A 51738-nucleotide genomic window follows, 5' to 3' on the forward strand; every position below is an offset into this window, starting at 1 on the left:
ACACTCATTTTTAGGTTCTTAAATGGGTCTCACGTGGACACATCACTCATTTATAATTTTTTAATAGTAGTACCTAATAAACACTAAATCACTCCAACCCATATCTCACACAAAGTTCTTAAATGGAATCCACTAATCAACTATCAATAACTTTATATCAGTATATTTTAATTTTTTAATATTAAAAGAGTGTGGGTCCCGCTTAAAAGTGGAGTCTGAAGTAAGACCCCAAGTCTTTTAAGATACTGTAAAAGATTCTCCCCATTGGGGTCTTAAATAGTTAAGACTCTCCCAATAGAGATGGTATAAAGTGTATGGGACAAAGCCATCAAAATATAAATGATCAATTTATATTTACTTTAGAAAGGTTAATCTCCAAATCCAAGTTCATTTTAATTCATCATATAACAATTTAAGAAAGTTTAATTCTTCTATTAGACTCTCAATCTAGTGATTTATGAAGTATATAAATTTCGGTTGAGACTTCACATTATATAGCTTAAATGAATTTAAAATGGAAATTGATATGTCCAAATATAGTTTATTTTACTATAAATTACATTCAAATTTAAAGTATCAAAATAAATCATGTTATACAAGTACTACCACCATTGTCGTGTATGTGTCACTTTAGTGGCAATGGCCTTTAGTATTTAGTGGCAATGGTCTAATCTTCTTGTAACTATATGAAACTGCGTTCGTATCCTCGACTACTACTACTAACTACTTTCCACTTTTCAAAATTAATAAAGTTTGCTATATCACATGGATTGAAAACCAAATTTACAAAGTCTAATTCAATTGTTAATTAACTATAGTATAGTAGCATTTATGACCCAAACAGATCAAGTGTAACTACTAAAATTCAATAAATTAAGATGGAGATTAGATTAAATTAAATTTTAATTTTAAGTATATCAAATAAAAATCAAAGTTTTTTTGACTTTACAAACTTATCTAATGGTAAAAAGATAGGTCAACTTTACGAAGCCTGAGTCACATGTCGCTACTATACATCTTTGAAAGATTAAGCAGCAAATTGCTTGTAATTTAGAAACCGTAAGTTTTTATCGGTTTTGTCAGTTTTTGATCAATCTCACTCATACTCGATTGATTTTGTAGAACTTCGATAATTTGATAATATTGAATCAAATGACAAATCAGTTCTCAGTTAAAATCGCAGATTCAAATTTCATTACATTGATAAAAATAAGAGTCATACTAAGAAGTAATAAGTGCTAAATTATAGACACTAAAGGTTAATTTCTAAGATTTTAAGATTTTTTTAAGTAAATTTCAAGATGTTGAATACAACATTTCAAAGACATTTTTTTTTAATTTCTTAAAAATGTCATAATTAACTTAAACTTTTTTTTTGACAGAATAATTAACTTAAACTCTTATAACACTTGTTAGTATTTTTTTTAAAAATAACATCTTTCTATGTGTCAATCATTCAATTATCGAAGAAAAACGTACGGTAATTCATAATTACTATATGAAGTAAGTAAAATTTAATCAATAATTATTTTATCTATAAATTGAATTTAAATTTTTTTAAATAATTTGTCTTGATGAAGCTCAATTGTATGTTAAAATAATTTTTTTTAACAATTTCTATGACAAAAACAAATTATTTAAAACAAAATTTTCCATTACTTGAGTGGGGTCCACACTCTCATCATGAGGACGTGAATCTAATTAACACCTCTCCAAAAGCCTTTTCAACCTGGACAATACACCTAACGTCATCACCAACTAGGCTACTATGTATGACCATATGAGTGTTTTCACGCGCCTGAAAACAAATTGATCCCAAATATTCAAATTCTCAAATTGTGTTAACGTCCAAAAAATAACAAAGCCGGAGAATATTGGTTTACTTCCCTTTTTTGAAAATTAATGAAAAAAGTCACCAACAAATATATATAAAAAAAATCATCATTTTGGATTTTGAAATCATATGCATCTAATAATTTGAGATGAATTTCTATTAAGTAGTTATTGAAGACAATAATGTGTCATCTTAAATGACAAAGTGACTTGTTCATATTTATACAACTTCACGTGGAATCCCTAAATCAATTAGCACTTGTTAGAATTTCGAAGCCTAAATTAAGTACATGAGAACAATTTACTACTAATACTTTTCAAATTTGAAACGCTAAACTGTCCATACATTTATAATTTCAGATACTTATTCAATTTTTTTAATCATAAATGTTAGTATCTTAATTGTTAGTATGTTGGTATTTCTTTTCTTTTCTTGAGATTACATAAATCTTGGATCTTTAACTCTTCAACTATTTTAAACCATTAGCTTAAATTATTTAAGCTACTAAACCTCATATGCTTATTTGAAAATTAATTGATCCCAACCTCGCTTAACAAAATTAATTTTTATTTTTTAATTGAAGAACAATTAAATATTTCCTAAAGTGTGAGACACTTATAATTTAGATGAATGTTAAGAATATTAGTTTTTTAACGTAAAAAAATAAATATTTTTTTCAAAAATCTTTTAACTCTCAATCATTTATTGAATGAAATATATTTAAACTTCATCATTTTATATGTGAGTTCAATTTCTAAAGCAAAGTGTAAGATACTATGACCTATAATCATTTCATTTAATAAGTAAATAAACATTTTTCAAAAGAAAAATGAATATTAGAAAGTGTGCTAAAAAAATCGTGATGTTAGCACTATACTCCAATCCGATCATCTTTTATAAACAAAAAATTACTATTTTTTAGATTAATTGATTAACTCATGTATTTGATATATAATATAGAGCAAATATATTAATTACCCGATGAGGTATTTTTTAGACTCAAAATTGGCATTAGTTTATCCGAAAATTAACCCATCCCCACACGCGCTTCTTCTCTGCTTAATCATTTCATGTCAACACGAGCTTCCGCTCTTCTTCACTTTTCACATACACTTTAACTTTTCCTTTTAAAATTTCAAACTCAAATTTTCTCTCATTTTCCACTAATTTTTTCCCGAGAAAATTTCTTCAACAAAAAGAAGCAAAAAGCATCAGAATCATTGCTGAAACAAGAAATTCATTCAGAATTTCGTTATCCATGCCGCGATCAAGTTCAGGAATTCATCACCAGCGTCAAAACTCTGATAATTTCATCCTTGACGCAAATTATCATGGAAGATGGTTTCATCCTTCATCTTTTGCGCAGGTAAATTTTTCTTCTTCGTCTTCTTCATCGTTTTAGTTTTAGTTTTTTGTTTTCAATGAAAATTCATAAGGTGAATTGAATTTTCAGTGTGTTGAATTGTAAGGATTGAATTGATTTTTATTTTTTTATTGTAGGAATATGGAACTCGATCTTCGAGTTTGAGGAAGAATGACGATGATCGTTTGTTTACTAGTGGATTGCTTGACTTGCATTCGTTTGATACTGAGCTTTTACCAGAGGTTGGTTAAATAATAGCTGATAAATTACCTTATAGCGGATAAACTTGTCCGGATAGTTGAGAAACTACCCGGATAGTTGAGAAACTACCTCGTAACGGATAAGTTAGCTGATCGAATTTCTTTTATGTTCGGTAAAATTGAGCTGTTGAAATAGCCGATAAATATAAAGTGACATAAAAAAAAATATTTTTAAATTAATATTGAATTTTTTTTTTTCAATTAAGTTAACAACGGTAAAATTGAGAGAAAAATGATAAGCTATAGGCTATGTTTAGCACTGCCAGATTTTGAGATTATAGCCTATAAGCTTATATGACTAAAAAGAATAGTTTGGTAACATTTTCTATAATGAGGGTATAACTAATTTTTACTAGCTTATGCCTATTTTGATAAACTAATTCAAATAACTTATAGCGTATCATTTTTTTTGCTCTCAATTGTACCTCTGTCATCTTACTTATAAAAAATTAAATTTTAGTTAAACATATTTGTTTTTCATGTCATTTCATATTTATAAGTTAGTTCAATCGCTAATTGTACTTAACACTAGAAGTTCAATCAGTTAGTTTATCTTTATCTACCATAAGCTAGCTTATAGGTTCTTCACTATTAGCTCATCCACTATAAGCTAGCTTACCAGCTATCCACTTATTTTTTGAGCTGTCCGCTATAAGCAGCCCAGTAACCTCTATAAGCTAGTAAAAAATTGGTATAAGCTCGTGAGAAAAAATTGTTATCAGACAGGTCAATTTTGGTCCTATGAGTTTATAGGCTATAAGCTAATAAGCTATCAGCTCATTTTATCTTGCCAAAGAGAGTCTTAGCTTAATTTGTACTGGGAACTAGCATATAATCAAAATACCATAATATATTATGATTATGATTCCTTTCAGGTTGCATTAATCTGAGCCGCTTGAATATTCATAATGTTTATTTGTAGACTAATTAGTTGGGGGAATTGTACCTATGATAATTGCTAGTTTTCTAGGTTTTTAACATGATTTGTGTGAATATGCAAATGATTGGGAGTTTTAATTTGATCTTCGATTGATGTCTGATGTTCACAATGAATATTTTACAGTGTTGTCAAACAGTGGGTATAGCGTAGTGGAATTTAAAAAAAATCACTATTGTTCCGCAATACGTTATTTGGTATAAAGTGTTGCCAAACAGTGGCTATAGCTGACACTGTAGCGTAGTGAAATTTGAACAAACCTCTATTTCCTGCGATCCGCGATTAACAACACTGTTATTTAACTAGTTATACGGTTCATCGACAATTTTTTTTTTTGACTAATTGCAAATGCTAATTACTAGTTTGCTGAGTTTTTTATGATTAATTGCAAGTAACTAGAGTTCTAATTAAATTCTCAATAGATGTGTGATGTTGTTTACAATGATTATTTAACAAGTCATACTGTTCAGGGACAGTATTTTGATGACTCTGAGCCGATTTTCCCGGGGAACAAACCCGCGTCAAGGTCTCGGGGCTTGCATGAGAGCAATGTTCTTAGAAGTTTATCAGCCGATAAGGAGAGAGCAAACAATGTTGCTAAGATCAAAGTTGCGGTATGCTTCTTCCCGTATGTTTCCTTTGTATGCTTTGTTTCTTATTATCGATGAACAAGGATTTTTACTTTAGTTCCTTTGGAATTTGCATTCCGTTTTGGTTAAGAGCGCTGCTTAACGTTGCAGGTTAGAAAGAGACCACTAAATAAAAAGGAAATAGCGAAGAAAGAGGAAGATATTATTACCATAGATTCAAATTTTCTCACAGTTCATGAAAGAAAACTCAAGGTGAGTACGTGATAGGTTGACTTAAAATCTCTGGATTGAAAGTGTTAAATATAACTTATAGTTATAACTAATCAGGCCAAATATAGACTACTTAGTCAATGTTTGGATTTACATTTGAATTGTCTTTCTCACGTCTCATTGCTGTTTGGGGCATACAAATTAGTTTATACTGCTTTTCTGGAAGTTAGCAAGCAATTCTCTAACATACAAATTACTAAGTACTTTTCACCAGATAACACTAAAACTAGCCAAACTACTGAACATAATAACATAATAATATCTTTTTGCTTTTCACTTTGAGACTTAAAAGTTTCAAATTCAAACCTCCATGTATGTAGGACCTGCTCGATTTGTGAAAATATTTTTCATTTTCATTCGTGTTTTGATTAATCACTACAAAATATCTTTTTGTTTCTACTTTATTTTCTGGTTTGAAGGATTTGTGATAAAAATAACGATTCACCATTTCCTGCACGAATCCTTGAAAATAGTAAACAAAGTGATCTGTATCTAATCAAATCAAATTATCAAACTGCACTGTACATTACAATTAGTGTTAGAGATAATATTTCAATCTAAGGTCAACATTTTTCTAATGCATATACATATAGTTTACCGCTAAAATATTCTTCCTGTATATAGATGGATGGATGTTGTACATTTGTTCTTAATTGTGTTTCCACGTCACCTATGTCTGCAGGTTGACTTGACAGAATACGTCGAGAAACATGAGTTCTTTTTTGATGCCGTGCTAGATGAAGATGTTTCAAATGATGAAGTGAGTATAACTAGTGGCTGTTTTTGTCACAACATTGACTGACAATTCAATGGTTTCGCTATAATGGTTACTCTCTTTGTTTCAGGTGTATGCTGAGACTGTGGAGCCCATAGTTCCATTGATATTCCAAAAAACAAAAGCAACTTGCTTTGCATATGGCCAAACTGGTAAGTATTTATTTATTTTTGTTACAAAGTGTAAGGACATGTGTCATCGTTTTTTTGTACGGACAATTGTCTGACCAAGAGGGCTTGTCTGTGATTTATGTTTTCAAAATCATGTCTTTACGTTTCTTGCTTTGTAGGCTTGAATCATAAAACAATTTCAACACATATAATATAGTCCTATTGGATTTTGATTTTAATAAAATTTCTTGTGAAAAGATTTGGCACTAACTTGGAATCTTGGATTATTCAATTCTAGATAGCATTTACATTTTGATGCTCTCATTTTAGATGGTATTTGGTCTATAATTGAACTTATGTTTGAGTAGTGTTAGTGTTTTGATAAATATTCTGGATAAGTTTTTTTCTATTTTGACAAGAAATGCAAAACACAATATGCTAAACATAGGGATACTCTATATACTTTGATTCTTACGACCTTTTGAAATTTTTGTTGATATGAAATTACTGTACTTTAGGGAGTGGGAAGACGTATACTATGCAACCATTGCCTCTCAAAGCATCCCAAGATATTTTAAGATTAATGTACCGCACATACCAGAGCCAAGGTTTCCAATTATACGTTAGTTTTTTCGAAATATATGGGGGAAAACTGTTTGATCTCCTCAATGATAGAAAGTAAGTGATCATATCAATTTGTGTGCTTAGAAAACATATTTCTTATTGGGTATTTATTTGATTGGTTTTTGGTTTTGCAGAAAACTTTTCATGAGGGAGGATGGTAAACAGCAGGTTTGCATTGTTGGCTTGCAAGAATACAGAGTTTTTGAAGTTGAAACGATCAAACAATTTATTGAGAAAGGAAATGCTACAAGAAGTACTGGTACAACCGGTGCAAATGAGGAATCGTCTCGATCTCATGCTATACTTCAACTTGTTATCAAGAGATCAGCTGATGGGTCTGAATCAAAGCCAGCTCGAGTTATAGGCAAACTATCTTTCATAGATTTGGCTGGAAGTGAACGCGGTGCAGATACTACTGATAATGATAAGCAGACCAGGTGGGACTTAGGCCCTGTTTGGATAAAAAGCTTATATGAGTGCTTAACATATAAGAGTTTATGTATAAACTATTTCTATTCCAATAAAGTCAAATTGTTTTTATAAGCTATCCTAAAGAGTTTGTGGAAATATGCTGAAAACAGGCTATAGGCATGTCATAAAATGTTTCCATAAGATCTCTAAAGCAGACTCACTAGTGCTTATGCTAGTAGGTAAACTCAAATAAACAAATGAAACATACTATTGGTTGATCAAATTTACAAATTCTTAGTTGAACCATCTTACTAGGTCCAGTTAACTTGATTTTTAACAGTCAGAATGCCTATCTGGTTTAATTAGCTTGATTATTATTTTAATAAATTCCAGGATCGAAGGTGCTGAAATTAATAAAAGCTTACTTGCACTGAAAGAATGCATTAGAGCCCTAGACAATGACCAAGGGCATATCCCTTTCAGAGGAAGTAAATTGACAGAAGTTCTGCGAGACTCTTTCGTTGGTGATTCACGGACTGTAATGATATCTTGCATTTCTCCAAGCTCAGGTTCATGTGAGCATACTCTCAACACATTGAGATATGCTGACAGGTATGCAGTTTGATTTTTTTTTTTTTTCCTTGTAACAAAGTGATTGATGTCATGTAAAAATGTGGAGTATTCTAATTGACTGATATTTCAGGGTAAAGAGCCTTTCAAAGGGTAATAGCTCCAGAAGGGATCCCCTTTCTTCATCAAACCTTAGAGAGTCAACTGTATTACCGGTTTTACCAAATGATAATACCTTTGAGGATGAAATAACATATGCTTCCAGTGAGAGGAATCAATTTGGATGGTCTAAACAGCCTGAAAGAGAACCCTCACTTCCAACTAATGTGGACCGTGTTGGAAGTGGTAGGATGGAGGGGAATTTGGCACCATCTTTGTACTCTGACCAACAAAGGAGTCAACGGGGTATTCAAAATGACAGAGCTGAAAAGGAAAATGAATACCTAGCACCAACATATGTGAAAGACAGAACAAGAAAAGCGAGCAAGAGGGTGGATAACAACCAGTTATCTGCTGTGGAAGACAAAAAGAAGATAGGATCTCGTGCTAAACATGTTAATCTACCACATGTTGAGAATACACATTCTGATCCTGATGATGATTTTAATGCTCTTCTGAAGGTATGTTCTTATGTCATATTGATAAGTGAGGTCTGCTATTTATTACTAACAATTAGTATACGAAAGAGAAGAATGTGTCGAGTACTTGAGTATGACTCAATTACTGATAAATGAGGAGGTTTGCATTGTATATTGTAGACCTGTAAGCCCTAATACAAGTTGTAATGTGGATGGTAGTATTTAAATACAAGTTTTGCACCGTAAACTCTAATGTTTCACTAATAATTCAAAGGAAATACGGTTGCTCTGCAGTTAGAGACGTAGGTAAAATTCGACGAACTTTGTTATCAAACATCCGGTGTTTTGTGAATTGGGGTTGTTCTTCTCACGGAATGCATACGAAATCTTTATATAAAAAATAAAAAAATATTTAATTTGAAATTTGAAAGAAAACAAGGAGTGTTAGTTGGTGTAATAGGCAATCAAAATACGTTTGTCAGTTTCGTCTAGTTGACATTCGTTAAAACTAGCATTTTCCTTGATAAATATTTATTATATGAAATACTGAATGATTCCTACTTTGCTCGGCATTTAGGATGAGGAAGATCTTATAACTGCCCACCGTAGACAAGTGGAGGAAACAGTAGATATTGTTAGGGAGGTATGTACAAATTTCTTACACCTTTCTTTATTGATTATTAGGGAGGTATTTTCTTTACTATTTTGGATTTTTTTTATGCAGGAGATGAATTTACTCTTTGAAGCCGACCAACCAGGAAATCAATTGGATGATTATATTTCCAAATTGAATACCATTTTAACTCAAAAGGCTGCAGGAATATTTCAATTGCAGGCGCAGTTGGCTCAATTCCAGAAACGTTTAAATGAGTACAACGTTTTCTCATTTTCTGGTGACTGATTGTGCTTATAAGAAAATAGTTTGATCTGTTGTAAGTTTGAATTTTCTGTGCTCCAGATATTGCTGCTAAGATTTCATTGGCGTGGATCGGTGTGTACATAAAGAATGTTGATAAGATCACTGGTTTTTGGAGTCCAGAAATAAGATTTGACCCTTCCTTTGTTTTACATTTTGAACTATATACAAAATGTATGGCCACATGCTTGTTTGGCATAACATGTGGAGTGCTGTGTGTACATTACTTACACAGTCAAATTACCCTGTTGGGTTGTTGCTTGTATTTTGCAACGACATAGAATCTTCATGTCACATTTTTCTGTTGTATACAAGCTTCCTTGATGCACTTTGATTATGTCACGGATGTCTAAAAGTTAACTTTTCTTTTTTCATACGTTAATTTTTGGAGATTATTTTTTTAAATAAATTTTAACGAGTGCTCTCGATGAACTTTTTAAGAAATTGAAACGAGTAATTTTATTTTTTAAAATTTATGTATCAAATTTTTGTGTAAGAGTAATCAGGAATCTTGAAAGAATACATTGCAGATATTTGTTCAGAGTAATCAGGAACTTTAAGTATTATGTATTATTTCACTCAAATAATAGTTTTAATAGTTGCTTTTGTAAAAAGAAAAATTAGTTTTATTTAGACTCTCACCGGTGGAACACTAAACAAAAACCATTAAATTTGGTGAATGGGTCTATATTCATTGAAAATAAAAATGAGAATATATATACCTTTGGGCACACAATCATACCCCTCTATCATTATTCAAAAAAAAAAAAAAATCATACCCCTCTCTATCTTTTTTGTTTGCATCCTTGTCAATTCATCGCAAATATTTAGATGTTTGTTCAAAATAAAATGGAACCGGTGATGATTATACATGATGCTAGACCTAGCCTTGCTGAAATCCTGGCACGTAGTAAAGATTTTATACACGATGTCAAGACAAGTGTGACGTCAAGAAGGATGTTAAAACATCGTGATAACACATGTAACAATTAACATATGAAAGTAAATTATGCAAGAATAAAAATGACACAAGTTGTTTGTAACCCAGTTCGGTGCAAAGTCACCTACATCTGGGGCTACCAAACAGGAAGGAAATTTACTATGGTAGTATCAATTCGAAGAATACATAAAAACCATCGGTCTACTAGCTTCTCACTTAATCACTACCCGTGTAATTTCTACCTAAGACTCTCCTAGTCATAGAAATGAGATTCCCTACTCACTTCCTCTTAATCACAATCCCAGTGATCGTCCTTAAAGTAATAACAAAAATGAAGACACACTCCTAAAATAAGAATCGACTCGTGCTTACATGATTTGAGAGATTCAGAGTTTTACAACTCAACTACAAAGTCCAACTCAAATATCAAAGTGATATGAGAGTGGCTCACAAATAACAAGACAGACTAAAAACCCTAATTGACTCTCTTGTAAAATGCAGCTTCCGTGACAAATTAGGTCTTAAGTCTTCCTTTATATAGCCTGAATGCATAATGGGATTGATGCACAAATCGGGCTAAACATCCAGCTGAATCACGAAATTTCAGCACAAATATTCTAAAGCAGATCAGATGTTTCCTTAAATGTTGCAACAACATTCTTAAGGAACACGCTAAGTATAAACCGCATATCTCTGCTTCTAGAAACACGCTTCTTGTTCAACTCTTCACGTGAAACAAATCTTCAGAGAATATTCAGGAATCTTCACATTTTTGGATTAATCTCCAAGAAAGCGGATCAAGGCACGCTATGATGTCGCACCAACATGTTAAGATATCTTGTCTGACACCTTGCTAGAACTATTGTTTTAACAAAATATAGCCAACACATGTCTATAAACCTAACACTTGCAAAGCTTAGCTCGACCTATTCCCACCCCTAGTGTTGGACAAGATAGAGACATGGACGTAATTGTGTGCGAAAATATGTATATATTCTCATTTTTTCAATTGATCTTGACCATTGATTCGATCAAATGGTATTTTTTTGTGTTTCATGGGTGAAAGACTTAATTGAGCACTTATCCAAGAATCCACCGTTTTATTTAAACTAATTTTATTAAGAAAAATTCCTCTAATATTTCATTCTTATAAACGTACTCCTTCATATGTAAACAATTATTGGGAAATATTTGGTGTGGCTATAACCACGTCAAACTTTATATTGTATCCGCCCATGCCTAAATGCTACCCACGTATAGGACTCTGACATATACAATAAATCTGAGATATACCAAGCAATAGCCAATTCATGACCTAGTCAGTAGTCACTGTACGCAACAAAGTTACAGTTGAATTCATTTATCCATGAGAATATATAATTGTTATTTAGAGGGAAAAGTTGTGTATGTAGGACAAAAATGTAACATCTCATGTACACGTATACGTTTTTTTTTAAGTAGCCTAGTGTTTGGAGCTCACACATTATAAATATGGAGAAGTAGGGTGTCAGGGGTTCGAACCCCTGCCCCTGCATAAATTATGCAATATTCCTACCAATTGAGCTAAGCTCAAGGGGACATGTACACGTATACTTATCTGCATCAGAAACTTTATAGTCTAAATATCTCTTTTGGTAATTTATGTCTTAGAGAAATATGGGTTAGTCTTTTAAGTTTTTAAGTTTTAAATAAATTCTTTAAATTTTTTTAAGTTTCAAATAGAACCCTTAAGTTGTTAATTTAATGCATCTATTTGAAGTTTTCTAAGTTTTTAAGTTTCAAATAGTTTCTTAAAAGAGTAATGGTACATTAAATAAACAACTTAAAAGATTTATATGAAATTTTAAAAACTTAAAAACTAATTCGGTAATTTTGTCAAACTTACTGGACCAAAAGATTTATTGAGTCAATTTTATAATTAAACTACAAAAAAACATTTGCAATCAAAAATTGCTCTTCTTCCAAATGTTTTTGCTCATTCTCACCTTAAACTTCTAAAAATAATCCTAACATAAATTAAGTCAGAATGAATTGTATTTATATACAATTACATACAACTTGTGCGTTTATGTGCTGATTACTTTTACACAGATATGCTGATTTCGAAAAACATGCTACTCATGTGATTTATTTATTGCAATAATCAAATGATTCTTCTCTCATAAGTTAAATTATTTTACAGACCCATATTCTTGTCTCCAATTTAGAGGCAAGGTTTTTCTAATCCGTGATTCTATTTACTTGGTCATAATTTCTTGATACTATAACATTCCGTTTATATGATTGCCTACTATAATACTAGGTACTAGCTGCCAAATTAAAGACAGAACCTGCCAGTGTGTCCTAAATTAAAGACAGAAAAGAGAATTAAATGCAACATGTCATGTCATGTCATGTCATGGCTTTTTGTGTGGACCCATTACATGATACATGAGTTGTGAAGAGTAACTAAAATATTGATCATCTATGTTTGTTTAATGTTGATGACATAATTGCCTTTCAGGATTTCAATATAGCTAATTTTTGAATTGTAGTAAATAATAATCTTTCTTAGGCGTGCTTGTTTGGATGTGTTTGTTTCCTTTTCCATGCAAACAATATTTCTCACATAATATGCTAAGCCATGCATAATAACTCTCTGCATTCCACACACAACAACACATGCTAAAGAGCTTTTAATTCAAAATTTACTGTGCATGGAAATTTAATATTTCCATATTCAGCTTCATCCAATTTAATATTTCTCATCTACTTTTTCCCTTTTTCCATTTTGTCCTAAAAAAAAATTAAAGAAAAGTAAATGAAGAGACTGCAGGAAGGAACCATAACCAAACAAGCACGCCTATTTTCTGCAGGCATGCAGGAATCTTTACAGGTATATGAAAAATATAAATGAACATAACAAATGTTGTAACCTAAAACAAAATGATGTAGCCAACAAATTAATTCCAGCACCAAGAGTTAATCTGTAAATGAAACCATAAATCTTAAATCATACAAACATTCATTCATACAATTCCAGGGCCTGAATATTGTCTTGGCTTCAAAAGTAATATAAAGAAAAAAAAATTAAGAAAACTATTAAGTAAACTTATTAGTTAATTTAAGAAAAAAAATCTCATAAATAGATCCGTCTCTAAGTAATGATTTCCTAAGTAATATAAAGACAACCTGTCCTTCGTATCAAATAAGTTTAAAAAGTAATAATGTTATTATTTAAAAAGTTTAAATCATTAGGGTACCTCCTTAATTGAACCTAAGTAATAATACTCCCTCCGTTTCAAAATACATGTCCAATTTTTGCAATGTGCACTATTCACTTCACTTACTTTGACCATAATTTTTAACTAATGTATAAATACAAATATTAGCGTGTAAGATGTTGTTTGATTTGTCTCGACAAATATTTTCAAAATATTAAATTTTTATAATTTTTTACTTAAGATAATTAAAGATATTAACGATCAAAATTGTGCATTGGCATATGTGAAGTTGTTGACTTGGACATGTATTTTGAAACGGAAGGAGTATTTCTTAAGAAAGATTACTATTTACTACCATTCAAAAATTAGTTATATGAAATCCTGAAAGGCAATTATGTCATCAACATTAAACAAACATAGATGATCAATATTTAGTTACTCTTCACAACTCATGTAAGGGGATTTACTAAAAAAAAAAAAAAAAAAAAAAAACTCATGTAAGGGGATGGAATGATCATGAACTATTTATTGTCAAAAGTATTAAGATTTTTTTTTATTTACTCAGCCCATTTGTTAGTTACGGATTATAAAAAAGTTATCTTAACATTCAATCATTTATGAATTATTTTTTAGAGATTTTTATAAAAAGCGTAATTAATTATGTTTGTCTACCATAATACTTTTTTAAAATATATTTTTGTGAATTTTCAATTGCATAGGCTTTCAACACAAGTCAGAACAACATGTTGATACTTGAAGAAAGCAGTGTGGTTCAATTGTAGTTTACTGTCCAATTGAGCGGTGAAGATACTTCCCACATTCCAGTAATACCCTCAGGTTTCACAATTACTTCTGATTGAAACCAACTTGATAACAATAATAATATTCAAGGGAAGTGGTAATATTAATGTTAATGCTGATGGAGCATCATCAAGCTCAAACATAGGGAATAATGGTGGTAGTGGACGATCATTGATAACAGTTGCATTCCAAATTATGGTGAGTAGTTTACGATCTGCTAAACTAAACATGGAGTCTGTTACAACTGTTAATGGACTTATTGGTGAGACTGTCCAACACATAAACGTTGCTTTGAGTTGCCCTAGTTCTTGATAAAAAAAAACTTGGAGAATATTTTTTTTTTTTTTTTTTAGTATTCTTAAATAGGGTTTCAGAACCTGAAGATTTTATTTTGTGCTGGTGGAGGTGATCAATATGGAGGGAGAAGTAAAGTGTTTTGAAGTTTAAGTTAGTTGAGGGATTTGAATGCTTTCTCATCAAGACATTGATTTACAAAGACTCGTTATAAATTATTTACTGCTGTGTTGTTGCTCCTGTTGTTGTACTTTGCTGTTAGAGCTGTATTTTGATTTCAAAAAAAGCTTGTTTCAGCTTTCAAGCTTCATTACATTTTACACCAACTACCAATTTTTATTTATTTAATTTTTGTTTTAAGGTTAAGAATTGTATTTGTTACGTCTATTATTTGTTTTCAGGATAATATAATGATTAAAAAATTAATGTCCCTAATTAAACACATGATTAATTCAAATTTATTTTTTGAGCAAACATAATTAATTCATATTGTTAATGTACAAATGTTTCATTAAAAAATAATATGTAAATGGGATACTATTTTTGTAACAACTTATAGTAATATGACTAATGTTTATCTTATAAGAAGTAGTAATCTTTCAATGAAAACAAGTACTAGATATATCTACCAATGAGGTAATGAGAGTAGTCATTAGTGTACATTACTCTTAAATAGTGTAGTGATGTCATACATATACATTAAATAAGCATTCTCTTTCTAAAGTAGTACTAGATATATGTGCCAATGAGGTGATGGGAGTAGTCATTGGTGTGAATTATTGGCTCTCAAATAGTGTAGTGATCGATGTCATACATATACATTAAATAAGCATTCTCTTTATAAAGTAGTACTAGATATATGTACCAATGAGGTGATGGGAGTAGTCATTGGTGTGAATTATTGGCTCTCAAATAGTGTAGTCATCTCCTATCTCCTCTCCTCTCTTATATACATACATTTTAGAATATTGAAATGAGATAAGTACACAAGGCATGACAAAATAAAATACTCCCTCCGTTCCGCAATAGATCCGTCCCGTAATAGATGATCTATTTAAAAATTTGCAATTTTGATCTAACTTATTTTGACCATATTTTTCTACTAATATACATAGAGAAATAATATCATATAAGATGTCGTTAGATTCGTCTCGATGAGTATTTTCAAAATATCAAATTTTCATAATTTTTTCTAACATATTATTCAAGATGTTTAAGGTCAAAATTATACGTTGGAATGTGTAATGGAGTCAACTGTATCATGTATTAAGGGACGGAGGGAGTACATAAGAAAAGTGATAAGTGGTAAGTTAAATCATAAACATATAAATATAAAAATATAAATATTTGTTTAGAAATTAACTCCATAATTTTATTTCTTAAAAAGAACTCTATAATTTTATTCTCAATCAATATCCACCCAAGACCCTTCATTCTCTTCTCTCTATATATCTATTCACTCTCCATCAACCAACTCATCACATCAACCACTCATCTTTCTCTTACTTTGAGTATTGTTCTTCCAACAACGGGTCTTTCTCACAAAGAATACATTGACTCTTTGATCCACCCAACCTTCTAAAAATCAGGAACACTCCTTTTCTTTTCACCCCTATCATCACCATCCCATTGCATTTTTCTCAATCACGTGTGCAGTGCTATCTGGTAAAAGCATTTGACTCCAACGCATCAAAAAAGGTGAAGCACATACCTTTAAATATACAACTATTAAAAAACATTTTATTGACTAAATTTCTATTGAAAAAGCTTCTGAAGCATTAGCCAGTAACCATTTTTTAATTATCACTTGCTAACATAACATCCACTTATTTTTTAAAAAGTGTGTTATACCAATATACCCACATAATATATATATTTAAGTGATAGTATAAGCTTGTTCTCCTGATTTCACCGTCACTTCGAATTTTTGTTATTTGTACATTTTCTGTAATTTTTTACTTAATTATACTTTTGATCATACTTTTGATCATAAAGTTGTAGTAATTTTAGTCCTATCTTTTTTTTAACTTTAAAATAATGACTATTCACCTCAAAAAGTTCAATTTTGGTTTCAAAAGGGCTCCTCTATCTTTAGATTCAATATTGTGGCAATAAATTAATTTTTTAACGTAAAAAATCACCATGATAGAATTTTTTATTATAAATTCTTTAATTTAAATACATTATATTTTTTTAGGTTAAATACCTATTTTTATCCTTTAAATTTGACAAAAATACTGGGTTAATGCTTTAAGTTGATAAAGCGAAGTAATCTAGAATTTTAAACCAAAAAAAATTGAAAAAATAACATGATATAGGATAGAAATAGAAATCAGAAACAATAAGATGATAATGCGATGAAATTAAAAGAAGAGAACAAAGTGAGTTGAACCTACTCACCACGGCAGTAGCGTCTGAATCGTCGCCGTATTATGTGACCCTTGTGTTACGTTTCTATCCTTTTCTTATTTATTTTAACAAATTGGCACTTTTGTATATTATCATATTTGTTTACGTTGTGTTTGGTAGGTTTTCGAAATTATGAGTGGACGTCAGCAAAACATGAAGGGCCGAAAAGGAAAGGCACCATTGGGTTCTACTAGGTAATGAATCAAACATGTCATTTTTACATTAATTTACTAGACATATATATTTAGCAATTTACTAGCTATATATATCTAGATATTTCATCTTGATTCTTACGATATATTCTGAATATATATTCCTCATCATTTATTGATCAAAGAAAAATTACAAAAATGTACATAATGAACAATGAGTTGATGTTAAAAGGCCAAAGATGTTTAGTAGTCCAAGCTTGAAAATAAGGCTACAAAAGACTGATTGTGTAATTGACCAACTAAGCTAGATAAATATAGATTATTAATGTCATATTATATAATTTATAACTAAATTGAATTTGTTTGAGGCATTTTATTATTATTTTTTTAAGCCTAAAGTCCTTGCTTGTGTGGCTTGCCCCTTGAACCGGCTCTGCAATTAACAATCATGGATTTGCAAATTTTAAAATCCTATCAATTGAATATTAAATTCATAACTCTGGTTCTTAATAGACTTAGGCTCCGTCTAGACTGAGCTTATGAAAAATAACTTATGCAAATAAATAAGTTTTTATATTAATTCATAAGTTCTCACTAATGAAAATTGTATCTTCATAAGTTATTTTTTCATAAACAACCTTACGAAGCTTATGAATAATAAATAAAAGCTTATTTATTTGCATAAGTTCAATTCAAACGGACCCTTAGAATATATGCTCGTGTATATGATATTTGACAAATAGTTGGGAACATAAAAGCTAAATGAATAAAGAGAGCCTGCAATTGAGCACGCACTCGGTGAAAAAGAATTTAGTGAGGGCTTCAATATAAATTTCCTACAAGGAGACAAGTACGATTTTTTAAATCCTAAATCTATGTACCACCTCAATGTCTGCAACTAATTAGCCAATATAAATAAATCTGCTAATTAAAGGGCTAAAGCATAGTCTAATATTAATTATTGGGTCCCTTAATTATAACAGAAATTAAAAATGTACTACCTGAGTAATAATTTCAAAAATTAGAGTTAACGAAGTGATCTTAATTAGCAAAATAAATTAAGTGAAGAGGGATGGAGCAAAACTCCTTATAAATTGAACTAAGTACAAACATCTGTAGCCTTTTATATAGGAATTAAAATAACAACCGACTACCACATTCTTAAACGCCGAACATACTAAAACAAAATACAAATTAAACAACTACTCCCTAATAATAAGGATTCTATTGAAAAATAATAGAATTCCTCGTCTCTGGAGTAGCTATAAGGTTGGCCTCCATGGTTACTATATTTGTTTTGGATCTGGTTTATCAATTGTTGATGCGTTGTTTGAAGGTTTTGTTTAACACAATTTACAAACACATTGGTAAACAAAGATCCCAAAGAACCTCCGGTTGACTCTTCATCCTATTTGGATGATGCATACAACACAACTTTGTGATGGGCTAGTTCCATAAACCCCCCTCCATAACAAGAATCAATAATAAAAGTGGTCTTGACCCTATCAGCCATTGAATCTAAGGATGCTTGAAAATCATAACCTGCACATGTCACGTAGCAAATTAAAAGAATTAACATATCCATGCATTGAGAGTCACAAATAAATAAAATTAATATAAGCATGAGATGTGTTGTAGAAGTTACCATATAAAGCATATCCATTTGCTGTAACAAGGTGTATATGCCATTCTTCATCATAATCTCCATGTCCACTGAAGTAAAAAATCAAAGTATCACCTGGCTGTGATATTTCAATTAATTGACATAATTTTTCACGTATTTTGGCTGCATCAATTAGAAAACCAGGTCCTCCATCGTTTGCTTCTTTCCACAATTCAATGTCTTCGGCTTTAAATCCATAAGAGTTTATTAGCAATTCTTTTATTTTCACACCATCCAAATATGTGTTCATTGTAGGTTCTCGGTATCGTAAATTGATTATTAGAATTCTGACTTTTGAATTATTGGTGTACAACTTAACAAATAAGTTATACAGCAATAATTCAAAAGTCAGAATTCTAATAATCAATTTACGATACCGAGAACCTACAATGAACACATATTTGGATGGATGGTGTGAAAATAAAAGAATTGCTAATAAACTCTTATGGATTTAAAGCCGAAGACATTGAATTGTGGAAACACGCAAACGATGGAGGACCTGGTTTTCTAATTGATGCAGCCAAAATACGTGAAAAAATTATGTCAATTAATTGAAATATCACAGCCAGGTGATACTTTGATTTTTTACTTCAGTGGACATGGAAATTATGATGAAGAAGGGCATATACACCTTGTTGCAGCAGATGGATCTGCTTTATATGGTAACTTCTACAACACATCTCATGCTTATATTAATTTTATTTATTTGTGGCTCTCAATGCATGGATATGTTAATTCTTTTAATTTGCTACGTGACATGTACAGGTTATGATTTTCAGGCATCCTTAGATTCAATGGCTGATAGGGTCAAGGCCACTTTTATTATTGATTCTTGTTATGGAGGGGAGTTTATGGTACTAGCTCATCACAAAGTTGTGTTGTATGCATCATCCAAACAGGATGAAGAGTCAACTGGAGGTTCTTTGGGATCTTTGTTTACCAATGTGTTTGTAAATTGTGTTAAACAAAACCTTCAAACAACGCATCAACAATTGATAAACCAGATCCAAAAAAAACATAGTAACCATGGAGGCCGACCAGTAGCCAACCTTATAGCTACTCCAGAGACAAGGAATTCTATTATTTTTCAATAGAATCCTTATTATTAGGGAGCAGTTGTTTTTAGTTGTTTAATTTGTATTTTATTTTAGTATGTTCGGCGTTTAAGAATGTGGTAGTCGGTTGTTATTTTAATTCCTATATAAAAGGCTACACATGTCTGTACTTAGTTCAATTTGTAAGGAGTTTTGCTCCATCCCTCTTCACTTAATTTATTTTGCTAATTAAGATCACTTCGTTAACTCTAATTTTTGAAATTATCACTCAGGTAGTACATTTTTAATTTCTGTTATAATATTGTAAGGAGCTTTGCTCCATCTCTCTTCTGTTAATTTATTATTTTGCTAAGATTAATTTATGTTAGAACACTGTAATTTAGAAGAAGGAAGTTTAAAAAAAGAGATAATTACACACAATGTGAAAGAATCAAAACTTGTTATTACTCGATCAATCTCTTATAGTACAGAAAACATTTTTTAAGTGGGGGTGAAAACGATTCAAAAAGTATAAAAAAAGAAAAAAAAAACTGATGTTTGTGGGTATTTAACTAACCAATCAATAAGAGCTTATTTGTATTTAACTAAAATATTGAAAAGTTAAACTCCTAATCATCAAAAAATGGGCATTGAACTCAGGACCTCTCACACCCAAAGCGAGAATCATACCACTAGACCAAATGCCCTTATATGAAAGGTTTTAGTTTATAAGTGTTAGTTTCACCACATGTCATCACTAAACAATTATTATGACAATATATTTTTCTAATATTCATATCCAATAGGGTTTCATTATGTAATATGATCACGACTGAAGCAAAAGAACATTCAAACCAGAATGTTATCAATATTGAATACCATGGCTCTACTGTGACATGTGAGATAAATAAATGCAATAGGCAAATGAAAACTATGCATCAGAAACTAATTTGATAAAGCAGTTCAAGCCCAAAAATGCTGAGATTGACGAGGTACCTGGATTTCTGTCTATGCTCCCATTTCCTTGGGAAGGGGTAATTTTTAGGTCTAACCTGTGTGCTTTCCCTTTAATCATCCTTACAAATCCAGCTAGTATGTTGAGGGATGCCATTATAAACTATTTTAAAAACCCAGCAATATCCAAGTGTGAAAACTTTGTTTGCGACAATTATATGGATGGACTATAAAACCCAAACAAGGGAATGACATGTATATCTTATCATTTGTGCTTGGAAGAAGATATCAAATAGTAATACCTCATGTCTTTCTTTCATAGGAAATGGAACAGATGGTAAAATATCTTTTGAACCCTCTGGCAAAACAACCTGAAAGTTGCAAGCACCGGCGGATGTATTAGTAAGTCATACCTACACAATAATACTACAATGACAACAACCAAAGACAGAGCAGGAAAAACTGCAAAAATTGAATCCTTGGTAAAAATATTTCAGATTTAGGAATGATTAACTGCGTCAACAAGTGGTTTACCAGTTAAGCACGTGCAAAATAATTAGAGTTCACACTTATATTCTCAAAAATTTAATCATTGACAACTGAAAATAGATAAATTCTCCAAAGACTGCATTCCAAGTTTGCAACAAAAAATGAAAAGAAAAAAGAAAGTAAAATTATGTATTGAAAACCAACAAGGATGAAAAGGTTTAGAAGTCAGGTACAACCATAAAGGATGAAAAGGTTTAGAAGTCAGGTACAACCCATAAAGGATGAAAACCAACAATACTTGTTTGTTATCTTAAATATCATGTAAAACACATCCTAACAGCTTAGCTACATGAAGAAAGAGACTCCATATATGCAAAAATAGCATCGCACAGTTTTCAATAGAACACATGACAGTTCAAATAATGAGCGGAATTATAATACCTTATATACAAGTAGTGCAGCGAGTTGCCTTTGGTAATGATCAAACTCCTCGTCTTCATACAAACTCTCGCTGTTAAACACACATACAAAACACGCATGTTTAATCTTCAACATTCCCATTCTGGCAGTTCACACTAAAAAACTAATACAACCAAGTAACAGTAGGTCGAAACATGATATCAACAAGCCAAAAAAGCACAGAGGGCTACAATAAAAAGTCTTAATATTTTGGTATAAATTCCCTTGATTGAGAAGCTTTCAAAACCTATGTTGTCAATCGTGGATCGAGGAAAACTCTGATTGACTCATTTGTCTCCTATTAAAAGGATTAGAGGGAGTATCTGACAATGTAAACCAAAGCACTACAAAGACAGACAAATTAGTTTTCAATTTTCACCTTGTTCAGTAATAAGGATTTCTCTTCAGCTGCCCTTTCAAGTGCAGTTGTCGCTGAACTGAGTAGAGAATTAAGAAAGCACAACGAAGGTTGTTGAAATTCAACGGAAGTAGGGTAACTGGGGGAGGCATCAGAAGACTGAGATTACATTTTATAAGGAAAATATTAGTTTAAAAAACAAAAAGAAAAATACAGTTAGAAAATACAGCTCAGGCTGAAGCACAACTTACATATCTGTCACGACCCAAACAGGACATGACCGGCGCTCAAACTGTAAATATAGTCTGGCAAGCCTTAAGTATGCATAATTTGACATTAATAGTAACCAAAATACTAAAATTGATGAAGCATACATTTTACGAACTTTTTACCAAAAACTCGACAGAGTTTACCCTAAAATAATGAGTTTCCAAAATAACATAAACATGTATATATATATTCAACATAAGACTGCTTCATACATGTCAAGGCTCAACATAATTCATAGCATCAAATTAGCCTAAAAACAACCAATCCAACTATGCAAAAGAGCCACTAAAGGTTTTTATTTAATTTTTAAAGATTACAACTCAAAAGACATATTTAAGGTAATTATGACGACAAAACATGCTCCTCCAAGCACAAGCACAAAAGAGCTTCGCAAAAAGGAAAATGGACTATGCTCTAGAAGAGGTGTTCAGTTCTGCACGAGTCAGCGGTTCTGAGCATAAAAGTGAGTAGATAATGAAAAGGATAACAATAGGACATGGTAATATATAGATAGAAAAGAAAATTTCAATGGCAACACAAAACATCATCGAATAAGCTACATAGAACTATTTGTGCTTATACTTTTCACCTTAGAAGTAAAAATCTACAACTTGTTATAGTCTCCATTATTCACTGAGGTGGATCGGATTCTCCGTATGAACACAAAGTATTGCTCTCCATCTTTTATCCTTGTTTGCTCGGATCTTCCTTTGTTCCGTTTACCTTCTTTTCTTTTCTTTCCTTTTGTTTTCCTTTCTCCCCCTCAATTTTGATGTGTTCTCCACCCACTCCCTCTATTTTATTTTAAATCTCTATCTCTATTATAAATATTTGGTTTGCGTCAAATAAAAAGTACACATGATATTATCACATTTCTCATTTCATTTAATGCTTTCTTATCAATCAATATAATTAAATCATGACTCATTTATTTTTTCTTAGACAAAAAAATGAATCATGACTCATTTAGTTTTCACCATTAAATCAAAATTGATTATGCCATGATTATTTTTTCTATATATAGACAATTTATTTTTCATTATTTTCATGTGTTTCTTCCTCCCATAAAAAAGTTTTTTCTTGTGTTTTGAAAGCATGAAATTGTAATCACTTTCTTCTAGATTATGGGATTGATTTTCTTTTTTTATTTGTATCTATCAGTTAATGTTACTCTCTCAGGTCTCATTGGAAAGCATGTTTTTACATTGTACGACTTCAAGGCATTCAACTCGAGCAGTATAATTTTTAGTTAAGACAATGTCTAATGTTTTGTATTTGATTTGATATAGAATCGAGATGCTAGAGTTTAGATATATTATGTTGATTGCATATTACTTGATGAATTGATATGTCAAAAACTAATTTAAGTAAATTGATTTAGCTTTTTGTCTTGCACAAATGTTATATTACACATAAACTCTTATTTGATGAATCTTAATTGATGTTTTTAAACACATATTCCGACATGTTGCACATCATCCTAAAGGTTGCATACAATTGATTCAGATCATCTAATTTAGGCAAAAGTTTTCTAATAAGAACACATCTTAACTTCCTCATGATTTAATATGATGACTTTTTTACTTATCACGATTTCTTCAATAGAATGCATCAAAAGCTTCAATCATCCATTGAGCAATAATCAAGGTTTCTCAAGACACACGAATGCAGTTTGTTTTCCTCTTCAATCAATTGAATTTATTATTTTGTTATTTCAATTCATGTTACAATTAGACATCACTCAAAACTTATTTTAACACATGTATTTTATTTTTGTAAAAAAAAAAAAAAACACATGTATTTTGTTTCAACGATTTTTATTTTATTTGAATATACATGTGTGCAGAACAATTTTTATTTGGTTTAAGTGCACTTTTCGCCCCCTATGTTTCAAAATGTTGCGATTAACTTTTTGTAAAGATAAGGGGTCAAAAAACATATTTCCTTTATGTTATGAGGTCAAAAGAGCATATTTCCCTAAACATAGGGGTCACTTTTGCTATTTTTTTAATAGAGAACCAAAATTGCAACATTTTAAAACTTAGAGGGTGAAAAGTGAAGTTTAGCCTTTTTATTTTTATTCAAACAATTTGTATATTCAAACAATGTTTTTTTAGAGGATTTAAACTCTGTTCGACGACTTTCGCACTCACTCATCAGAAGAAGGTATGTATGATTTGATTTTCATTCTTCAATCAATTGTAGTTTATTATTGCATTTGAATCTATGATTGATGATTGATTGCGGGGAATAAACTTGTCGGATTTGGGGGTTTAGGGTTTTCATTTTCTTATCATCATTATTTTTAATTTGTGTTTTATTCTTTCATTTTTACCTCTGCAGTTGATCTTCCACATCTCAAAACCGCAAATGCCTCTACCTTGCTTCCAACGCTTCCCTCCTGTTTGCAGTGTGATTGACGAACTTTCTGCAGATCCCATGGCAAGTTTTTTCATGAAATGTTAACAAAGTTTATGGGGTCTGAAGCAATACTTCTTATAAAAACAATCTTATTTTCTTTGTCCATATTTTGAGTTCTTTAACAATATTTATCTCTATATCACCAGCAGAAATTGAAGCCTAAAATTACTATTGCTCATATTGAAAAGCTCGTGAGAACTGCGAAGACTGTGTCTGATTTACAACCTGCGGCAAGTTCTTTAAATTTAAGTTTCATACTTTTAGTTTCTTTGTTTATATTTGAGTTCTTTAATATTAATTAACCTATAAACCAGCAGTTGGAGTTGTTGAATGCAGCGCGTACTGCCCTGGATGAAATTGAAAAGCAGAGAGAAGCTGATTTTAAAAGGGCTGCAGTTGAAATTAAGAAACTGAGAGTTCAAGTTCAAAAGAAGATAGATGAAAAAGCTGCATCTAAGGCAGCTGAAGTTCCAATTGAAGAAGGTACATCTAAGGCAGCTCAAGTTCCAAACCAGCAGGAGAATGAAGCTTAAGATGAAAGATTCCAAAAGCCGAAGTTCAAATAAAGGATGTTGAAGGCTGTAAATAAAATTAGGCAGTTGTGTAGAGTAAGAAAGGAAAACTGAACTATGTTCTGTTTTATCCTTAAGTTGTGAGTCTTAGACACTTGGGAAGTGCCAAGCTCGCAAATCTTGTCTATGCGTGTCTGGTTATTATGTACTGATTCCTATATAACTATCGTAATGTGTCGGTAATATTATGGTTTTGACTCATTCTCCAGAATTATAGCCATCAATCTCTTATATTATAAATTGCGTGGTTCGGGGGAAAAGTAATAGTCCCAATATATTGAATCATCCTTATTGGTTTTTAAGTGACAAGTTTTGATTTTTGGCACATAACATTTATCTTCTTTTTTTAGTTTTCTTCAATTTTGCATATTTTTATCAATTTCAATTCTCGGTCATTGCTTGCTAATTCTTGGATGAAGATCAATCATCAATGTATATAGGACCAAAAACACATACTGTGATAAGACTACCATAGATTAAAACACTTGGGTTATTTCTATTGTACGCAGTTTACAATGTGCAAGTGCAAAGGTCTTGGTTGCAAGTTAGGAACCTGTGATAACATGAATGAATCAGAGATAGGGAAATTTGACATGAAGGTGTGTGGATATCATTGTAAGAATCTCAAATTTGGTCGAAGATAAATTGTAGACGCATGAATGAGCCGGATGCTGATTTAGCATTCAAGGCAAGTTTTTCTCTAACAATAATTTTGATTCTAAGTTTTACAGTTTTAGTTTCTTTGTTCATATTTGAGTTTTTAATATTAAGGGTTTTTCCTCTAAACCAGCAGATCTGGCAGCTGAATTGTGCGCTGAAATCCAAGGCTGAATATAAAGAGGAGGTTGACAATGACCGTAAAGAACTTCGAAGCACAAGACCTCATTGCGTTATATTTTGATAGTCAAAGTGTCATTTACATAACATCTATATTATTCAATGAAAGAACTAAGCATTTAGAAATTGACATATAGCTTGCTGAACAAGTTACATCATAAAACAGTTGGCAAAGAAACTTACATCTCAGTATACTTAGTTGGAGAGCTTGTAACTAACATTCCCTCTCAAGATTGATGAAAACTAGCTAGATCGTGATTGCATAGACGAAAACTACAACTATATAAGATGCATCAGTGTATCATTTTCTAGTTAACATGATCATTTTCTTTCTTGTTCATTCTCTATTCTGATTTTCTTCATACTTTCCATTCAGCCTTAAACATGATTTTTGCTTGAGACATCACAAACCTCGAATCATAAGAATCTGAGACTACTAAAGTGTTGGCGGATGATACCGCTTTCATAGATCTAACTCATCAATTCGAAAAGAAATGCTTAAATTATTTGAATAAAAATTTTGCCACGCCATTCTAGAAATTAAGAAACCAGCAGTTGGATTGGAGTTGTTGAATTTGAGTTCTTTAATATTAATTAACCTATAAACCAGCAGTTGGATTGGAGTTGTTGAATGCAGCGCGGACTGCCCTGGATAAAATTGAAAAGCAGAAAGAAGCTGATTTTAAAAGGGTTACAGTTGAAATTAAGAAACTGAGAGTTCAAGTTCAAAAGAAGATAGATGAAAAAGCTGCATCTAAGGCAGCTGAAGTTCCAAATGAAGAAGGTACATCTAAGGCAGCTCAAGTTCCAAACCAGCAGGAGAATGAAGCTTAAGATGAAAGATTCCAAAAGCCGAAGTTCAAATAAAGGATGTTGAAGGCTGTAAATAAAATTAGGCAGTTGTGTATAGTAAGAAAGGAAAACTGAACTATGTTCTGTTTTATCCTTAAGTTGTGAGTGTTAGACACTTGGGAAGTGCCAAGCTCGCAAATCTTGTCTATGCGTGTCTGGTTATTATGTACTGATTCCTATATAACTATTGTATTTATTCTGTACTAATTCCTATATAACTATTATCGTGATGTGTCTGTAATATTCTGGCTTTGAATCATTCTCCAGAATTATAGCCATCAATTTCTTATATTATAAATTGCGTGGTTCGGATTTTGGGATAAGGGAGAAAGAAAGTGAAAATCTTGGTCTTGGTTCTGTCAGTTATGGGCTAGTTCGTCTTGCTCTTATTAAGGAATTAATAGGGAAGAGGAATGGGGGTGAAGATCGACTAAAATTTCTGATTGACTCACTGTACCCTCCAAAGGAAAAGACCTCAATTGCGCCGGAAGAAAAATGGTTGACGGCACCAGATATGGGACACGTCATTGCAACATTATACAGTAAGGTTGTCGTTGTGCTGAAACATGGAAATAACTTTTCTGAAACATGTTTTCCTCCATCCGCACGAATTATGTGTCTAAACCACTTTGTGCATGTGTTTTTGAGACCTGGATGCCCAATACCTCCAACAACACCGCAGTGGAAAAAATACAAAAAGCTTGGGAGGATCACTTTATTGCGAGGCAGTGTTTGTTTAATGAATTAATGGATATTGAAAAAGGCGACCAACCACCCAAAGAAACAAATAAAAATGATGACGAGGAAGATATGCTCGAGACTACCTGACTTTTATTGTATTACGTTGATTATTTGATTGAATTTTGGTTATTTGAATTAAGAAAAACGCTAAAAAGCACGACACGAAGTTGTCGTGCAAACCACACGACTGTGTATTGCAGCCAGCCACAATTTCATATTTTTCCATTTAGTTTAATTAAAATTATTTAAACAGTGCCATGTATTATGTCGTGGGCTCCGTGCATGCAAATTGTCGTGTACTATAGCATAACTCTTGAATTAATGGTTTGTACTCTTGATGCACAAGACTATCTGACTTTTATTGTATTACTTTGATTATTTGTTTTAATAGTTTGTACTCTTGATGCTGAAGACTATTTAATTTTTATTGTATTACTTTGATTATTTGTTTGGATTTTGGTTATTTGTATTAGCAGTTTGTACTCTTGATGATGCTCAAGACTATACGAGCAATAATTCTGAACTTGATCAAACCAGACAGGTAGAGTATATGCTATAGGAAAATAGAACTTGGGAAACAAATGTTAGATTTATGGGAAATAGTTTGAATCTGCACGAGCTAGGAATGTAATGTACTGCTGTGATTAGAGAATGCATGTTATTAGACAATTCTGAATTTATCAGACCAGACAGATAGAATATATGCACTGCTTTATATAATTTCCAAATGAAAAAGAACATGCGAATTTGTTATCGTAACTAAACTACCATCAGTGGTGCCAATTCTTTACATTCTTCAAATTCATTTGATTTTGAAGAAATTAATTATACTAAACTCAGATTCTGTGAACGTACTTTGTAATATTTGTATGTATGTATCAATTCAGTAGCTTGGGAAAGCTGCAACATTGTTTAACCATTTGATGTTAGTCTTAGTGGAAATTGGAATTTTAATCTCTCTGAGTTGAGATGCCTATAGCTGAAATTTCAATTTCTCCTGGTAGTGAATCATGAATTCATGATTGTTACTAGATCTTATATGATGATCAGGATTGACAATTAGATAAAGAAGTGCATGATAAATCAAAATGGGGATCACTGGTGTAATTAGACAAATCAATGCACGTGTACTCTGAACCAAATAATAACCATTTAATTGCCAACTTGTTAAAAAAAAAAACCATTTAATTCCCAACTACATAGGTTCATAAATTGATTCTATTACCAAGTAGGTTCATAACAAAGTACAATGCCCGACAACATAGGTTCATATCCAAAGTCTAAATTTCTAAAACTAAAAACAAAATAGACATCACTCAGTGCCCTGTTAATTATACTGCCTGACATTTCTCCGCTTACGCCTCAACGACTGGTACTGAGTGGCAGGCGTGGCATGAGCTATAATCTGCTCCATAGCAATGTATAAAGGAGTACCTGCAAGCTCTGAATTCTGTTCAATGGAAGTAATTGCCAGGTCCTTGATTCTGCACATGGCAGTCAATGGATCAACACCATGTTCCTCGTGTAACAGAACCTCAATATTAGCAGGCCTCGGCGGATTATTAGGAACATCAGGTATCAATTTAGGGTGAGAGACCTTATAGAACCACACCAAGTATCCATCCTCTGACTGCCAATCAGTTTCCACTAGTTGCCCACGATCTTCTTCAGATATCAGATGCATATTATAATCCTGAAAAGCCTGTTCCATCTGATAAATACTCAATGTGCATGGTGCGCCAATAGCAGGATGTCTAGGAACGTTCTGAACAAAACCAAATTGCCTCAACACGCGCTCCGGCAAGTGTGGACGATAACATGACACACCGCACATTATCCACCCTGAAAACCAAATGATGTCCTCCGGCGGATGTCATCAACCTCAAGACGATCCAACGCCTTCCTGTAACATTGTTGTATAGCATGACCCTGTCTTAACATGTACCGAGTGGCACGTGGGCGGTCCTCTGTATAACTGATATCAAGATCCCTCGGACAAATGTCTGGAAAGTGTTCATATATCCATGCCTAAAAAAATTAAAATTATATCATTAAACATAATGTGTGAAAATCCACCAAATTTAACATAACAATTTAACTTAATAAAATTTTACCTGCATCAAACAAGTGTAGCCAGACAAGGACGTACAACTGGGTTTAGTAAAGTCACCTAAATAATTGTAGAGGAAAGCAAGAGCAGTGGCACCCCATGACCATTGATTAACCGTAGTCAGTTCGTCAAAGTATTTCAAATAGACAACACAACAGCTACTGCCGGCCTTATCACTGAACAATGTGCAACCAACTAGATAGAGCAGAAAAGCTCTGATGCACCGAGTCCGGTACCATTCCATCGAATCTTCCTCCCCAGGCTGATTCGCATACGATTTCGCTTCGGTCAGATAGCTCGTGTAAATACTCAAAAGCGTATCATAAGTGATATGTGCCGATTTCAAACGTTTGGTCTCCGCGGCAATTTCCTCAAATTCCAATCCTAAGTAGTTAACCAAATACTCTGTCCCCTGATGAATAGACAAGCTCTCATGAAACAGCAGATTACCTCCAACAGGTATATGCAGCAAGCACGAAATGTCATCCAAGGCGATTGTCATTTCACCTACAGGAAGGTGAAAACTACTCGTCTCTGAGTGCCACCTCAATGAGAAAGCAATCAAGAGACCGTGGTCCACTTGACCATAATTTGTCTCCAAGAGCGGGTAAAGACCAGATGCCCTGATGACATTCCAGAACCATCCCATAGCAGCAACATCTGGAGGTAATGCTGATTTCAAGTCTATTATTCGCTTGCCATTGTTAAGCACCCGAGGTGTGTTTTCACGGCCCTAGAAAAAAAAAGCAAATATAAATTGTTAAAACTATTATAACCAACAGTCCTAAACAACATACCTCACCCTGAGCAAGAAAGTAAAACTATTAGGCACGTGTAGGTTGGTTTTGTGGGGAAAAAAATAAAACTATTTGACGGCTGTGAGTACAGAGTGAAAAAAAAAAAAAAAGCAGTGCATGCATCTGGTTTGGTCTCTAAATTTTACTTCCCAAAGTTTTGATGACTGTTAGCAAATATATGAACAAATGTTCCAATATCATATGTCAACTCATTTTTCATTTCCAGAAAATTAATGAAGTATGAATAAAAACATTACCTGAATATATATCTCAAAAAGTTGCGGCACCACATATATCTATTAATCAAATGTAATAAATCATTAATCAAATGTCTGGACTACGTTTTTTCCTTCATATCTCCTCATTCAAGCAATCCTTTGTCTGTCTGAATAAATGGCCCTAACACTGCGTTCTAAGCGTCACCTCCATATACTTTATCCATCAACGATTGTTAATACCTTATATCATATTTTTTCAAAACAAAAAAAAAATAAGAGCGATTTATTTAAATAGTAAACTTTTATCTTGTAAGTATAGTTCATATAGTAATAGTACTGTTAGTTCTGCTTCCTATGTATTGACAAAATTCACTAAACTTATGGGATAAATTCTACTACTAAACTACCACATTCAAAAGCGAATAAAATAAATAAAAGAAAATCTTACACCTCCATTCCAAATCTTTGCTGCAATATGTTGGCCAAAACTCGGCAACAAAGACATGTTTGAAGGTCCTCCATCGTATCCCTCCTGAACAACTCCCACGGAAGGAGGCTGTGAACCAGAGGCTGACTGTGATGATGGCATCTCGATATCAATCTGAGACTGGGAACTAGAGCCACCCAGTTCCTCTCTCCGACCACGCCCACGACCACGTCCACGTCCACGTCTCCTTGGTGGAGCGTTTGGAACTTGCTCTTTGGGGACAGAAGCATGCAATGCCTCCTTACCACGCCGTGTCCTACCAACATCTTCATTATCCATAGCTACAACAACGAAAAAACAAATTTTAATCCTTCAGGAATTTTGTGATTAGATATGGTTCCAAAGTTTATTGCATTAATTTTAACAATGTTCTTAACCTGTGAGTGTACCTTTTGTCTAATGTTATAGAAAAATAGTTCAATTAAGTTAAGGAACCACATTTCTTAAAGCATATACTAATATCTATATATTGAGATATAATTAAATGTCTATATAAATCGACTTTACACTGCCAAGAAAAAAAAAACTAAATCTTTAGACAAAACACATTTGAAATTAGTCTCACACCTTTGTCTTATTACAGAAAACCACTCCTAATTGGTGAATGGTACAAGCTATCAACAAGCAATGTAAACTGCACAAAATTTCCGGCACGTCTTTGAAATTTCTACTCAAGCTAAGATGAATTTGACATACAATAATTATGCAGCTTGCTTATCACCAACTTCATCATAATAGTTTCACCTTGATTAAGCTTAATGCTGAATGTTCTACTAATATATAAGCAATTTGATGCACAAATCTGTAGACTGTAGATCCTAATCTTACTTATTCTTAATCTTTCACTAAGATGACTGTCAATGAAATAATAGCTTGAAATAACAGAGGCCAGAGTCGTCTTTATTTATTTGGTAAGTAAAACACCTACATGTATCAACATTTGACTTTAACCATAGAATGTTCAACTCACATATTCAGCTCCATGAGTACAAACCCATTGACAATGTGGAACGATATGAAAGAGTTTATGAAAATGCTCAAGGTGAAGAGAGAAAATATAGCAATGAATAAATATTTTTGCAAATGGAATGATAAAGTCTAAAAAGAAGCAAGTAAATCGAACAATACTACAATATTTGATGGATTTGAACATTATATGTATTATCATTAGCAAGCAATCTTCCAAACTCTTTGAAACCCTAAAACAATTCCCAATCCCCAATTCTGAAACCCTAAAATAATCAATTGGAGAAGGAACGAAAAATTGGAGAATCGATGGGCTTACCTTACCTTATTTGATGACAAGAGGCGAGAGGAAGAGTGAGCTGCTGGAGGAAGCGATTTCAGCGAGCTGGTGCTTGGTGGAGGAAGTGAGTGAACCACGGTGTGTGGGTTTCCGGCGATTCTCGGCTGGAGGAAAGAAGAAACGTGAATTGGAAAGAAGAAGCGTGAACCGCTGTGTTTTTTGTCGTCAGAATGAAAGGAGAGATATAGGGGAAATGGGCCTCCGGTAGGTATCTACCGTATGAAGATATAGGAGAATTGTTGTTCCCACATTTGGTTTGGTTGTGCCACACAAGTAAATTACGCAAATGCCCCTCGACAGTTAACTGCCGAAGTTTTTAGGAAATCGGCGGCAGTTAACTGCCGAAGTTTTTAGGAAGCCGGCGGCAGTTAACAGCCGAGGAAAACCTCGGCAATTAACTACCGAGGAAAATGTTATAAGAACAGAACTGCATAGGAGTTTCCAAAACTCCATTGTTGCGTTTTTAATTATCCAAGGTGCGATTTTGAGTCATTTTAAGTCATTACAAGCCAATTTTAATCACAAAAACAAGTAAGTTTTTTGAATCCTATTGTATTGTTGCTTTGTGGTCGAATTGTTTGTTATTTTTTGTTAAATTTCGATTATATTGATTTGTTGATTTTATGATATGTTAGGATAGTTTAGGTTAGAATGGTTAGAATTGTTAGTATAGGTTGAATTGATCGCCATTTTTCTTTTAATGTAGATATGTCTCAGAATCAGGGTAACGTTCACGATAATGAGAAGAAAAAAGAAAAATTACCTATGACGTGGCATGGAATTGTTTGCGATGGTTCCGAAAAAAAAGAAGGGTTCGAAGGTGTCAGTGTACAATTACTTGAGGTTGAGGAGGAGCGGGAGGACATGCTATTTCGGTCCTCAACCAAAACAAGGTACCGCAGGGACTGTAGCGGACAAGCCGATTGATTTGTGTGACGAGGAAGAATGAATGTAATGGCTTTTAATGCCTAATTGTTTTGGATTTTTTTATGTTTTATTTTTCTGTCGCGCACATTTTGTTTGACATTATGGTATTTAGAATAAAATTGCATTTGGAATAAATAAATTTGAAAACAAAATAAGATAATTATTGTTCCATTCAAAACAAAATATATGTTATCACATTACATTGCATTACACATTAGATTCCGAAATTTACCTTCCAGCTGCAACAATCATTTTACCACTGAATGGGGCAAATTCAAACTTGCTAAGCAGCAGGACTCCAGTATTCGATAAGTATCTTGAACGCTGGTATTCAAGTGTCAAAAGAATGAGGTGTATTCCTTGAGACTTGAATACCATTGTCCAAGATGCTCATCGAATACTGGAGTCCTGCCGATTAACAAGTTTGAATTGCCCCATCCATGGTAAGACAATTGTTGCAGTTGGAATGTGCATTCCAACCACAACAATTGTGTTACCTTTGAATGGGATAAATTCAAACCTGCAAAACAACAGGACTCAAGCATTTCGCCGAGCACTTCATGTTTTCCCTTTGAAAAGAATAAATTGTTGTGAGGCTTGCTTTAGATGATGGTATTCAAGTGCCACAGAATTGAGGTTCAATCCTTGACACTTAATACCTTCATCTAAACCAGCATAACAAGAATTTAATATTTTCAAAGGAGAAACATGAGGTGCTCGCGAAATGCTCGAGTCCTGTTGTTTGACAGGTTTGAATTACCTCATTCAAAGGAAGACAATTGTTGTAGTTGGAATGCACCTTACCCTAACTAATGACGATCTTCTAGCGGAATCAAACTTTTGATGATATCTTCAGTTGATCTAAGCAACTTCACCCGCATATCGATCCACTGGAACATGTTGTGCTCCCAAAACATGGTCGTCACGTTTTCGTCGTTCGTTAATTCCGCCCAAGTGAATGATACTCTCCCATCGTCGAGCGTTGGACGTTTATATCAAACGTGTTCCACCATCCTTGTGTCTCTGGGGTTGACTCTTTCGTTGAATTTAGTCAGTTTATCCTTGAGACCTCTTAACGTTACACCAAGGCACCGAACCTTCAACCTCTGAGGTTCTCCGCCGTTGAATTGCGCATGAACGTCGATCCATCCGGCCATTGTTTTAAATCTACACAATAAGAAACTAAAAACAATCAAACTCATTCAAACATTTCATCGAACACTTGATGTGCACATTATACATAGAGTCTAAAATTCATAAAAATAACCCTAAAATTTTAAATCATATACTCTTACTAAAATAAAAAAATTAAGCATATAACATAAACATCATGCAAATATTTTAACAACATTAATCAACTAACATATACCCTAAAAATTAATTATAACATGTAAATCTACTAAAAAATAATAAATGCACTCAAAAAGTAAAAAATAATAACATTTATAACAACTAAAATGTAAGTTAATAGCATTATAATTACTTACTTGTGATTTTGTTGAATAAAGTTGGTTGGATTTGGTTGTGTTTTTTAGAGAGATTTTGAGAGAAATTTGAAGAAATTATTTGGAAGATAAGATGAATAATGGATGAGAGGAGATTCTGCCAGATTTTGTAGAGCAGATCCTCGGCAGTTAACTGCAGCTGGATTTTTCAAAATTTCGGCAGTTAACTGCCGAAGAAAACATCGGTGGTTAACTGCCGAGGAAAACTGAACATCCAAAACTTCACAAAATTCTCAATTTCTCTCCAATCTTCGCCAAATCTTCTTTCACGAATTGCAAGCAAATCAACGGGACACTTATATTATATAGTAGTGTTCAGGTTTGACTAGACAACTAAAACTTTGTCATTAGTAATAAAATACTACTACTACACTCTAGAAAAAAAAATAACGATCACGTCTCATTGAAAATTGCTTATTATCAATACATGAAGTTACAAGAACAAACTTTAATTTTCATGCCGATTAAATCTTCATCATTCTAAAAAACATTTCAATATAATTCTAAATTATTTTGAAAGCCGGATTTTTACACAAACGTTTAAAATTCATCATAACGGTTCAAATAGCAAAAAAATATTGGTGCAAATGCACAACTTAATTAAACCAACATTTTTGTACATTAAACAAAGTAAAAAAAGCCCATGAAATTAAAAATAATGTCATCAAAGTAGAAATATACAAATATACATAACTCAATGTGATCAAAAGACTAAAACTAAAAAATAAGTCCTAAAAAAGAAAAATAGTACTATTGGTCCTGATCTTGCTGATGGTGCCTCCTCCTCGGCCTCTGGGCTCTCCTCCTGGTCAAAATCGGCGCGATCTGCTCCCTCATATGGGTCATGGCCTCAAACCACTGCTGAGGGGTCATGCTCATAACCTCCTCCTGGCCTAACTGCGCATCAGCGTAGGCAACAGCGCCACTAACCATGTCATAGGATTCAGGCGAGCTTCTCGCCTCATACCGCTCCCACTGATCTGCAATGATCTGCTCTTCATTTGCAGGCCTCAGAAGATCTCCTGGAAGAGGTGGCAAGATCTGAGGGTGAGACACCCTAGTGTACCACAGGACATAGCCATCCGCCATCCGCCATGTATCCTCTCCTGCCTGCTCACCCCGATCGTCCGCCTTAAGCGTGTGAGTGCGGAAGTCGACGAACATCTGCACAATGGAAGGCGGTGGGAGGTCCCTAACATCAGTCGGATGTCTGGGGATGGTCTGCACGTATCCGTACTGCCTCAAAACCCTCTCGGGCAAGTGACGGTACACCCTACGGACACCGCACATAATCCACCCAGAATACTAGAAAACCTCATCGAAGTCCTGGATATCTCTGTGCTCCTCGTACGGCCTCCAACATACATCATCTAACTGTATACGATCGAGCAGTGACCGATACGTGATCCCCTCCCCATGACCCTTCTAGAGCTTCCACCTCGCTGCAACCGGATAGTTTTCCAGGTACTCAGTGTTGAGATCAACACTGAAAAACCCTGGAAAATGCGCCAAAAACCATGCCTGCACAAACCAAACAAATAACATTTATAAATTATTACGCACGGAAAAATATAACAAAAAAATAAAGTTAACATAAATATAAAATTTAAGTTTTCTTACAGTGAGCAGTGTCACGCTCCCCCCAAGAGCTCTGTGTCCAGGCCTACATGCATAAACCAACTCGCGGTATAGATAGGCGAGGGTCATACCTCCCCAGGAATAATTACGCATCCCTGCGTAGCCGTCCGCATGGTCGTCAAATATATCAGCTCGATGCGCTTGTTGCTTCTATCGCCAAACAACAAGCATCCGACCAAGTACAGAAGGTAACACCGGACGCAGTATGTCATAACCCTCGCCAGCTCCTCAAGCTCCTCCGGATCCTCCGTACCCGCCAATACGTTGGCCCTACCAAGGTACGAGGTATAGAAGTCCCTCAGCCTCGGGTAGCTAATGTACCCACCGTACTCCTGGTTGCAGATCTTTTCAGCCTCATGCTGGGACACACCCAGATACGTCATCAGCAGTGCCGCTCCCTCATGCTTGGGCATCTTCTTCCCATGATCCAACATCCGCCCCTCAATAGGAAGATGCGTGAGACATGCGACATCATCCAATGTCACAGTCATCTCCCCCATCGGCATGTGGAAGGTGCTGGTCTCCGGATGCCACCTCTCGCAAAAAGTCAGCAGCAGGGCATGAGGCACGGTGGAGTACCCCAAGTAAACCAAATCATGTAGCCCGCTGATAGATATTTGGCAAGTGTACCAAAAGCTATCGAAGTAGTAATAAAGTTCGTATCCACGAGGACCGTTGTTAATTTCTACTCGGCAATTTCTTTATCAAAAAGGATGTATAAATTTATATTGATTGCCCTAGGCAGTTGAGTTGTTTTGTAACATAAACGTAAATAAAACAATAAAAGTTGGTTTTCAGAATATTAGAGAGAAGTATGGTTAAGACCTTCGAATCCTCTGAAGTTCTCCTATGGTAATTTGCACTCCTAATTCAAGCAATGATTATCTAGTTTAACGACAGATTAACAGAGTAATTCTACCCAATCTCTTGAAATAGAATTCTCCCCGCATGTGACAACCCCTTAATCTCTTAAGTGAATTCGAAACCGTTGGAGGTTTTAAAAGAACGTTAATCCCTATGTCATAACCTAATAATGATCTATCTCTACCTTGATTACTTAGGTTAAACTTATTACTTAGATCAGAGTCAAAAGCCAGGGTTAGTGGTCATTTAATCTCTAAGATCAGTTTGCATATTCATAAAGCTAGGGTTAGTAGTCAATGATAAACATACAAAAAACATTAAACATAAAGTAATTGACTTAAAACTAGACTTTCATTGATATTCAAAGGAGTTCAACAAATTAGGGTTCCCATAGGATTACATCAGATTCATCTCAAGCTTAACCATAAAGAGATTAGTTACTCATAACTACAGTACAAGATAACTCACATAAAATCAAGGATTCATACATGTATTGGATAATTGACTATGAGTTGTGATGGTCTCCCACCAAATCTTCAAAAGCCTCCGCTCCAAATATGCCTTTTCTCTCTAAAATCGTCCACCCTCCCTTTGAAAATGGACTTTTCTATTTATAAGCCTGTCAAAATCGGCCACCGAGTCCAAAATTCGGTGGCCGAATGCGTTAAAATGTGTGCCCAGTCTGGCAAAATCGGCGGCCGATTTGTAAAATTGGGGGCCGATTTTTGTCGAATCAAAAGGGAGAAAATCAGCAGCAAAAATCGGGGGCCGATTTGTAAAATCGGTGGCCGATTCTGACTTCTTCAAACTTCAATTTCTTGTTCTTTTGTAGCTTGCAACTCCATGAATTACAATAAATAACCCCTAAAATTACATGAAAAATGTCTACTAAAAGAGTAATGACAGAATGTCATCACCCGCTCTGCTTAAACGAATCCCAAAACCAATTCTCATTCCCGTTAGGGCGTCTGAGAGTGAGAATCTAGGCCCCATGATTAATCGGTTTAAGCACGCGGAGCTTACGAACCTGAAATAATAGAAAAATAAATATGGTTAAAACAAAAACACATATAAAGAAAACAATTAAACATAAAAAATATAATTAAAAAAAACACATATAAAAGTAGATATAATAATTAAACAAACACACATTTAAAGAAAACAATTAAACATACAAAATATAATTAAAAAAAAAAACACATATAAAACTCGATATAATAATTAAACAAACACACATTTAAATTAAAGAAAATATTTTAACATAAAGAAAAAACAATTAAAAAAAAATACACTTACATTATTTGAATTATACCAGAGTGGCAACGCCACATGACCGGCATAAGAGTGGAGTAAGGACAAGTCAGCCGGTCCACCAGGAAAGGGAGGGTCCGTAGGTAACACCTCCGGTGCAGCAGCTGCTGCAGTGTCATCCTCGTCTCCTGCATCCTGCTGCTGTGGTATATGATCCTGGTCATATCCACCATCCGTCACATCATGCTGTACCTGATCCTGATAGTTCAGGTACTCAACCCCAGTCTGGTTAACAAGCTGTGACGGGTCAACAACCTGTGACTCCTCAGGCTGTGTAGCCTGAGAGCTTCCTGAGCCATCTGCCCTCCGACCTCTACCCCTCTTTGGGATGTGGCCGCTCTGCCTCTCCCTGCCGTGGCTCTGAGTCATGGCACGCCTACCACCAATCATCTTCGATGGATCAATGGGGTCCTGATCGGCCATATCTACAAAAAATAAAAATAATAAATTAATATCATTCAACCACTTACTTTATCAAAAACACTAAACCTAAACAAAACCTAGACTTTCACATTCAACCTAAACATAACCTAAACATAACCACTTTCACATTAAACCACTTTACCAAAATAAAGACATTGATTGAACCTAAACATTATCATACACATTATCATTAACATTCAAACGTAAAAAATCAAATGCATTATCATACACATTCAACCTAAACTAAACATAATTCAATATACACATTCAACCTAATTCAATATACACTTTTTCAATATGCATTCAACTTAATTCAACATACACTTTTTCGAATTACAATCAAGATCGTATCCAATACTTAAACTAACTAAATAATCAATAAAATTGTCATTGACACATTTTATCAAACACTTTGTGTGCAAAGTATCAAACATACTCAAAATGTGTTCTTTTGCCACCATTCAAAACCACATTATACCCTAACATCATTCAATCATCAATTAAACCAACTAGATTCAATTATAAACTACATGCACTCATAAAAAATTCAATTCCTACATCAACCCTAACCACATGAAAACTACCATTTTTTTTAAAAAAAAACCTACCCAAACTAACATTATGATTAAAAATGAATCAAGATACTTACTTGTGATTAAATGTAGATGATGCACTTGATTTTGCTGAAAAATCGAATTTGGAGAAGTTGGATGGTTTGGAAGAATTTTGAAGAATGAAGCAATACTAGAAAACTGAGTTTCTGCGTTCTGGTTATGTTCAGTTTTCCTCGGCAGTTAACTGCCGAGGAAATCCTCGGTAGTAAGCTGCCGCCGGTTTACTAAAAACTTCGGCAGTTAACTATCGAAGGGCATTTAAGTAATTTACTCGTGTGGCACAGCCAAACCAAATGTGGGAACATCAATTCTCAAGATATAGGGGGGCTTAAAAAGTAACCCTCAAGAAAGAAAGAGGGAGGCCCACTCTTACTGTATGTTCAGGACTAACTTGCAGCGGATAAAAACAGAGAGAGAGAGAGAGAGAGAGAGAGAGAGAGTGGGGACCTCAGTTGCCAGAGCATCCGCGGGATAGGCACGATGGTTTTAATCGTGCAGTTGAGCATTTTCCTTTTTGAAAAGAAGAACTACAGTTGAAAATGAGCAGGTGGGGTAAACGATAAAACAAATTCTTCACATTACCTGGCTCATCTTTGGTCGATGCACTGATGACTGGTGCGTGCAAGCTGCAGCACATGCCACCATAAGAGCCATCTCATTAGGGTCAAATTCATTCTGAAGCCTTGGATCAACCAGAGAATAGACATTATAATCTCCTTCTGATCCTAGCCTGTGATGATGAAAGATGTGGTTGTAGTTAAAATTAGGGTTATGCTAACGAGTGTCTGGTATAGCGGTGGGGAGAATTGATTTTGATAGAATTGAGTTTGAGAGAATTGATTTTGGTTAAAAGTGAGTTGAATGTGAATTGATTTATGTTTGGTTACAATTTATTAGAAGTGATTCTTGTGGGTTGATGTTGTTTGGATAGTTTGAATCAAAATTGATTTTGAATGTGTAATGACTGAACTATCCTTTAATTGTATTTAAAACTCATTCTCATTAAAAAATTATTTCAACTTACCATACATGAATTTTATTGGTCCGAAATTAATTTTAAAATCATATTAATTTATAAGAGTTATTTTTAATAATTTTTTTTATCAATTGGGTGATTTTAATAAAATAATATAAGCATAAAAAGATGTAAAAAATATGAGAAATTACACAACTGTAAACTAAAATATACGTAAATTATTAATGCATAATCATAGATTTCTAAATTAGTATAATAAAATGGCAGGGCTCTAAAGTATATTACATATAGATAATAGACAATATAAGTTTAAGTGCAACATAATATTGAAAATTATTACAAACTAATTATTTAGCTTATACGCTATAATTTGATCGCGAATTGAGTTTCGAGCATGATCCATCTGTGAAGAAGAAGCTACATTGAAACTTTGGGATTGATCCAAGTTAGTTGATCTATGATAATCATCATGGTGAATGATTGTATTTTCATCTTCATAAAGATTGAAATAAACATCCATTTCAGCACTCCTTCTAATAAAGTTGTGTATTGCCATTGTTGCGACAACTATATGAACTTGTGTCTCATATTTGAACTTAGGCATGCGACGCAAAATTGAAAATCTATTCTTCCATACCCCAAAAGTTCTTTCAATTGTGCATCTTAAACTTGAGTGGTAGTAATTGAATACTTCGTTATTATTTTCGAACCCACTTGAACGCCTAAATTCAGGAAGATGATAACGTTCACATCTGTATGGACCAATGTACCCTATTGGTGTTGGATAACCAGAATCCACCAAATAATACTTACCTAAAAATAAATAAATTATTAAAATATGAAAATAAATAAATTGTTAATATAACAGATCATATCTAGTAAGACAATATAATACCTTGAGGAGGATGCAGAAAGTTAAGGTTAGGAGTGGTAAGAGCTTTGTCAAAAACACGGGCATCATGGGCAGTGCCTTCCCAACCAGCTAATACAAAAGTGAAACACATATTCCAATCACATACAACCATAATATTTTGTGTTGGATATCCTTTTCTTCCAATAAACCTTGGTTGCTCACTAGCACTAACTACACATGACACATGTGTACCATCAATTGCTCCTATAACATTCTTAAAAAAAAGGCCAATAACGTTGATCATTTTTTATTTTGGCATGACAATCACGAAACATAGGATCTTCGGGTTTAATATATTTGAAGGACAACTTAAGGCATGCATGAAGTACACGATGAAAATGTCTACTTACAGTCTCACCCGAATGTTGAAATCTTTCTTGAATCATTCTATTACCGACACCGTGGCCTACAACGACCAAAAACATTGCAACCATTTCTTCAACCCCCATATGTTTAGAAGACTTTAAATCATGTTCCACCAATTCATTGCAAAGTTTATTAAAAATATGTTTTTTCATTCGAAACATCTCATAACAACGAGTGGGATTCCCTTATAATATTTCTTGAACCCATACATGACCTGTGAGCTCACTAGTTCTACATGGCTCTTTGCATAAATTTTTTGTTGCATACTCACCAAGTAATGCAGCCAAAAAATAGGATTCTTGAAATATATCATCATCTTCTTCTTCTTGTGTATTGTGTTCCAAATGTTCATTCCAACCATTCATTTGAATAAACAGGAACCTATGCGTAAATCACAATATCTAATTCAATTAGTATAATAAAAAGCATATATCATTTAGCAGCTACAGAGGTGTATAAACATACCATCCAATTTGAAGTTAAACAAGTAATTGTATCTGATAGCAGTAGTATAGCAGTGAGTATAGCAGTGATAAATCTTAATTTGAGATGTACTCCGAAATCATACTAACATAATCTAGTTTTATGTTAGCTGTAGTATAGCAGTGAGTCACAACCCAGAAAGCACAAATGCATGTCAACACTAAGTAAGGTAGCATGGAAGCTGTGTTAATGTCAAAAACGTGCTACTGAAGTTGAAGTACTATACTAAGGTTTTACATATCATACTCTACAATTTTTTACTTCTTTGGCAATTTGTTTTATAGCTAATTCCTTTGAAACTAAATATTTATCATTTTGGTTGACAGATAATTGTTATAAGATAATTCTCATTTTCTTCAATGCGTATGACATCACATTTTTGAAACAGAAAACATAAAATCATACTGATATATCAGGTGAATGATACCTGGCGATAGTGGTTACTTGCTAGAGCTTGTGAGAGTATTTTATGTGATTTTTTATCCACACTCTTAAGACATATAGCAACCTGTAATCAGTAAAGTCATAATAGTTATTAACAAAGGCAATCATGTAACAAATTCACTTCATTCAAATTCCAAAGACATAATACATAGGTTCATATCACCATAATAACAATTTCAAAGACTTAATACATACTACTTGTGTTCTTAATAGCAAGCAAGTTCTAAAGGAAAATCTTAAGATAGGGCAACATAATGAAGATCTAAACACAAACTAAACCAAATACATAAACTAAGTCCGAAAGCATAAACTAAGTCCAAGGGACATCACTTAGCCAATTCTTGAGCCAAATTAATACTTCATAAACATAGTAGGGTTGAATGATGCAAATTTGAGCCAAGTCAGCCTTCTTTCCTCAAAACCCCGCAATGATACAAACATCTCCCTAGCTGGCTTAAACAGCATTAGGTTACAACACATTGTATGAAACTCTAAATCAGAAGTAACTGCATCCATGGTTTGAATCTCAGCCATCACTTCACCAATAGATGCATTACTTATAGCCTCATTCCACGACTTGCAAGTCTCCGCAATCACATTAACAGCCTCAACTATTGAAGTTGAAGGAGTAGCTTTTTTCTTTCCTTTCTGTTCAGCCCTAATAACTCTCTTTCTCATTTGTCCACTACTTTGACTAACAGCTCCTTGTGATGTATTCAAGTTAATATTTCCAAAACCAGTTGCTGCTCCAATGCTTGCATCTTCACTATCACCTGAACCTTCTGCATCATCCAAGCCAACATCAATATCATCATTACCCAAGTTCTCATTAGGTAATACACCACTTGATGGTGCCCAAGCATGCTCTCCATTAGCCACTACATCCTTGAAAAGTGTGGTTAGTTGGTGAGCAAGTGGAAGTCCCTTGTCTCTAAACTTTGCATATTGAGGATTTTCCTGGATATTCATAACCTAACATATAAAACTATGGTAAATATAAACATAAAAGTATCCTAAACAAGATATTTGTGATTCACATAACAATTCTTTCTTCTCCCACCACTCATCGGATGCATAAACGATGTTCTTCTCAAAATTCCATCCTAATTCGGTAACTTTTCCAAACAAGTTATACCATACTTTCCATTCCTTTCTCAAGCTATCATACCTATTCTTCAATTGTACCTTGTCATAATTCAGTCCACTTTGTTCATGAAATTGGGAAACAATACCTTGCCATCCTTTCTTGGTAAAACAAGTACCATTTCGTTGACGCTTGGTAACTTGATCCAAACATGCCTTCACAAAGTACTCAGTGGCTTTAATATCCCTCCAACTAGCTTTGGTACTTTGACCCTCATTGTTAGTTGATGGGGGGTTAGCAGAAACTTTCCTCTTAAGTGAGTCCATAATACTATATACACAAAAGTATGATAAAAAGTGAAACAAACTATACATAAGGAACTTGATCAAACTGACACCAATATCCTTGTTTTGTGCATATGAAAATGATAACAGAAAACAAAAAAAAATATACTAGAAGAAGTTATGTTACTTTGTGCTAAATGTAACTATTTTTTGTAAAGGTTGGAAAAGGTTTATCTAAGAATGAAAATGCATAAAAATTAGCAGCACAACAATGGCTTGAAGTTGTAAGTTGATTTTCTTACATTATTTCATTCAAGTTCAATTACTTTAAACTCACACCAAGTAACTTAAACAAAAACAATACACTCACGGCTCAAAACAGAACAACATGAGAGAAAAAAAAAACATAAACATGTGAATAATAACAGAACAGTCAACATAAACATATCAATAAAAAAATTGTTTTCTTCTTTGAGACTATTTATCAAACACATACAATGCATTGATGCAGGATGAAAAAATTAAGGTAAAATTTATAACAACTAGAGCAAATACAAATAGAAATTAACAGTTTTGAAGCAAAAAAACAAAGCAAAAAAATAATTTATGAATATGTATTTACCTTTAGGCCTTGGCAGAACAATGAAATGATTCTCACAAGTAGCTCATAAGCATCATATATAGGGGGAAAGCTGAAGGAATAAATTCACCCAACCAACACATCTACCATGAGTAATGAGATTAACCACAAAATCTGAAGAAAATTGAAAGCTTGGATTTGTAAAATCTTCCGAAGTAGCAGAAAATTTAAGGTTGAAGTGATGTGAAGTAATGAAAAGGAAGAAAATTGTGAGAAAGAGAAATTGAAGGCTTGAATTTAGGGGTAATTAGGTAAGTACCTGTCCCTTGAGAAATTAAAGGTTGAAACGTGGTTTTGATCAGCCGTAGAAGCTATGAATCTCAACTTCATGAAAACTGAGTTTTGGAGACAAAAACGCGTTTCACAAAATTGCTTTTTCATTCATCCAAACAACATGGAAAAGAGCAAAACGGCGTTTATATGAAGTAATCCACGTTTTGAGCAGAAAAAAGTGGTGCCAAACACACACACTTAATTAAATTGAAGGCTACAGTGCGTTTAGATTTTATAATACAAACTGCGTTCGGATTATAAAATCTGAAATGTATTTTCCAAATAAAACATGGCGCGAGAGTAGCGGAAAAATAATAGTCTAACAATAATAATATTTGGGTTCGTCAATTTTGATAAACTCTGTTCGACGATTTTCGCACTCACTCATCAGAAGGTATGTATGATTTGATTTTCATTCTTCAATCAATTGTAGTTTATTATTGCATTTGAATCTATGATTGATTGCGGGGAATAAACTTGTCGGATTTGGGGGTTTAGGGTTTTCATTTTCTTATCATCATTATTTTTAATTTCTCTGCAGGTTAAGTCTCTCCCCCAATCTTCCACAAATGACTGACGAGGAGAAATCTAAGCCAACTACTTGGGTCATCTCAGGACCCACATATACCGGCAAAAGGAGATCTGGGCCAAAAACCGGCAAACTTCTCATCAAAAATGATAGAGATCAACAGGCATGATTTTTTTATTCAAACAATTTTTAGTTTCTTTGTCTGTTTTAGCCCTTTATTATTATTTTCTATACCTGCAGAAGTTTTTTGATTCCTTTTATGATGAAATGATCGAAGAAGTTCGTAGTTGCATCAATAAGCCTGATGCTGATTTAAATTACGAGGCAAGTTTTTCTCTAACAATGTTTTTGATTTAAGTTTTACAGTTTTAGTTTCTTTGTTCATATTTGAGTTCTTTAATGTTAATTAATTATCCTCTAAACCAGCAGTTGTTTAGGCTGAAAACTGCGTGGTTTGGCAAGGGTCATTATAGAGAGTATGTTGCCAAAAACCGTAAAGAACTTCGAATTCTGATGAAGAAAATTAAAAAAAAGGAAGCTGAAATTCTGGGAATAAGCAAGGAAAAGGAGGACGCTGATATGAAAAGGAAGGAAGAGGAGGAAGCTGAAAGGAAGGTAAAGGAGGAAGCTGAAATTCTGAAAAAAAGCAAGGAAAAGAAGGAAGCTAAAATTCAGAAAAAGAAAATGAAAAAGAAGGAAGCTAAAATTCGAAAGCAAGCAGCTAAAAAAGTTTGTGAGGAAGGGGCTAAAGCATGTTAAATGCCCTAACTAAAATTAGGCAGTTGTGTGTAGAGTAAGAAATTGAAATTGAATTATGTTATGTTTTATCCTCAAGTTATAGAGAACCAAGCTCTTGAATCTTGGTCTTTTCTGAACTATTTCCTATATAACTAATTAACTATTGTAATATCGCCATCAATTAAGTATTTGTATGGTGCAATCTGTTTTTGTTCAGTGCCAGTTTCCATCACACTTGCATCTAGCAAGGGTTATGGATATTTTTTTTTCACTTACATCAATTGAATTATTGTTTGGTGAATCCAAGAAACAGACTGATTCACGTTCCTCTTTAGCCCACGGCAAAGTTGTGTTGTTCACATCATCCCAACTGGATGAATTGTCAATCGAAGGTTCTTTGGGTTCTTTGTTTATCAATGTATTTGTAGAGTGTATTAAAGAAAACCTTAAATTAACGCATCGAGAATTGATAGACATGATTCAAAGAATATTTGATAATCATGGAGGCCTACCACTACCTGAACTTAATGATACTCTTGAGACAATGCACTCTATTATTTTTCTATAGAATCAAGCTAACAAAGTGGGAATTGAGGTTAAAAGGAGAGTATAATCGTGTGAATGAGGTATGAGAATTCATATTTTGCTAGGATTACTTTCTGTTAGAAAACTAATGACACATGTCTAAGTGATAATTCAGTTGACAAAAACAGTGCATTATTATATGTTGGAGCAAGGGTTCGAATCTCAACATCTCACTTATTTACTTTAAAAGGTGAATTTTTTTTGCTAGGATTACTTTCTGTTAGAAAACTAATGACACATGTCTAAGTGATAATTCAGTTGACAAAAACAGTGCATTATTATATGTTGGAGCAAGGGTTCGAATCTCAACATCTCACTTATTTACTTTAAAAGGTGAATTTTCTTTGTTTAATCTTCCGTTTTGGTTACCTGTAAAGGTTAATAGAGGAAGTAAAAAATAGTTTTATCCAACTGTTTTTATTTCTTTCTTGAAGTAGAGTTTTATCCTAATTGTTGTTTTCCAAGTATCGGTCATACGGGGGCCTTTTGTTGAATCATTATCATAGCTCGGTATATAATTTGATAAGCCAATGATTTTTTTTTCTGTGTTAAATAATACGGTTAACCAACATTTTAACTAATCAATTACGATAAATTGGATCAGATTTTGTGGTTTTTTTGGATCAGATTATGCGTAATGTATTGTAATATTGCCATCAATTAAGTATTTGTGTGGTGCAATCTGTTTCTGTTCAGTGCCAGTTTCTAGCAGCATCACACTTACATCTTGCAAGGATTATGGATTGTTTTTTTCACTTACATCAATTGAATCATTGTTTGGTGAATCCAAGAAACAGAAGCAGAATACAAAGCATTCTATATTTGCTTAAAGGCCTTGATCACATGCACAGTGAATTAGAAAAGAATCGAATGCGAAAACATCACATAATACACAAACACGGTTTTAGAATACTGAGGAAGATGATGATTTTTTTTTCTGTGGAAGAAAGTGATGTTCAAGAAGCCCAAAAGAATGCAGTAACAGGCTAGTTGGGAAATTTATACATGAAAAACCAATTCAACAAGGATCTTTGCAGATGGCTCATTCTATCCCATAATTGAGATATGATTTTTCTAATGCAAACAAAGCTTATCGAAAATCATCATATCATTGATTGTGCTACTAGGGGGTGGTGGTAAGGTCTGAGGTTAATCATTCTTTTGGACCTCTAATGTAAATTTAAACCATTATATTTAGTTATAATAAAAATTATATTGACTGCTACATTACTTCTAGTGATAATAACCATAGCAATATCAATGATAATACTAATAATATTTGGAGGGCTAATGTTACTTATGTATTTCCCTTTCATCATCAAAAATAAAAAACATGTAACCTTATTAATACTCTTTATGATGAAAATCTTACTTTAAATTGGCTGCTTTTTTGGTGATTTTAACATAGTTATGAGTCAACATGAGAAAGTTGGAAGCAATAAGACTAATCATTCTAATCTTTTTCAAAAATACTTTGGCCATATGATTTAGGTTTTAAACACCCCACCTTTCACAACATGTACATTACTTATAGGCTTGTTAGGTTTTTTGCAAACAATGGGTGGAAGGACCTTTATCCAAACTTTTCTAACTCTCATCCACTCAAGTTTAAATCTGATCATTCTCCTTGCTACTAGATTTTAGCACTACTAATATTTCCAGGAACAAAAGACAAAGATGAAGTGGGTTTGAACATCATTAAAAATTCTTGACGTTTATTATTATTATTTTTTTATAAATTAAGAGCAAATAACAGGATGTCCAACTAATTTGGTAATCCACTCTAAATCTTTTGTTAAATGCTGATATATCTTCTTATATATCTTCTTATTCCTAAACAAAGTTTTGTTGCCCTAATTTTAACCTAATATTTAACCTAATATTTTAGCAACTTTTCCCTCCTTCAAAACCTAACCATATTTCCTAATTCCCCTCCTCCAAACCCTAACCATGATTTCCTAACTTCACTCCTCCTAAAACCTATCTAATTGATTTCCATAAACCATCTTCTTATTCCTAAACAAAGCTTTGTTGCCCTAATTTTAACCTAATATTTTAGCAACTTTTCCCTCCTTCAAAACCTAACCATATTTCCTAATTCCCCTCCTCCAAACCCTAACCATCATTTCCTAACTTCACTCCTCCTAAAATCAATCTAATTGATTTCCATAAACCATATCTCCTAACTCCCCTCCTCCAAACCCTCACCAATATATTTTAATCCTTTCTCCTAAACCGAAATCTCTTTCTAAAACCATATCTTTCTCTTAAACCGAAATTTCTTAATCAACATGGCTTCTAGAAACATTCAGACTTTGCTGTCATACCACTGCCTCACTGGTAACCATATCTTCATTCCACTCTGGTTTATACTAAATATATAGACTTTTGCTCTTATTCCTCGCTGTTGTAAAGTATAAATCATTCTTTCAATCCCTTTTAATCTTTTGTAGGTCCGTTGGTGAAAAACCCTCTTTCCGATCTTGACAAAGCAATCAACAAGCTGAGACTGAAATACATATCATATATCGTTGAATATGACATTGATGCTGTATGTGTTTTTTGCCAAATATACCTATTCTTAATTATTTGCATTCTATTTTATCAACGTTTGTGATGTTTTTGTTTGTTATTTTTTTAGGGTGCAGTATGCTTGCCAAACATGTTTGGCGGTGATTTTGGAGATCAAATTGGGCGCTATGCAATATTGACTGATCCTAAGTCCAACAAGTTTGAAGTATTGGTCGACAAAGTAAACGGAGCATTTTTTTCTCACAAAGGGATGTAAAGCGATTCTTGACTTTTACGGAATCGATCTTGGTGCCTGGATTACCTTGGTTTTTGTTGGTGACGGACAGTTTGATATATAGTTGACTGATAGGTTTCACAAGAGTATCCCCTACCCGGTTTTTGACCCCCCTATGCATTTCCTTCTTGACAAGATGAATTTGCAAGCAACTTTCGTGAAGGTGTGAAGATCAGAGGGGGTGCTCCGATGGTTGGGTCACATGATACCATCTACCTTGATGTTATTTACAATTAGTCCATGTTTAGATAAATTGTGCAACACCTTTCCACTTTGAATTTTAAGTTTTAGTTTCTTAAGAGTTTTGGAAGCATCTATTTTTTTGTCTTTGAATTTAGCAAATGTCCCTTGAATTTCATAATAATTTAGCCTTGCTTGCTTTAGTTTTTGATTTATATATTTGTGTTTGTGCTCCTCAAACTATATTTAGTAGCATTGTTGTGTTATTGAAGCATGTTAGTAGCATAGCTTTTAGTAACATTATTAGTAACAATTACTACCTTTTTCGTGACACTTTTAGTCACATTATTACTAACAATTACTAATCCTAATCTCTAAAATATGTTTTGGGTGGAATCAAACTAAAATCCTAATCCTAATTTCTCTCATTCAAGTAACTAAGAAATTTCATCCACATCTCTATAGTAACTTTTTGGTGGAAACAAACTAAAATCCTTATTTATCTCATTCAAATAATTACGGGATTTCATCCACATCTCTAAAATATGTTTTGGGTGGAAACAAACTAAAAATCCTAATTCCTCTCATTCAAGTAACTACTAAAGATTTCATCCACATCTCTAAAATATTTTTTAGGTGGAAACAAACTAAAATCCTAATCCTAATTTCTCTCATTCAAGTAACCAAGAGATTTCATCCACATCTCTAAAATAACTTTTTGGTGGAAACAAACTAAAATCCTTATTTCTCTCATTCAAATAAGTAAGAGATTTCACCCACATCTCTAAAATATGTTTTGGGTGGAAACAAACTAAAAATCCTAATTCCTCTAATTCAAGTAACTACTACATTTCATCCGAGTCAACTATCTTAATCATTTGTTTTGCGCCCATAAACCCTATTTACAAGTCAATTCTTAAGTCAAACACACTGCCCCATTGTTATACCCTGATTTTGGACCTAAAATTACTCGTCCAAATTTCTTTTTGACACTGATATTTGTCAATTCTCTGTTCTTTTACTCTGAATCTTTACTCTCTTTTTAAACGTATTTTACTGCCTCTGTCTTTTCTGGCATTACAAGCCATTTAAGAACCCTCTGAAACGTCGCATTACTTTTCTTGCATTTTATTTCAAAAAATCATACAAAAGGGTATTTTGGTCATTTCTTGCAGTGGAACCCATTTTAGTCCCTGTGTTTGCCTCTGAGTCTTTTCAATTTGTCTGTACAAATAATTGTTGAGTCTTTGTTTAAAAATCATTTCAAAAATTGCATCTGAGTCAATTTGAGTCAGTTTAGTCCCTAGGGGCATTTTGGTCTTTTCCTGTCAAAATTTCGGCAGAGAGGTATTTTAAAATACCTCATTTTTGTAGCTGGTTCATTTTAGTCCTTTTGTTGATTTTTATTTTTGGTTTCACTTTACGTTTTTTCAAATTACCAATTTTAGTCCAATTTTATTTTTTAATTGCATTTTAGTCCCTGAACAGTTTCTAAAATTGCATTTCAGTCCCAAACAGTTTATAAATTGCATTTTAGTCCAAAAATTCTT

At 33.3% G+C, this 51738-nt stretch overlaps 5 protein-coding genes and 1 long non-coding RNA gene across 21 annotated transcripts; 3 read left to right on the plus strand and 3 right to left on the minus strand.

Annotated features, from left to right (window-relative positions):
- The first annotated feature begins 2862 nt into the window (after window positions 1–2862).
- LOC25496916 (kinesin-like protein KIN-13B) lies at window positions 2863–9575 on the plus strand. 3 transcript variants are annotated; one of them, XM_013597633.3, is made up of 13 exons: window positions 2864–3200; window positions 3335–3439; window positions 4865–5008; window positions 5135–5236; window positions 5937–6014; window positions 6100–6181; window positions 6658–6817; window positions 6898–7200; window positions 7568–7786; window positions 7878–8364; window positions 8900–8965; window positions 9047–9192; window positions 9281–9575. In XM_013597633.3, exons 1-13 carry the CDS (start codon window positions 3093–3095, stop codon window positions 9291–9293), a joined length of 2013 nt encoding a protein of 670 aa, XP_013453087.2. In that variant the 5' UTR covers window positions 2864–3092; the 3' UTR covers window positions 9294–9575. The 3 variants fall into 3 exon arrangements, with proteins under 3 accessions (XP_039682557.1, XP_013453087.2, XP_013453086.2); XM_039826623.1 differs by having other exon boundaries at window positions 2863–3200; window positions 4871–5008; window positions 9047–9575; XM_013597632.3 differs by having other exon boundaries at window positions 9047–9575.
- Window positions 9576–16031: 6456 nt separating this feature from the next.
- On the minus strand, window positions 16032–23418 carry LOC25496920 (uncharacterized). 3 transcript variants are annotated; one of them, XR_003012889.2, is made up of 6 exons: window positions 22246–23418; window positions 22016–22153; window positions 21619–21688; window positions 20991–21059; window positions 20731–20851; window positions 17365–17470 (listed from the first exon to the last, which is right to left on the minus strand). It is a non-coding gene; the product is annotated as an uncharacterized lncRNA (long non-coding RNA). The 3 variants fall into 3 exon arrangements; XR_005642197.1 differs by lacking the exon at window positions 17365–17470 and adding an exon at window positions 16032–16138 and having other exon boundaries at window positions 22016–23418; XR_005642196.1 differs by having other exon boundaries at window positions 22016–23418.
- On the plus strand, window positions 16041–27149 carry LOC25496921 (uncharacterized). 10 transcript variants are annotated; one of them, XM_039826861.1, is made up of 6 exons: window positions 16041–16174; window positions 17006–17079; window positions 23426–23471; window positions 24608–24706; window positions 24832–24915; window positions 25003–25566. In XM_039826861.1, exons 4-6 carry the CDS (start codon window positions 24635–24637, stop codon window positions 25216–25218), a joined length of 372 nt encoding a protein of 123 aa, XP_039682795.1. In that variant the 5' UTR covers window positions 16041–16174; window positions 17006–17079; window positions 23426–23471; window positions 24608–24634; the 3' UTR covers window positions 25219–25566. The 10 variants fall into 10 exon arrangements, with proteins under 10 accessions (XP_039682795.1, XP_039682800.1, XP_039682793.1 ...); XM_039826866.1 differs by having other exon boundaries at window positions 24835–24915; XM_039826859.1 differs by lacking the exon at window positions 23426–23471.
- A 1721-nt stretch (window positions 27150–28870) lies between these two features.
- LOC112422689 (protein MAIN-LIKE 1) lies at window positions 28871–32803 on the minus strand. 2 transcript variants are annotated; one of them, XM_024786072.2, is made up of 4 exons: window positions 32590–32803; window positions 31261–31580; window positions 29802–30530; window positions 28871–29715 (listed from the first exon to the last, which is right to left on the minus strand). In XM_024786072.2, the coding sequence occupies exons 2-4, from the start codon at window positions 31576–31578 to the stop codon at window positions 29521–29523; spliced, it is 1242 nt and encodes a 413-aa protein (XP_024641840.2). In that variant the 5' UTR covers window positions 31579–31580; window positions 32590–32803; the 3' UTR covers window positions 28871–29520. The 2 variants fall into 2 exon arrangements, with proteins under 2 accessions (XP_024641840.2, XP_024641839.2); XM_024786071.2 differs by having other exon boundaries at window positions 32585–32803.
- A 10555-nt stretch (window positions 32804–43358) lies between these two features.
- Window positions 43359–45548, minus strand: LOC112422789 (L10-interacting MYB domain-containing protein-like). Of its 2 annotated transcripts, none has more exons than XM_039834972.1 (4): window positions 45337–45548; window positions 45060–45129; window positions 44111–44483; window positions 43359–44026 (listed from the first exon to the last, which is right to left on the minus strand). In XM_039834972.1, the coding sequence occupies exons 3-4, from the start codon at window positions 44477–44479 to the stop codon at window positions 43421–43423; spliced, it is 975 nt and encodes a 324-aa protein (XP_039690906.1). In that variant the 5' UTR covers window positions 44480–44483; window positions 45060–45129; window positions 45337–45548; the 3' UTR covers window positions 43359–43420. The 2 variants fall into 2 exon arrangements, with proteins under 2 accessions (XP_039690906.1, XP_039690905.1); XM_039834971.1 differs by having other exon boundaries at window positions 45060–45191.
- A 103-nt stretch (window positions 45549–45651) lies between these two features.
- On the plus strand, window positions 45652–46833 carry LOC120580828 (vicilin-like seed storage protein At2g18540). The gene is made up of 4 exons (XM_039834973.1): window positions 45652–45744; window positions 45892–46042; window positions 46120–46203; window positions 46309–46833. Exons 2-4 carry the CDS (start codon window positions 45920–45922, stop codon window positions 46636–46638), a joined length of 537 nt encoding a protein of 178 aa, XP_039690907.1. The 5' UTR covers window positions 45652–45744; window positions 45892–45919; the 3' UTR covers window positions 46639–46833.
- Window positions 46834–51738: the final 4905 nt, after the last annotated feature.

Source organism: Medicago truncatula, chromosome 6, assembly GCF_003473485.1.
Source record: "Medicago truncatula cultivar Jemalong A17 chromosome 6, MtrunA17r5.0-ANR, whole genome shotgun sequence".
Classification (NCBI taxonomy): Eukaryota; Viridiplantae; Streptophyta; class Magnoliopsida; order Fabales; family Fabaceae; genus Medicago; species Medicago truncatula.

What these genes read in the sequence shown, in the direction of transcription:
- LOC25496916 (XM_013597632.3), top strand. Translation starts at nt 3,093, where the DNA reads ATGCCGCGATCAAGTTCAGGAATTCATCACCAGCGTCAAAACTCTGAT. An exon ending in ATCCTTCATCTTTTGCGCAG is followed by an intron (nt 3,201 to 3,334) that starts GTAAATTTTTCT and finishes TTTTTATTGTAG; the next exon opens with GAATATGGAACTCGATCTTC. An exon ending in GATAATGATAAGCAGACCAG is followed by an intron (nt 7,201 to 7,567) that starts GTGGGACTTAGG and finishes AATAAATTCCAG; the next exon opens with GATCGAAGGTGCTGAAATTA.
- LOC25496921 (XM_039826861.1), top strand. Translation starts at nt 24,635, where the DNA reads ATGCCTCTACCTTGCTTCCAACGCTTCCCTCCTGTTTGCAGTGTGATT. An exon ending in AACTTTCTGCAGATCCCATG is followed by an intron (nt 24,707 to 24,831) that starts GCAAGTTTTTTC and finishes CTATATCACCAG; the next exon opens with CAGAAATTGAAGCCTAAAAT. An exon ending in TGTCTGATTTACAACCTGCG is followed by an intron (nt 24,916 to 25,002) that starts GCAAGTTCTTTA and finishes ATAAACCAGCAG; the next exon opens with TTGGAGTTGTTGAATGCAGC.
- LOC112422689 (XM_024786072.2), bottom strand. Translation starts at nt 31,578, where the DNA reads ATGGATAATGAAGATGTTGGTAGGACACGGCGTGGTAAGGAGGCATTG. An exon ending in CAAAGATTTGGAATGGAGGT is followed by an intron (nt 30,531 to 31,260) that starts GTAAGATTTTCT and finishes TTTTTTTTCTAG; the next exon opens with GGCCGTGAAAACACACCTCG. An exon ending in GCTACACTTGTTTGATGCAG is followed by an intron (nt 29,716 to 29,801) that starts GTAAAATTTTAT and finishes TAATTTTTTTAG; the next exon opens with GCATGGATATATGAACACTT.
- LOC112422789 (XM_039834972.1), bottom strand. Translation starts at nt 44,479, where the DNA reads ATGGACTCACTTAAGAGGAAAGTTTCTGCTAACCCCCCATCAACTAAC. An exon ending in GGTGGGAGAAGAAAGAATTG is followed by an intron (nt 44,027 to 44,110) that starts TTATGTGAATCA and finishes ATGAATATCCAG; the next exon opens with GAAAATCCTCAATATGCAAA.
- LOC120580828 (XM_039834973.1), top strand. Translation starts at nt 45,920, where the DNA reads ATGACTGACGAGGAGAAATCTAAGCCAACTACTTGGGTCATCTCAGGA. An exon ending in AAAATGATAGAGATCAACAG is followed by an intron (nt 46,043 to 46,119) that starts GCATGATTTTTT and finishes CTATACCTGCAG; the next exon opens with AAGTTTTTTGATTCCTTTTA. An exon ending in ATGCTGATTTAAATTACGAG is followed by an intron (nt 46,204 to 46,308) that starts GCAAGTTTTTCT and finishes CTAAACCAGCAG; the next exon opens with TTGTTTAGGCTGAAAACTGC.